Raw genomic sequence first — 57,393 nt, 5'->3', positions numbered from 1 at the left:
GACACACGGAGCCATATCAAAATGTTCACAATACAGTGACTAACACAAAGATGAAAATATGTAAATGTTCAACATTACATAGAAACAACAACATTAGAAAAATCTCCAATGAGGATACCTGGGAAAAAAAAGAAATACACATATATGTACGCTTATACAAATACGTATACATATAGGTTCATTTATAAAGCTCTTTTGTCACAATGCAGTGAACAAGATGCCATTTAATGAATGCTGTCTTTGTTTACGAAGTGCTATGAAAAATCATAACAAAACGCTTTAAGGCAGAGATTCCCCCACCTGGTTCGTTCTGGTACTGATCTCAGCTGTAGCAGCAGCAGCAGCAGCTGCTGTATGCGTGTCACACCATGTACACAGCCAGCAACAAAAGTGAATAAATTCTCCTGCTTGGTGTACCTGGGAAAGAAGCCAATTCTAATTGCCTGGAGAGGGAAGGGGTGAGCTGTGCCACTAATGATGCCCCTGGAACGGTACGATGTGTGGCAAGAGAAAAAGTCAGGGAAAATATAAAATGAAAAGCAGGAGCTTTCATCAGTTTCTAATTCAACATGTAGCGGCTGTAAAGGGCTCATCCATTCCCATGAGATGAGACAATCAAAAGTAGTCCTAGGAACATGTATGTACTTCATTTAAATTAAGAGAAAGGGAAAAATGAAGATGGAAAACACTAAGAAGTTAAAATATTTGTGGCTAATATTAACACGACTTTTGTGGAAAACACAAGTCAAAAGAGAACCTGAAACAGGGAAAAGGAACAAAATAAATTTTAGAGTATCAACAACTTTTGGTGTTTGTTAGAAACAAAAGTGGACATAGTCTGCGAGGTAATATAAATGCATTCAGATGGAGAGAGGAAACACGAGGCAGAGAAGGAAAATTTTTAAAGTCTGAATAAATCTTGAAAAAAACAACCTACTTGTAGAATCATAGAATGGTTTGGGTTGGAAGGGACCTTAAAGATCATCTAGTTCCAACCCCCCTGCCATGGACAAGGAAACCCTCCACTACACCAGGTTGCCCAAAGCCTCATCCAACCTGGCCTTGAACACTTCCAGGGATGGGGCACCTACAACTTCTCTGGGCAACTTGTGCCAGCGCCTCGCCAGCCTCAGAGTGAAAAATTTCTTCCTTACATCTAATCTAAATCTACCCTCTTTCAGTTTAAAGCCATTGCCTCTTGTCCTATCACTACATGACTTTGCAAAAAGTCCCTCTCCAGCTTTCCTGTAGGCCCCCTTTAGGTACTAGAAGGATGCTAGAAGGTCTCCCCCGAGCCTTTTCTTCTCCAGGCTGAACAACCCCAACTCTCTCAGCCTGTCTTCATAGGAGAGGTGTTCCATCCCTCAGATCATCTTCATGACCCTTCTCTGGACTTGCTCCAACAGCTCCATGTCCTTCTTGTGCTGGGGACTCCGGAGCTGAATGCAGTATTCCAGGTGAGGTCTCACGAGAGCAGAGTAGAGGGGCAAGATCACCTCCCCTGACCTTCTGGCCACACTTCTTTTGATGCAGCCCAGGACACAACTGAGTCAAAGACAGACATTTCAGGAGAGATCATTGCTGTTTCCTCAGAGGTGACTTGTTCCTAGGAGTAGCTTTTGTACAGCACTGAGAGGCATTTCTCCACTCAGTGTGCAATGAACTCCTGCACTCTGCTCCCACAGGTGCTGTGATGGTAGACAGTGTCAGCAGGATGAGAATAGGACTAGGCAAATGTGTGGAAAACAGGTACATGAAAAACTACTAAAAAGAGATGAGTGTACCCTCTAACATTCCTAATTCAGCAACTGTAGATGCTGAGGCAGTACTTGGAGAATGAGTTGCAGGAGATGGTCAGAGTCATGAATGAGTGGCACCTCCTATGGCCACTGCTACAGACAGAACAGCAGACGGACTGCTGGACTGACACCATAGAGTACTTCTTAAATTTATATACAATTAATTGGTCCACAGAAAACAGCAAAACAAAAACGCTGCAACATAAGGACACCCAAGGTGACCAGAAAGGAACAAAAACCCGTCCATAAGTAAAAGTCTTTTGAGTCACGACTTGTCAAAGAATGCGTATTTCCATTTATGTCAGCATAGATGAGTAGAAGGACAGAACATGTCTTCTCAGACATATGCAGACATGACTATGTGTTTCTAATCCTGTGCTACAAAGAGCTTTATGCCAGCATATGGTGCTGAAATTTAGTCTATGAGGTGCAAAACAAAATTCACTGCCTGACAAATTTTTTTTTAAAAAGGTTCTTTGGTCCTTTTGTCTCTGGAGAAATGTGCACTAGCCAAATATACTTATAGACAGTCCAGTTAATCTAATGGGATATAAATTATCTCAGTAATCTAAATAATCTAAATAATAACCATAAAGAAAAAAGAGTAATTGTTGCTTTACAAACTGCACTCTCAAAAAATATTTTTTTTTTTTTAGTAGGAAAGTATTCTTAGCATTTAAAAACAGTACTACACTGATATTTTACTCATTTTTCTGGTATTCATTTATCCCCTTGCTTTCATTGCTGGGCTTCAACTACAGCCAATGCCTGTCGGTTGCTACCCAGTAGTGTCTGGTTTACAATCTTGGTTGCTGGAGTAAGAGAAAGAGGAGATAATGGCGCACTGCCAGCCCACACAGCACTGCAGCTGCAGAGATTGTAAGGGCTTGTGTAAAACCCACCTGGTGAATCTGGGAAGTAGACAGTCAGGGCAAGAAAACAAAAGTAACGAAATCAATCTTCACGAAACTTAGAGCAGTTACTTTGAGTGTGGGGAAAATGAACAGCTTATTTTTAAAAATTAAGGAGACCTGAGAGTTTTCTGAAGTGTAAATCTGTCCACTGTCCATATGTCTGAATAAAGACATTTAGAAAAGTTTGTGAGGCCGATTACTCTATCTTCCTAAATATAAAAGTTAATGTACGTTAATGTTAAATAATGTTTTTTGCAATTTTCCTTGAAAAAATAGAAAAATTATCAAAAACACAATTTAAAGTGGTCTTGAAAAATATATTGGGCCTAATTTAGAGGGTAATTTCATTCATTAAGCAATTAAATCTTTTACTCGTGGCTCTAACACAGTCTTAGCTAAGGGGAATCCCTAGGACTGTTTGTCTGATTAAAACTACCTAAAAGTTATGCTTCATGTAATGCTGTCGATTCATATTTTTCAAAGCCCCCATATTTGACAGTAGACAATATTGAAACTGATAAAGGAATAATAAAATAAACTACATATGTCAAATACATTTTAAAGGTCTGGTTCGCTGAAAAGTCAAAACAGCAGTACCATTTACTTTTTTTTCAAAACTTACCTTCTTGTAAATGCACGTTAAATCCTGGATACTTATGCATCATTTAGGCTGAGAAGCAGGAGAAGTCAGCACAGGAGAATGTCTTGACGTAAGTCTACAATGAGAAAATTATTCAGGAGACTTCCCTTTTTGTAAGACATCCCCCTCAGAAAAGCCCATTTCTATTGTCACTTCCTGCTGTGGGACCGAAGCACACCTCTGAACACGCAAACGCTAACTGGATCCTTAGCCAAGTTCTTCAAAATATCTTGAAAGAGGCACACCTCTGGATGACTAACTCAGTGCTCAGAGCTGTTAGTATTTTTTTCTCTCTTTTCATACAGAAGAGAAAGATTTCAAAACATTTTACGTATTGTAATGAGCTCTTATCTTTTTTAAGAAAAGACAGTTGATAGGAGAAGTTAAACCATGAGGTCCAAGTGGTGGCTATGAAATTAAAATCTTAGAAAGACCATACCCTACCTGCCATTATTCTCCTGTTTTTTTGGTGGCTAATAAAAATCTTTCACTGCACACCAAGTTGGAAAAACAAAAACAAAAACAAAAACCACCACCACCACCACCACCAAACAAAACAAAGAACCCACACAAACTCGACAGATAATTAAAAGTCCTGGAACTAATGGTGGAAAGAGAACAAATAAATGTAAAAAATTACATTTTTTACAAGTATCACTGTCTGTTTTACTCTTCACATCTGAAGCTTTGCCCAGCTTGGCCTCTGAAATTGTCCTACTTTTACCTTGTTTACTTTGTAAATGAGGTTAGTTTGCAGTTATCACACACGCAATAGAAAGCCATACTGGCACGTTATGAGTGGCCTTCTGGGGGATTTGATTGCCTTGATAACAAGTGAGTTTGAAATCAACATACCACTTTATTCATACAAGCTGATATTTTGCATTCCAGCTTTCCACTTTAAGCTGAAAATGGAGGGAGAATAATGGATAAAATTGTTTGATTTTTTTCTGGAAACGTGGTTTGGAACAGATATGTCTCTTCATTGTGCTAACAAGTATATTCACTGAGAATACGACTTCAGGTTTTGGAGCAAAAATGAGCCTAAGGTGTCAAGAATGCAATATTTACTGCTATTTAAAAAATTCTCAAGTTTGGACTAGCTATTATTCTCTTAAAAGTCTCATTTCACAAGCACTACTACAAAGGGCTGAAGAGATGAAAGTATATATTTTCTTTTATTTACTAACTGGTGCATTCCCCTCCAGAGCACAGAGACTGGCTCTTCTACTTTGCTTTTCTCCATTTTTAGCTACTGAGCATGCAGTAGAGAAATGCTGACAAGGGATAGATCTCACCTTCCCCCTCACTTTGGTGGCTTGTTAGGTGAAATGGGAAAGACTTAAAGATCTTCACCCTCATTCCAGGCAGAGGTTGTTACAGTTAAGTACAGAAACATTTTTATTCTTTCAGTAGTGTGTTAAAAATGTGTTAAAAAACCCCAACCAACCAAACCAAAAAAAAAATCCCAAAACCCCAATCAAAGAGATGTCATGCTAAAGCCCAATGGAATATTTCAACTTCTTCCAATTAAAGGCTTAAAATCTGTGTGATAGTTTGATGTGTGGGGGGGTGTTCTGGTGGCAGGGGAGGGGATTTGCTCCCTGTGCCACCAGATCTGAGTCCCATCCCCCCCGGGGGAGGTTGAGCCAAGGCGGCGCCTCTGCGAATTGCCCTATTTAAGTTGAGACAAAGGGGCGGGAAAAGGGCTTTTTGCTCAGGAGCGAGGAGAGAGCAGGAGGGCGCTGCCCTCGCTCCCGGCTCCCGGCCGAGCGGCCGCTCGGGCCCGGGCCGGCGCCATGTGCTCAAGATGGCGCCGGGGAGCCACATGGGGGGACTCGGTAAGCGCCCCACTGCCGGGGTGCCCGCCGGGCCGAGCTTCCCCTAGAGAGGATTAATATCTAAGAGAAGACAACCACAACGACCGGGTCAGCAAAGATGGAGCAGGAGGAGGTGTACTGGAGCTGAGGCTTCCCTTGCAAATCGGTGTGAGATTGCAGGCGGCCCCCCTGCAGCCAGGGTGTACTCGGCGGAGCAGCGACCCACTCGTGGCCTGTGGAGAAACCCACGTCGGGAAGGAGATGCCTGAGCCCAGGAGAGGTCGTGGAGCAGGGGATGCGCGACCAGGTACTGTTGATAATGGGGCATGGAATGCACGACGAGGTCGTGGAGGCATCTGGAGACCGTGGGACGACCCACGCCGACGCGAGTGGCAGCAGCTCCCTAAGAGGCCGAGACTGGTAAAGCCCGAACTGGTGCGATCCATGGGGAGGATTGCAATCCTGCGGGCAGGACTTACTTTGGAAAAGTTTGGGGACTTTTTCTTTGTGAGTAGGGGATCCACCGAAGCAAGGGAAAAATGGTGTAAAGACTCCTCCTCCTTTAAGAAAGGAGCGGCAGTGAACAACATGGATGAACTGACCTGTACTCCCCCATTCCCTGTCTCCCTGCGCCGCTGGGGGGAAGGCAGAGCCAGGAACGAAAGGAAAATAGGGGGTGGGGAGGTGTTGTTTTAAGATCGGGCCTTGTTTTCTCTTTTCTCCTCTCAAGTAACCGGTTTTCTTGTTCCCTTGTGTCTCTTGTAACTGTTAATAAATTATTTCGTTTTAAGAAGTAAGCCTGAGTCATGTTTTGCCCGAGACCATGTTTGGTGGGTGCTCCCTTTTCGGTTCTTGTCTCGACCCTCAGTCCAAAAAAAAAAAAAAACCACGACAATCTGCTACTTTGTGTCTTGGGATATACACCATGTGTCTCTTCCTTTTAATAATATATTCTTTGTTGTGATTACTGTGACTGCTTTATATTCAGATTTCCCTTATGTGTAGATTCAATAAATTAATCTTGGGTTTAGATTACAAAATCATTAGGTACATGTGTTATTTTATTGTTAGCACTAGATAATTCAGCTGTACAATGTAAGGCCAAATCAACAGCCTTTACCTCTGTTTTGAAGTTTATCAGACATGAGCTTAAGGTGGATGTGTACAAAAAACACATGGTAATTGTGGCAAACCTGATTACAGGCCCAGTATCTCATTTTTAAGATGTAGAAAACTTATTTTCCCATTGTGTCTTCTACTTATTAGCAAAACATGTAAATTTTATCTGGTTTAAGCATGGTTTGTACATTGAATAGATGGTAGCACATTAGCAATTGCAGCATGTTTCTCTTGGTTTTCTTACATCAATAAAATGCTGCCACTGCTGACTTCAGAGAAAAGCCAATCATTACCTGCTGGTATGTTTTCTGGAGTTTTCTTATAATTTAAAATAATTAAAGATGAAAAGAAAGCAAGCTACACCACAGGGATTTATTTTTTTTAATTAATTTTCACACATGGTTAATTTATTCAGAAAAGCAAGAGTGGTAGGAATTCAACACTTTTTTCCATCCTTAGTAGACTCTCACACTGGACTGGATTATAATTCCAGTTCATTGAAGTGCTGCATTGGAACAACATACAGATTTGTGCTGATCAAAGTGAGGTGTCATATAATTAAAAATATCTATAAAGCCAATGCACTGTGCTGTACTTAACCCACAGTTTAGTTGCCTGTAAAAAGAAATGACTGCTGACAATCCATTCAGCCAGTGCTCTAAGCAAAGCTCAGTACTTAGCAGCCATTTCTTTCATAGTCATCTGAACCCTGCAGTGACCTGGTTCCAGTGAAGTCCCACGCGTGTGACTAAAGGACATGGGTTTTCCCTTCTCACATTCCCTCGAAGTTTAGTTTTTGTGTTTTCACGACTAGCATCTGTAATCATGTGCTGGGGGCATTTGAGATGCACTTTAATTCCACTTTTGTTTACATCAAGAGAGGAAGAGGGGGAAATCTCATCTTTTGCTCTGCACTGATGTGAAAATGAAGTTTCAGAGATTTGGTCTGTTGAAAATTAAAGGTTTCACTGTAAAGGGGTAGTGAGGCAGGCTTGAAGGATGTTAGTAAGGTAAAAGGAGTGTCCTGAAAGTGGACAGATCTTCAAAAATTCATTCTGTATTAGAGAATGACTCAGCACTCTTAAATACTGGTCAGCATTGATAATTGTGCTTGTTCAGACTTTTAGCTCTTTATCACTAATTTGGAGCTCATCATTCTTCTGTTGCATTCTTGTGGTCTCAGTATCCTGTTAGTGAGAATACATTGAGCAAGAAATCACACTGAAAGACAGCGAGCTGTGTCCATTCATCACAACACTTTTGAAGCATTGTTGTAGCTCAACTTGGAGCAACTATGCCATGCTCTCTTAGAAGCAATTCTCTTCTTACCCAAAAGACCACCCTATCTACAAGCACTGTTCTTCATCATCAATATAAAAAAAAAAATCAGGAAATATTTTGATGAAATCTTAACATTTCAGACATTTAACAAATCTGATTTATTCTATATTTCAGAAAATTTTGTAAGAAGAGCCTTCTGAAATCTACAACTTTGTCTGAATATAATTTGAGAGTTCAGGGATTTTTTAATTTCAGTTTCCCAGTGGAAGGTACTTGATTTTTCTGACTAAACTATAAGTCTTTCACTTGGGTATTACTGGATAGAAAACAAAGGATGTGGAGGAGAAGTTGGGTTAAAATCTCTGACACTGTGTTAGTCAGCACACTCCTGACTTCCTCAGCAGAGGAGGAGGTGAGAGTTTCTGCCTCTGGGAATGAGAGAAGGGAAGGAACCTTGCCTGAAGTTTAAAAAAGGAATGATGTTAGGACCTACCTTTGACAGAGCAGAGGTTCACAGCTGTTGCAGTTCATTCATGATTCACTCCTCCAGTCCCACAAGAAGGACACACACTTTTCTGGTGGAGAAGATGAGAGGATAGAGCCCTCTACAGTGCTATTTCCAACTGCGAAGATTAAGTAATTCGCCATTTAGCATGCTGGAGAGTCTCAGTGAGGCATGCTTCTCATTGCGAAGTGATTTCTCAAAGCTATAGCTTCCACTACGGGTGAAGCTTGCCTAGCATTTCCAAATCCAATCCTGCATTCGGTTCAATGTTACTTGTACTTTTCCCACAGACTGGCTCACTCACCTCCCTGTGTGCAACCAGAGCAGCTAACTAGTAAATCAGTCAGATTCCTTTTCAGACCCAGGCGCTACTTCTTTTTCCAGCCCTTACTAGTGCGCTTGATCATGCAAGAAGTACCAGCTCTCTTGACACAAAAGGACTCAAAGCTTGCCCAGCAGAGTCGAGGTTGTCATCATTCTGTTAAACTGCTCCATGTGTAAGGCTGAGTCACATTAATTTAGCCACTTCCATTTCGTTTTATCTGACAAGTGCATGTGGCTAAATGTTCTTCTTCCTTTTAAGTAGTTGTTCCTTAATTTAACAAAGGTTTATTTCTGAAGTATCACCGTAAGCATTCCTGTAGCTGGAAAAACCTAAGAGGAAGGTAGAGTGCAAACGTGACAGAGCTACCTAATTTGCAGTAGGTAACCTCACCACTGAAACTACCAGTGCCAATATCAGCAGAGGAGCCATTTGTGGTACTGTGCAAAGATCTGTCTTTACACCAGGAGGATAACATTCATCTGCCATTTCTTAGGTATCTGTCTAAGATCCTCGAGTTTGGCGTCATAACCTTGGGTTCCCCTCACAGAGAATAAGGATTAACGAACTTGTCATGACTTAGGTGCCTCTTACAGGTTTAATCCCACAAGGCAGAGCAAATGAATTATCCCCTGTATAAATTCAGTCTCACCCTCTTGGGTGAAACTCTGGATGAGATCTAAACCAAAGCCTCTTTGGGTGCATCACATGAAGACTATTCAACACTTTGTCTTCTCCTGAAATTGCTAGTAATCTGTCTTGACTGAATCATTATTTCTGATAAGCATAGTACTTAAGTTAAACAGTAAGAAATGTCCCTGCATACTCTGATCTGTAACTATTTTGCTGGAGAGAATGACTGTACACAGGTGACATCCCAGAGAAAGTGCTGTTGAGCTCTAGCTTAATTTTAATTCACTCTTCTGTTTATTTTTGGAAGAAAAAGCAAAGCACTAGAAACTTATTTTAACATGCATTGGATATAGGTGGCCAGATGTGGTGATAGGTGTGGCCAGGACTGCAGGGTGGCGCCTGTGAGAAGTCACTAGGGGCTGTCCTGTGTGCTATTCCAGCCAGCTCTAGCAGACCCATAGCAGGACACAGCTGAGCCCAGCAGCCAAGCTGGTGATACCTCTAGGAAAACATATTTAAGAAAGGGGGAAAAATGCTGAATGGAGAGAGGAGGAGTGAGAAAAAAAGTGAGAAAAAGCAGAGGGAACACCAAGGTAGGAGACGAAAGAGGAGCTGAAGATGCTTCATCATGGAGCACAGATTCACTGCAGCCAATGGAGGACCTGTGCTTGAGCAGAGAACAAGCATGAGGAGGAAGGAGCAGTGGTGATGAACAGTTCACGTATTGATCATAACCCCCCTGTCCCCATCACCCCTGCACCACTCGAGGAGGTAGAGGAGTGTAAAATGAGGGAGTGAAGTGGAGCCTGGGCAGGGACAGAGGGAGGTAGATGTTGTTTCAGTGTTTGTATTTTTGTTTCTTACTACCCGTATCTATTTTAATTGGCAATATACGAAAGTTAATTTTCCCCGAGTCAAGTCTGTTTTGCCTGCAGTGGTAACTGGTAAGCAATCTCCCCGTCTTTATGTCAACGCGTGAGCTCTGATTCCTGTTTTTTTTCCTATTTTTTTGCTCCTGCCCCACTTGATTTGACTTTCAACAGATTAGACCATACAATGCTACAGAAGCAGATGACATTTGCAGTTGGCATACACACTTTTACCTTATCTCACCTAGAGTTATCAATACCTGCAGGAGAAATGGCTGAAGAGGTGCTTTTTTTCTAAACTCAGCCCTTTTGCTGGGTGGAAGACTAACATCGGTCATCTCCTGTTAGATCAGACCTATGACCACATGTCTGGGTTTTTGACATGTCTTGTTTGAACAGAAAGAAGATTAGCCAAATCAAGAAAAATTTGTGATCAGCAGATCAGTAGAGAAGGCCATGAAATCTGAGAAAGATGTGTCAGTATGATGAAGATGGACTGCAGCCAGGCCTGGGATCTTTTCTATTCAAAAATAGTCTGGGAATGTTTAACACTGTAGATATTATGGGAGGTTTTATGGATTTAGTAATGATAACGCAGAACACATTACTGTTGTAAGGTTGCAACCTAAACTTCGGAGGAGATTTGTTGTCTTCATTTGTCATGTGACTTAGGTCATTGCTAACCCTTTCAACTTTGGTATTGTATTCAGACACATCTCTTGTAGAGACTACTGCCAGAAGTGCTCAGGGTGTCTGAGTTTGACAAAGTCTATCAAGGCCTTTTCAGTTCATCTTTGCATGTGATTTGGACTAAATAAATATCATCACTAAAACAAAGCCTGTGTGGCAAGAAGGAATTGTCAGAGTTTGAAGCATGGGAGAGTCACTGAGCAATTATGTCTTGAAGAGCACTACGGGTATCCTGCCACTGCTGAGCATAGCACCCTCACCAGGTGTCGTATTAGAGATGCTCACACACTAGGCTACCAGAAGAGGTCCCAACAGCTCCCCGAATTGAAGTGCCATAGAAACGAACAAGGTCTCCTTTGAGAGCTTACTACCTGCGCTGTGCCTATTTATGTCTTGTTGAGATAGTATCCCATTCCTGATACAGCAAGGCGCACATTAGAGAGGCTGAGGCAGGGTCACAGGGTCAACAGCTCAGTGTCTGCTGCTTTACAGATAAAAAACAGAGTTGCTGTAACAGAGGGACCACTCCATATGGGTGGAAAGAGTACTAACAACTGTTCAAAATTTAGGGCTTTAGAAGTATTGCATCTTTTTCTGAATAGCTCATGGGAAAAACTACACCAACTTGAAAAACAGAGAGTAAAGAGTTGTTAAAAAGACTCGAAAGAAAAAAAGAAAAGCACAACTAGCTTGGATAGTATATCTCACAAACTGGAGATAAACTCAAGTGAGTATATATGTATACACACAGTGAATGAGGTACTTCTAAGAAGAAAACTGCTTTAATGCAAAACCTCACTAAAAAGTAATGATTAGAACATAACAAGCCCAAGTTTACTAAGAAATACAGAAAGGCAAAGAAAGAACACCATTAGTGTACTTCCTTAATATTTTTTTCACACAATACTCAGCATAGCCTGGACTGGAAATGACTGAAGAACCTGAGCACAATCCTCTGTGGATCAGAGTACAATAGTGAGTGTATAGGAAATGAAAGTACGCACATTAGTGCTCTAGAACCATAATTTCAGACTGATTCATATCACCTTTCTGGGAATAATCAGATTATCATCATTCCAACTTCAAATACAAAGGAATTCTGAAATGAGGAAATGTCTTTTCAATGGAGATATTTATATCTGCACAAATCAAGTTCAGCTGTCATTATTGTCAATTAAAAGAATACACTCTGACAAAACAACATTCCCCTCTGTTCATTTTCACTCACAAAGTATCCATTTCTCTTAACAGAGTCTAAAGTAAACAGTCATGTAACTGAACTATGGATGACTACAATATGCAGTTTTAATCCACACTTCAGAAATGAATTTCATCCTTGAAGTCCTGTTTAACAATCACTGTATGGAGCTATAATGTATAAAACGGCTGTAAAAAAACACCTAGTCTGGTCAGTCAGCCTGCCTGCAAATTCAGCATTGATCTGCTCCTTGTCAGTATATAAACTCTGTTAACAGAATGTGCTGGTTTTGTCTGGGATGCAGTTTATTTTCTTCACAGTAGCTGCTACAGGGCTGTGCTTTGGATTTGTGCTGAAAACAGCACTGATAACAAAGGGTATGTTTTAGTTACTGCTGAACAGTGCTTGCACAGAGGGGAGGTTTTCTGCTTCTCACACCAGCCCACCAGTGAGCAGGCTGAGGGTCCACAAGGAGCTGGGAGGGGATACAGCTGGGACAGCTGACCCCAACTGACCAAAGGGATATTCCATACCACATGATGTCATGCTCAGGGTATAAAGCTGGAGGAAGAAAAAGGAAGGTGGGGTCATTCAGAGCGATGGTGTTTGTCTTCCCAAGTCACTGTTACACATGACAGAGGTCTGTTTTCCTGGAGAAGGCTGAACATCTGCCTGCCAATAGGAAGTATGAATTCCTTTGCTTCGCGCATGGCTCTGCTTTACCTGTTAAACTGGTTTTACCTCAACCCATGAGTTTTCTCACTCTTACTCTTCTGGTTCTTTCCCTCATCCCACTGGGAGGGAGTGAGCAAGTTTAATGCATGGAGTGGCCCAATGCTGCTACTTACATAAAATTTTGCACCTTTTCCTTCTGAAATTAGAGCATGGTTTATCCATATTTGAGAGGGGAAGACTTAGAGCAGAATAAAACAGACACAAACCAAAGGGCAGATTGTCTAAGTAAGGGACGACTGGTTGCCATTAAGAAAGAAAATTAAGCCCTCTGAAAGCTACTTCATGGCCTTTATCTTGTATGCAGGCAGTACCTTGCTGCTTTCCGGGCAGAGTAATCAGTCTTTATTTGTTACTTGGGAAGATTCTTAAAGTGGCCACATGATGGTAGCCTAGGATCAGAGTCAAGAACGATAAATCACAAAAGTAAAGAAAATAGGGTGAAAAAATACTTCTTGTAAACTGAAATGAAAACAAACATCGGGACCAGTCACTGCCACACAGTGAAGAGCTTCCAAGTAGCATAATGACCACGATACACTGAGATGTGCTGTGTCCAGAGCCCTGCACTGTTAAGGACAAATTTATATGCAGCAAACTTATACTTACACTTCCCTTACCATGTGAGGTCAGGACATGATCAGCTGCAGTTGCCTGCAAGTTCCCCTTTTCTTCTAAAGTGTAAAACAGAAGGAGTAAGTGTTTAAACAAATCTCCTTGCTACAGTTTCAGAGTGTCTTATTCAATAGAAAAACAAAGAGCTTTGACTGTATGCCACAAATAAAGGAAGAGGCGGGTTTTGGACAAAATCAGCCCATTCTGTAGTTTGAGGATACCTGGTGGTATTTGCAGATTTGAACCAAATTCAGTCAATAGATTCTTAGCCCTGTTTCTTGGAAGGATATAAACTCTGCTTGTAATATTTTAAGCACAGCTTATCCATGTGCAAAGGTGAAGGGAGTGTTTCTGTTCTGCAGAAAACATCAGTAGCCCTGAAACCAGCTTGGGGCTCAGGTAATTCTACTACACACGTGCGTATATTTGTTGGTGGAGTAAAAAAAAAAAAAAACAAAAAAAAAACCCAACAACTAACAAACAAACAAACAAAAATACAAACAAAAATAACCCACAAAACACCAAAACCCAGTTTTAAGCCATATCCAAGTTGCTAATATCACTTGTTTTCTTCTTCTACCTCACAGAAAAGATGAAAAATTTAAAATAAATTAAGTCAGAGAAACAAACAAACAAAAAGATTCTCTTTTGATTACCAACTTCTTGACTATAACAACAATATTTTGTCTTAGCTTTAGCTATGAAGACTAACTGCAAATTTTTGAATTCTTATGTTTTAAATTAAAAGTTACAAAGCTAGTCATATAAAGCTTGTACAATTAGTCTTGTTTTAAGAAGAATACAGACTGACCCAAAAAGTCTGTCATAAAACATGCTGGTCTAGTAAAGGATGCTTTTAGACTACTCTGGCATGCAACTCTCCTCACTTTCATTAAGCAAATCAAATCATCCTTCAGACTGCACAGTAGCTCAGCGGAACTTCATCTTCAAGTTGACTGGTTTGGTGAAAACATCCATGTCTACGTCAAAAGCTGATTATGGGATGCTAAATGACAAGGCTGCAATGCATATGTGGTACCCAAAATCTTCTGCAGATATGATCTTGGGCATTTTGTGAATTTGCATGAAGTCATACATTCCATATAGTTAAATTGCCTATACTGACATTGATAGCATATAATATACTGTACATAAACATTGAAGGTTTTAACTTTTCCCATCTATATGAAATAAATTAAGGTTTTTATACCAGCCTAGTTTCCTGTATCCTGATTCATTGTAACAGTTACGTTACCAACCAGCTTCTCCAGTGCTAGGACTCAGGGTTCCAAAAATAATTCTGTTCTGAGAATTTGCAGGATCCAGTTTCAATAAATACAGAAGCTAAATAGAGAAAGTCTCAGTACTGTATTTCTGCTCTAGCAGGACTATTTCAATTCCTCTACAGAGCAGCAATCAGAACAACTAAGGTTTTCTTCTTTCCCATTTTCTGTTTTACGAAGACAATAATTGTACCGAATAACTGCTTTGCCCATAATTCACAAGGTGTCTCAACCTCCCAGACACCTCTGTAATGCAATTAGTCAAAATTAACTTTTGGCATAATTGAGGACTTCTATTTATCTGCTGTTTATGGTCATGCTTGATACAAATAAAATACTCTTTTGAGAACTATAAACAGCCGCATAACATAGTTCTTCTCAGATCAGTGCCACTATCGTTCCACATACTCTAGCATGTGTGTGCTTCAGCCTCTCACTTGCTTCAGGAGGATGTTTCTCCTTCTGAAGGGACTTTGGCAAGAAGCAGCATCAGCTTTGTAAGACTAAGAAAATTCTGTCTTCTTACTGACACTCCTTGGCTTTCTCAGCAGCTTACTCAGGCTATCAGGCTCAAAGAGGAGCTCTTAATTTCTATCTGAAATCACAGTGTTACCCTTTCGTGGTCTGTTTATCCTATTAAATGTTTTATGCAATCCCCTTTGGTTCTAACATGAAGCTATCACTGAAGGAGAAACAAAACCTAAACCATAAAAGCTTTGTGATACCGACCTCATCACTGGCTATATAGTGTTTGTGTTTCAGGGGAAGCCTTTACTGGAAGACGAACACACATTTCAAACGCTGGTTTTCTTTGGAGAGGTTCACATTAAGTCTCACAGAAATCAATTTGCTGAATTGCCGCGTCCGGGGCCGCCGCCGCCGCCGTCGGGGGGGGGGGCTGCCGTCGGGGGGGCTGCCGTCGGGGGGCTGCCGGCGCCGCGCTCGGCGCCTGTCGCACCGCCTCCGTCAGCACCACTAGTTGCTGTAATATTTCCCGCAAAAGCGCCGTACGCTGGTGTGCCGAGAAATCCGCCACCGGCATCTGCGCCGTTTGCGCCGGGAAATGCGCGGATGCTGGCGCGGGACACAAAGGCGCCGGAGCCGACGCCGCCGTGATACCTCCTGCCCCTCCCGGCTGCGGTAGAACCCCGGCTGCCGTGCCTGGCTGCGGCAATGGCAGAGCCGTAGGAAGGACAGATCCCGCTGCGGTAACTGAAGCAGCCGGCTGTACGGGCGGCCGTAGCGCGGAGGAGGAGGGGGGGGCCGCTGGGGCGGAGGGTGGGGGACGCTCCCACGCTTTGGTTTGACCGGTTAGTTTTGCTAACTGTTCCACTGGTGAGGGGTACTCAGGCGGAACATAATCCCGCGGGGAGGGGTAGGACCTCCGCGCAGTCCCCGCGAGTCTCTCAGTGCCCGAGGGCAGCGGAGACGCGGCAGGTACACTGCCTGTGCTGTCCGGGGTCAGTGATCCCTCAAATAACTCATCGTCCCCTTCAGAGCCTTCACCCGCAGATTCGTCAGAGCCCGGTAATTCTTTTCCTTCTCTTCCTGCTGTCCACTTCCGCATTATACCGTATAGGGACCACCACGTAGGTAGCAGGTCGAGTACGCTCTTATCTCCAAACACGGTCTCATGAAATAACTTATCCCCTAACAGTTCCCAAGCTTCTGGGTTAAGGGCAGTGTTTGGATCAGCTACAAACTCATGTTCTGCTGCCCAATTTAGCAATTCACAGAGAGCTTCCGCCATCATTATCACATTTTTGAAGGCAGAAAATATCGTGCTTTCTTTCACGGAGCTTTGCCCCATCTTCTCAGTCTAGAGTTTTGTCCCCGGAGCCTCGGGGGAAGCACGTACCTTCTAAATTCAGTTGCGGTTGTATCACGTCGGAGTCACCAAATGTCGCTGCCGTCGGGGGACGGAGAGAAGAACGACACAGAATTCAGGTGCAGGAGAAAATGCCAACGCCAACAGCAGGAGCAGCAGCAGCAGCATCAGCAGTGGCAGCAGCAGCAGCAGCCTTTTATTAATTACAAATCCGTATATATATATAATATGGTTCACAAGGATGGCCAAGGCAATTGGTCGCTTGACCATCCACCTCCCAGAGTGATTGGCTAAATGCTACAACATCCATTTCAAAACAACTTTCCCAGTGTGCCGTAAACAAGACTGCATAACAAGCTACAGGTGCAAGATAAAGTCTTAGTTTACAAAAACCTCAAACTGTTTCTCAGCTAGCCTGCATGGGAAAAAGAACTTTCACAGGACGCTGCAGTAGCTGGAAAATTTCTGCTTCTAGCCTTTTTGTACCCACACAAACTGTTACTTTTTATAAGGAAAGAAGGGAATAAACAAGGTGCAACACTTTCTCTTACCTGAGAAGAAACTGATGACTGCCTTCACTCATATTGCATTATTTCATCTGCCGTTAACCACAATACCTGCATGAACATCATCCATTAATCTGCATTTTCTGTTTGTTGTACAGGAAAGTAATCAGAAAAAAAAAAAGGAAAATAACTGCAATTTAAGTGAAGTCTCATTCCTCTGTGACTGCATTAGAGTATTTACTGATTATACAATTTTCTCTGTTTCTTTTATTTCTGTTTCTATTCTAAACATTTTGATCTGTTTTGCTAACCAAGGTGCCCCTGTAAAGTGCAGTTTTACAGTGAACTTCCACCTTTTTGCCATTCATTATTGCAGGGAAATTATCACAGACAGGGGAACTTTACAATCAATGGGTAGTGGAAGAGCACATTTTAAAACTTCTGTTCTTGAGAGCTGCCCAGAAGAGATTTCCACCATTTCATTCAAATGAATTGCAAGCCCAAACAGAGCTTGAAAACTAGTTTCTCCCTGGAGTAAGCAGATAGCTCAGCATTCACAGAAGTTCTCTGAAAGACAGACAGACACAACTAATTCTGTATGCTGGGCTCAAGGTAAAAATCTCAAGTGAGTGTATGCTAAGCCTTTCCTCAGCTTGTGGGAGAAATACTAGTACCACGAAACATACCTGTAGTAGCTCCATTCATTGAGAAGGAGTGTTGTTCTGTGGACCTTTGCAGAGGTTTTGAGGGAAGCCATTTCACATACTTGCCAAAGCACACTTTTCCCACACACATGCTTAGGATGCAGAAACGCTGATGGAAAAGAGAAAAGCAGTAAAATTGATGCTTTGCCTTGCAGCAGTAGACTACCACTTGATGTTTGGGTCTTTTTTCTTTATCTCATCAATAAACAGAGCATGAGTAACTTCCATGCTGGACTGTCATGAGATCATTTGCCTTGCAAAGTGATACAGCTGATCTGGCGCCCACCTGGTTTCTTGCCACCCGTGCTACGGAGGCAGAGTTGATTTGACTGAATTGTTTTCTAGTCATTGCAAGATGCCACAAGTAGTGAGATTTCTTTGGTGGCCAAATGGAGAATGCACACTAGTCCCAAAACAACCAATTAGCTTTTGTTCTACCTGAACATAATAATACAAAAGCATACTTCACAACTTGATGTTTACCTTTCTGTACACTGTAGAACAGTGAAAGAGAACAGTGCTGAAAATCTTGTTTTCCATAAGACCTGCCAGTTGGTCTGAAAGATGTAAGAGTTTGTACCTCACCTAGAACTCTCATGAAAGTAATTTTGTTTATATTTTGGCAGTTTCACTTATTTCCTCAGGTTAGGTCATGATTTCTGGGTTTCAGTTGCAAATAGTTAATTCATATATTGTTTCAGGGAAGATGTAGTGAATGCAACTTATGTGCAAGTTCACCAGGTACCACGTCTAGAGCTAAACTAAATATTAAGATCTAAACCAAATGCAAGGACAAGTTCTTCCTCTGTCACTGCTGACTAAACATCCCTGGTTTTATTCTGCATGATTGCACTTTGCTGTTTTCATGCATGGCTTCACCTGAAGGCTCATGTATTCCACAATAGATTACCTAGTGATGCCTATGGTTCTGGATCAGGTCCATATTTTTCCTCCTACTTTGCATGTAGAAAGTACATATGAAGTGTCTGATTGTCTAGGAGTTTGTATGTACCACTGATGGGATTTGGACTCTTTTCTGCTCTGACCTTTCTAAATCCTTCCATTTCTTTAACTTCCTTATTTTTTCTAGGCAATCTACCCATAACAGGTTCAAGAAGATGGTGGCAATGTGCTTTATCAATAGTTTATTAAAAGTGAAAGCAGAATTAACTGACATTTTGGAAACCAGAAATATAATGAACTAAAGAACATAACCAAAAAATCCAAGAAATCACTGGACTATTACAGTTGTTTTCCTGGATAAGTCATCCCTCTAATAATGTCAAACGTTCTGAGAAATCCTCATTTGTTAAACTAGAAAATAATAGTAACAGAGTTGCAGATAGTGTCCACTACATAATAACTAGTATTTCCCGTCATACTGAAAAGCTTTGACGTCAGTGTGATTACACACTTATATCCTTTCCACAGAAGATCTGTTTCATTCTGTGCAACTTATGGATGCATATGAGAATCAGTTGTTTAAGTTCCAACCTACACAGCATTTATTGCCATCCAGCTGGGCAGGTTTTAAATACCTTACAGAAAATGAGGTTTCAGGTTCACTGATAAAAATCTATCCCAAACCCGTAATTCACTCCAATTTTATGGAAGTACAAACAACAGAAAGTGAGAAAGAGAACAAAAGGCCTTACTTCTGCAGGTCCTGAAACGAAGCGTCTTAACAGGGAATGTACTAATGTCATGTTGTCTACTCTGTGAATAAAATTGAGGAATTGAGATCTGAAGAAGAGGAAATATCTCAAGAAACCCCCCGATTTCTCCTCTGCCTAGAAGAGCAACAAGAACAAAGACTGATGGGAATGAAGCTGTGCAAGGTACAGACAGACAGAAGCAGGGCAGATTTGATCTGATTTATCACTCCTCTAGTGAGATACAACAAATACACATGGTAAGATTAGTACACTCAGTGAACATCATAAGTAATCAGATTTAAATGCCGTTGTCTACTTTAATAATTGCATTTTCCTGTTCAAATTATATAAAGATGAGAAAGGCAGAGGGCTCTGTTGTCAGACTGTACTGTGGGGTACATGAAAATGCAGGTTTGTCAGTTCACAGAAAGTTGCGTTGCTGGATAAACATCTTTCAGGACCCAGGCAGACTCTTCAATGTCCAAAGCAGTAAAGATGGAAAAAAAGTCTTGGTCTTAATCGTTTCAGAGCCTACTAACAAGTGTAGTTGTGAATGTCCGTGCCGGGGCAGTGCACAACCAACTGTGTTAGCACCACACTGTGTGTATGCTCATACGGTTGAACGCAGTTGGAAAGAGGACGTTTGGACTCTGCAGCCACAGAGCAACGGGAACTGCACACCTTCCTGGGACAAGGGCAGGAGCACAGGCAAGTCACATAGTGTCAATTTGCTACACTTGGGCACTTGCACATGTGAAAAAACTTTTTCTGGTCTGTGCGTTGAACTGACCCAGCCCAGAAAAATGTAGACACATGTCACAGTAGAAAAGTTGTGGAGGCTGGTGACATTGGATCGTTATCCATCTGCAGGAAATGAGGTTGGCTAGTGCAAATCTGGGAATGGCTGTTACGAAGTCCAGAGCACCAGGCTCATTCTCCTGTGCAGGGTGGTGACCCTAAGCAATAAGCAGCAAACAGTGGCGTGGCTTGAAAGACTGGTACCTGACCTATACCTGAGCCAGAAGGTAGACTCATACATTCACCTACCTTTGAGGCTGTGCCCTGTGCAGAAGCCTATAGGAAAAATGTATGACAGAAATGAGCGAAAATTGTGTGAATGAAGTGATAAAGAGAGTGTCCTTCTCTTCTGACCTATTTGCCTCCCTGTAAAAAAACCATGGCTGTTAACAGTGCCTTTCGCCGTTACATTACAGAGGCGCAGGGCAAGGGAAGTGAGAAGTAGGCGGGATTCTTACACCCTGTTACATGCGCTCTTCGGAAGAACTTAATAATGAAATCACATTGTCAAAGCGCACAACAATATGACACCAGGGCAAAGTCACAGCTTCCGTCCTTTTTGTGTCTCATTACTGTAACTGCCACGGGGAAACGGATTTTCAAGGAGGAGGTAGGTTTACTTGTGGTTTTGTCTGGATTTCTTTTCTATTTTCTTTTCTGTTTTCTCTTCTTTTACTCCAAAGAAGTTAGGCATAGAAACATTGCATTTTGTCGTTTGTGCTAGTTATAATGTTGTTAAAATAACTGTGAGGGGTGAATGGACACTACCTGCAAATGCATTCTTTTGTCTGATGAATATCTTAGCCAAAATTTTGATGGCGCATTTTTTCTACAGTCTGAAAATAATTATTTTAAAAGTTAACAGAGTTGCCACTACTACTGGTCTCATCCACACAGCAGTGTTTTGCTTGTTAAGTTAAAACCTGCATTACAGCATTGAAAAGTGCCTATGTCACTTTCTCTTGAAAACCGTCAAACTGGAAATGTTCAGATTTTAGCTCTTTACATCCATACAAAATCACTATGCAACTTGAATCCCTTTTAGGAGTACTGCATTTAGGCACCGGTAGAATGGAAGCGTGTCAGTGTCTTTTATGGTATTGCGTTTTTAATACTGAAGTAGAAGATTTCACATATACATAGTTCTCTGAAAACGTCTGTCGTGGGTTAGGCCGATCCGGCAACTAAACCCAGGCAGCTCTCCCAGTCCAGTAAAATGGAGAGGAGAGAAAAATGTAATAAAAGAGCTGAGGATCGAGATAGGAACAGAGGAGCACCCACCAACCACGGTCCCGGGCAAAAGAGGCTTTTTCTTAATGCAAAACTATTTATTAACAGCTACCTAGAAAGAGAAAAGCAAACAAAAACGGTTACTTAGGAGGATAACAAGAAAACAAGGCCAGGTCTTAAAAACAACACCACTCCCCCCTTTTTTCCTCTTCTTCCCAGCTCTACCTCCTCCCCCCAGCGGCGCAGGGGGGCAGGAAATGGGGGGGTGCAGGTCAGTTCATTCCATGTTGTTACTGCCGCTTCTCTTAAAGGAAAAGGAGTCCTTACACCACTGTCCCTTGATCCCCTACTCACGGTGAAAGCGTGAATCCTGCCCACTGGGAGGCAAATCCTTACCCTATCGGATTTGCCCAAGTGCGGGCTTTACCAGTCCTGGGCTTTTAAGCAGCTGTAGCCACTCGCTCTGGTGTGGGTCATCAACAAACTTTATATGCGCCCCGGCGTGGGTCGTCATATCGACCTGAAATGCGCCTCCGTACAGACTTAGATGCGTAAATGCAAAATGCGTAAATGCGCCTCGACCTGTGCCCATGATTCACAACAGTCTCAGGCTCAGGCATCTCTTTTAACAAAGCACCTCCCCATCGGCAGGGGTCATCCCACGGACTCTAGATGCGTACCGTACTCAGGCTCTGGCATCTCTTCTCGACGTGGGTCCTCCACGGGCTGCGAGTGGGTCTCTGCTTGCTCCACCGAGGACTGGTTACAAGGGGCCGCTTGCAAGGGGGACTCAGCCGCGGCACACGTTGTTCCGTTCCATCTTCACTGACCTCTTATCTGTGTGGCCGTTTCTCTCAGATTTCAGTCCTTTCTGGGTGAACTCGGCCCGGTGGGCGCCCCGGCAGCGGGGCTCTCCCCGAGCTCCCCAAGCGCCTCCGCCACCGCCATCCTCGACGGGGCGGGCACCGGCACGGAGCGGGCACCGGCACGGCCCGGCCCGGCCCAGGCCGCCAGCCCGGCCGGGAGCCGGGAGCGGGGGCCGTGCCCCCCTCCCGTCTCCTTGCTCCTGGGCAAAGGCACACCTTTCCGGTTCCTTTGTCCGACGTAAATAGGGCAATTCGCAGAGGCGCCGATTGGCTCAAGCCCCGAGGGGGATGGGAGTCCGGTGTGATGGGCAGCTTCTGCCAGCCGGACCTCCCCCCCCACTTCAAACCATAACAACGTCACAGGAATGCAGGCATAATTTTATCATCATAGCACATCCAACATGTAAGCAGTAATTCCGTTTCATATATTCCCCCTGACAAAAATATCTTTCCAAGTGTTTCGGAGGCAAAGCTGGGAAATCAGTCTCAGAGGTTTAGTCTTAAGTACTATACGCAGCACAGATATTTCCTTTAACAAAAAATAGTGATATAAAAACAAAGTTTAAGGTTTTGGGCTTTTTTCAATTACAAATCTTCCTTTTCATCGGTTATAAAAATCATAGCAGTATCGAGACATGGTAAGCTACATGGTTATATGTTACTTATGATCAACAAGTTATTGTACAGTTTTTATTCTCATCTAATCAAATCTTAAATCGACCTGGATGAGAATAGCCACTGCATCAGGATTTCAACCTTACTGATATTTCCAAATTCCTAACATGATCATCCCCAGTGGACATGTGTCAGGATTCAGCATTCTCCAAGAGATAATCAAGAGCAGTTTGTGCTCTAGCACAGAGTCTAGCAGGAGCAAATTTTCATAGAAAGTTTATACAGTACAGAAAGAAAATAACTTCACACATAAATACTTTCAGTTTCCTTACGATTTTGATCAATGATCTGCACAGGAATTATCTGAGATGTGAAAACAAGCCTGGACCACCTCTGGGGAAAATAGTGCTGTTCTATTGCAACTGTTTTTCTAAAGAGAAGCAGCACATGATACTGGCACAGGTATAAGAAAGAGGAGGAAAAGTCATTTTCAAAAACAAATTTGCAGTTTTCAGTGAGAAAAGAACAGTGGCCACAATTCTGTTTAGTATTTACATGTGGATTCCAGATGATGTAAGAGGGGAAAGGAATGAATACTCCTGGATTCACCTGACCAAGGTGGATAGCTTAGTCTTATAGGGATACCTCTGGGCTGGTCACCCTGGGCTATCTTTTCAGTGACTGTCAGGAAATAAACATAGTCAAGGCTTTGTTAATCTTGTCATACACTAGTTTGAATAAACCATGTCTTAAGTAGCTGCTTCTTTCCAGCCACTATTAAGACGGTGTAGAATTACTGGTTCCCCTGTGGGCATATCTATACAGCACTTGGGTAGGTTTAGGTAAGACGAAGTCCACTCCACAATTGACAGCATTTTCAGAGTTAGATTAAAAGGTTAAAACAATTCCATTTCCTTTTATTCATTTCCAATAGCAAGTATGCTATTTACAGACCTTTACAAATTATCTGATCTATTGTGTCTAAGAGTCAAGAGCAGTTTATGCATTTTCTTTTCAAGAACTATTGAATAAAAGTAAAAATTCTCCTGGGCTCAAGGCCCAGAGGTGAGATCCTGTCATTCCTTGTTAATAATCCTGATTACCATCAAGGATTGCAGAGCCAAATTTTCCTTTTCCTAATATTTTTTCTGAAGCTACTACTCCTACATAGATTCTTACATCTGCCCAAGAGATGGAGGTAATCTAAGTTGACTCAAGAAAAGTAAATAAATGAATAAAAGAAACCATTGCGTGTGCTTAACACAGTGGGTTGTTACGCAGTTGGGTGCAACCACAATCATCACATCTGTCTCAGTTAAGTACTTACCTTTTTCATGAAAAGATATAAAGAATGTCAAGAAAGATTTCAAATATAGCTAAAGATAATAAAATATGGGAAAACAGGTTCTTCATGTATGAAGCAAAGGATGCTTGTGAGGATATTAGTATAGTTGCATATGTATTTTGTTATAATTATCAAAGAATACAGGAGGCAGTTCTGAATGAAGAGTGCACTACAGAGAAACTAAACTGTTCTTTGCTTCACAGCTCACAGAAAAGGATCATGAGAGTATGGTCCTACCTCTTTTTTGAGGAAATTATGATAAAGAAGTGACAAATATGGGATTATTGAAAGAGGAATTCTTACATAAGAAGCCACTAGAACAGTTTAGCTAGTCCTCAAGTATAAACTGTAAAGAGAAAAATTTCAATGTCTCATTGAAATAATGGGAGATAATGGGAGAAATGTCTCACGAAGACTTAGCTCTGTTCTGGTTGTCGCTAAAAATAAAACTAAAGCTGTCACACTTACATTGCGAGTGAATACAGCAGGCTCAAAAGTAGACCTTAGCTCTTAGTAGACAAAGCTCTCCATTACCTCAGTAAAGCACCATAATCACTGGGCTCTCAGGAGTGGTTTGTTATACGTATATATAAACTTACACATAAGTTGGATATAGGCAGCTCTATGCTGAGCACTTAGATGCCTCTAGTGACTAGATAGGGGTCAATATTTCTTGCAGCAGCAGAAATAGCTTAGACAGCTCTCCTCTGTTGCTTTGTCTTTGTTGCTAACCCACACTGTCATCTCAGATGAACTTGATCCACTGTTTGTGGTAAAAGATGCTAAGCCAGACAAAAAAAACAAGAAGAAACAAAAACTACTGGAGTGGGAGAAGCATTATTAGTTTTAGCAACGATCACTTCTTCAGAACTACTCACTAGGAGGCCAACAAGGAATAGCACCAGCACAGATGGGGAGGCAGGATGGAACCAGGAAGGAGCCATGGAGCATGGAGAATGACAGGGGATGCTTAGGCCAACGCTGTTGTCAGAAGAAATGCTGCTAAACCAAGCTCTTGGAATGATTTCAGCTTTTCTTTTGAAGAGAAGAAGTTTTCTAGAAATCCAGGAGTACTCTGACAACTTTATTTTCTCTTGAACAATTTCTCTTTATTTCCAAAGGTGTAAGAATCAGATGGTTGCTACTCTTGGGACTCCTTTGCAAGGTCGTGTCCCTGACAACATTTCTCCTAGCACATGCTGACTCCCACTGTGATGAGTGTGAAGTGAATGCTTTCACCAAGGTGTTCTGAGGGACATGATATAATTAATCCACCTCTATTTGTAGTCAAGCTACACAACATCATATTAGATCAAGTCTCCTAGACAACAGTACGGAAACTATGATCCTAGCCACCCTTATTATGTGCCTACACTTGTAGTACACCCAAATGAAAGAAACTACGTTCTGTAGAGTAGTCCCAAAAGACTTCATACAGCACAATAGCTGCATGGAGCAAGCCATGAAAAAATATTAGGTACAAGAATGTGTCCGAGCTCCTTTTCTGGAGAAGAATTGCCTTTTCTGATATTACAGCTGAAGAGAGGAAAGGAGCCAGAAGGAAAATTTTGAATTCTTCCATTGCTCATCCTATTGACAAGGGAGGTGGTAGAGGCCAGAAAAATAAATTAATTCAAAAGGGATGACGTAAATTAATGGGAGATCAGGCTTTCTTGGACTTCTAAGCACAGTGATCCATGAGATAGCCTTTAACTTTGCAAGTCCATAGGGCACTGCCTGCTGGTAGATGAGAGAACACATATGCAAAGGCCTGCTTGATGCTTTCTCTTTATGCTTTTGTCCCTAAACATCTATTGATGTCAGAAGTTTTGGTCTGCTCAGTAACAGTATTTCTTTTGAAGTGCTGTCAGCTACATGATCAGATGCTTGGCAGAACAAAAGGACAAAGAGGCTTCCAGCTTAGGCTCTAGTGAAGCTTGGACAGGATACAGTCACTTTGTCTCATAATATGGTGGTTTCTGAGCCTTGTTTATGCACCTGTGTTAGACATATAGGGAGCTTTAAGGCTAACCAGGGAGGTACATGTAAAGGTGGCACATGTGGTGCTTAAGCTCAATGAATGACTGTCTTGGAAAGCTGTGACTCAGTCCTTCAATTCATGATGAGAGTAGTTAAGAAGAGGTAGTGTATTACTATTATTTCCTATTGGAGATCTCACCTTTTGATAGGGGAGAAACACAAGAGGAATTCATTCCTCATGTGAATACACAACCTGAACAGTCCTTTAACTTTAGCAAGCTATCAACTTCTGCTTCAATTTTGTCTTGGATTTACACTTAATGACATGGATATTCAGTCCTGCTTCTGTCAAGTTCAGCGCAAACAAAATTCCCTCTGTCCTTGAACCCAATGTGCCAGAACGGATTAGCAATCGTTTTCAATTCAAGATTGAAAAACATGCTATTCTCTTTTCAAAATCATGACATTCTGCAGGGACTAGCTCCAGGAAGCAGTCTCAGGGTTAAGTTGTAATCACACAGCTGTTACACAGAAGAAAGTGATGGACAGATTATTTTAAATCCTTAGTCCTTTATAAGTCAATCAAGGGTCAGAGAATTTAAGACAAACACTGGAGAGAGAACTTGGCTTGCTCAAGGCTTTAGAGTTTATGTTCCACTGTAGACTGGACCTTAGATAAACAGGGGATCTAAACAAAAGACACAAAAGTGACTGTCTTTGTTACTAGCTTCCACTAGAACACTGTGCTTGAGTTGAGTGAAGAGTCGATTTAATCCTAGTCACAACTTGAGCATCTGTTACAATGGTAGATAATCCTCATGGCTCAAGACAAATAAAATCACTGCTATCTTAAAGTAAGCATGTAACTGCTTACTTTAAACAATCTTTTACAAGATCCAAACAATATGCGGATGGATTTACTAATCAGGTGGCTAAAACTTACCAAACGAGCTTGCAGAGATGTGCACGATTTGAGCAGTTATACAGTCTTTCTGCAGAGTGGACATGTGATATTTTTTCTGTGTTTGCAGGCATGAACGGGACAGCCATTGAAAACTTTGTCTGTGTGATTTTTAATGTTTCCTTCATGAACTGCACTTGGCATGCGGGCAGGACTGCTTCAGGAGATACCCAGTATTTCCTGTACTGGAGGACCTCACAGTAAGTAGGTCTGCTTGAATCTTGGGAATTTTGATTTCTGGTCTGACGCGTGACATTGTCAATATTTAACTGATGCAATATGTTATGTAAAGGAAAGAAGACTTCACAGGATGCCAGAATTACATCAAAGACAATTGTGGAAGGCACACAGGATGCAGATTCCAAAATGTGACAATAGAAAATAAGAGAGCTTATTTCCTGGTAAATGGGTCTAGAAGTGGACAAAACATTCAGCCGTATAAGAAGACGATTATGCTATACAGAATTGGTAAGGATTTTTTTTTCCCAATTTTATTTCAGGTTTTATGCTAAGGGAATGAAGAATTCATCCCTGGAAAAAAGCATACATTTTTAAAATACTGCTCCTCAGAACAGGTTTTTTCTTTTCCTTTTCCCCAGCTTTCATGGCCGAAAAGTCAGAGTACAAGAATGAAAAAAACCAAATGAGTTCAGAAGCAATCTGAAATCATAGGTCAGAGAATTGTGAACATTTCAGTCAAATATTTATTATCTGAAATAAAGTTGTCAGCTTTTGGGATTAACTAGCTAAGGGTGCCTAAGCAGGACTATCTAGAAGTTGGTCTTGTATCATTATCTCATCGTTCTGTTCATCCGCATAATACAAAACTACCAATTACTTTAAAACTGTGAGCAAAAACTTCCTTTTTTTTTAAATAGAAGAATGTTGCCGATAAAGAAATTTTTTTTAAAAATTACTTCTGTTTAATATGAATGCAGTATAAAAAACAAAACAACACAAAACAACAACAACCCTGCACAGATTATATGAGGAATTCAGTAAATCTAACAAATAGTTTATGCTTTTTAATTTTGCCCACTGTTGCTGATGATGCTCCAGGCCCTCAACTAGAGTGTTAAATCAGGAAGTCCTGCTTCAGAATATGGGGTGAATATAATAATTCTGGTAAAGCTGCATTGCATCTTTTTAGGCCAGTTGCTTGAACATCTATCTATATTTTTTAAAAGGCAGAGTGAAGATAACTGGTTATTAATCAATTGTATTTCCAATTATATTATTGTAGAAAAACTCACTCCTCCATTAAACGTCACTGTGAACTGTACAGAAACTTCTCACCGTTGTGAAATTCAGTGGCAACCACCTCGCACAAGTCATGTGAAAAGACGTGCTTGTTTCAAATATGAAGTTGTCATAGAAAACAAGGTAAGACTAATTATGGCTCTTAATAGAATGTTGTACGCTCCTATTTCCACACACACTACCATATAATCAATATCCTGTTCTCTTTCCCTACTTAACTAATCTCTTCTTTTTGCTAAGCAGCACCCCGCTTGCACGTGAGCTGAGTACTGCTACCACTGACAGATGGGCAGCAAATTAAGGGAATGCATTCAGTCCACGGTACAGCTGGTGCTTAAAGAAATGGGGCAAGGGATTCCCCATACTGAGGGTGAATAGCTATTCTGGCACATACAGGGGGATGGACCCTATTACCTGACGACTTTATTATGAACAGTTACAGGATACACCAAATGAACTCTAAATATACTACAAAAAGCAGAGCTACTGTTAAATTGAATACAACCAATTTCATGTGTCCCTGTAAGACTGTTTGGGTCCTAGTGTAGTCTTTCAGTCCTACTGCTGGTTTTTGATGAAGTTAGGTCAGGAACTTCTGTTCTGCCGTTTTTCTCTCTTCAGTCTTCTATCCCATCAGTCACTTTTTAATATGTCTTTCGTAGACTCACTTTTCATTTGTTCCTACTTCTTGTAGTCATCACTTCTGCTCCGCCACATTTAGGTATTACTAAATTAGGTCCGAAGAAGTGACACATGCTTTATTACAAAGGGGCACCTGTAAGTTAGGATGTGCTGCAAGAGCTTTTAGGCATCTCCACCTGGACTCCTGTACTTTGCATCCTGCCTTTTGTGTATCCAGCCTTGCCACTTTCTATTGCCTCAATTTATTGACACTAGTGTGGTGTTGCTGAAGCAGTTCAGGAGTTTAGATTTAACTGAAATATACACAATAAAACATACACAATTGCGATGGTTGCACCACAGCTGTCACAATCAGCTGCAAGGGATGGTAGTATAACATCTGTTCATTGTGTTTCTTTTTTTTTTTTTAATTTAGTGTCCTTTCTTGACTTAAAGTGGAAGAGTCATCCTCATCTTTGAATAAAAAGAAATATTCTGTCAGGTTATTGGAATGCAATATCCAGGTTTCCCGAGTCTTAACCGTATATGGTATTTATTATGTATTTCAGTAATTTCAAGTATTTTGAAGACTTGGATGAATATGGAAAGTGGTATTATATTCTTCAAAACCAAAGTTTAAATATTTGTGGAAATATTAGTTGAGTTCATTGTTCCAACAGTAAAAAATAATAAATAAATAAAAAAGAGACATAATGTAGCTAAATTAAATGTTTGAGAATGTAAAAGCTACACAGACAGAAGTATTAATGGCAAAAACATTGTCCCAGTTTACTAATATTTTCATAGATTTTTTTTTTTGTACAGGTAAAGTGTACAGTTTTAATTGGTGGGCAACTTGAGCCTTTTTTGTTTAGTTCTTTGATACTCAGTTCTGCAATCAAATTTAAAGGGTACAGTATTTCAAATCACCAGTGCTGAGGAAAAACCTTTCAGTGGAATCACAGAATCACAGAATGTTAGGGATTTGAAGGGACCTTAAATGTTCATCTAGTCCAATCCCCCTGCCGGAGCAGGACCACCTAGATCAGATCACACAAGAACGCATCCAGGCGGGTTTCGAACATCTCCAGAGAAGGAGACTCCACAACCTCTCTGGGCAGCCTGTAAGAAGAACAGCTTAATTTCATAGTCTTTAAAAGAAGGCGTTTAAAATATTAGATGTATTTTTTTTTTCTGAAAATGAAGCATTTGTAAGACAGGACCCTTTATTATATAGTAATAAAACCAACAATCATCAAAATTAAAATTTTCTTTTGTTACTAGGCTGATCCTGTGGAGAACATCAAAACCACATTTAAAAGAGTAAGTCTTTTTTATGACATTAATCTAACGTCTATGCTGGGTTGAAATTTTATCTATATTGGAGCATCCTCCAACCAAATTGGTTTGGTTTCACACAACCAGTTTCAGTATACTATGTATGCTCTTTATTGAAAGTTTCCTGAACTCAAAGTTTTAAACTGTTATTTATAAAACATGATACAAAGACACCTGCACATGTGGAACTTTATATTATGTCTATGCAAGTCACAAAATTTTCCATTTTACAGTCTTTTGTACTCCCTATCAAATTCATATATATCATAATATATATTGTGGATCATAATTTCACATTACACTTAAGACACACAAAAATATTTTTTTCTTTATTAATGGTCTCTGGGAGGGGTTTAGATGGAGGGGGCAAGAAAAAATCACCTGAAAGATGAAGCCAGTACAAAAAAAAGAGGAAAAAAACCCCACCATGTTTTCAGGAAGACTCAATATTCTTCTAATAAGGGTTTCAATATGTGTCAATTTTTTCCCTTCTGTACAATTTGGCTGTTAAATTCTGCTGCAAATTTGAAAATATCCGTATGGGAATACCAGATCTTTAAAGAAATACCTTCTAGTAAAATAAAATATTTACAGCTTGCAAATATAGTATTGATTTTTTTTTTCCCCCAAAGTCCCATTGTTTAGCAGAGGCTAAGGAGCCAGGGAAGCATATTGCAAGTTTCATCTTCACATCACCAATAACAGAAATATTCAAACAAAAGGAATTAGGATGGAACAAGCTAATTTGTAAAGCTATTTGTTATTTTACTGTAGTCTGTTCACAGAAATATGTGTAAAATTATGTTTTTTAATTGTTTACATCATTAAATGCACCTGAAAAAAAAGGTCTCAGTCTAGTTGTTTTGTATTTAGGAAAGAAGCATCACAAAACACTTCTACATATTTGAGAGCTTCAGTGCAGAAAAAAGGTATAGCGTCAAAATCAGAGCAACAGACAATGGTTGTTTAGTGAGCACAAGCTGGGGAGAGTGGAGTACACCTGTAGAGTTTGGTAAGAATGAAAATCACTTCCTTGTCTTAGTTCTCCCTCAGTTATTACTTGGCTGCCTCATTTATTACTTCATACTTACGGACGGAAGCACATTGATACTTGCATATTAATTTGCTAGGATGAAAAGGAGCAAAGAATTGGCATGTCTTTTAAATGAGGGATGTCTTCAAGCATTCTGGTGTGACAGTGGGAGCTTCTTGCAAGGAGACAGTGAATAAAGCAGACTTTTCTGAGGACTGTTGCCAGCTCTTTTCCTTCTTCCATTTCTACTTCTGGATTTACAAACTTCTCTTTTCCCCTGTTACTCTCTGCCACCTTGGATTTTGAAGTACCCTGTAGGCCTCCATTCCTCACAAAATGCTTTGTAAGATCTCAAGCTACGGTAGACAGTCCACATACTGTCATCCATTCCGTTCCATCACGTGTTACAGGGCAATGAGGTGCAAAGCTAAAGAAGAAGCCACTTCATAGCTGTGCTTGGTACTATCACGCAGAGCAGACTGCACATAGCTGTGCAACCATTCCTGTTCTGTGATACTAATCAACACTCTGATGATCACTTGCTTGTCTTTCAGGAAAAGAACAACTTACGTCTACTTCATCGTATGTGTTATTTCTGATACCAGTGCTGGCAGCAAGTCTCATTCTTTTCCTCTGCAGAGTGTAAGCCTTATTTCTTGTGCAAAATTTTTATTCTGTAGTTGAAATAACACCTCTTTCCCCAGTAGAAAATTTTTGGCCTGGTTTTAAAGGAGGGGAGGGAGAGAGGGGGAAAATCGACACTGAACTATAGCAGGAATCATGACCTGCTGGATGTCCCTCAAGTGGGCTCTTCATTTCTGCTTCCAGCCTTCTTTCCACTAGATCAATATAACACAACACTTTCCAATACTGACACAAGGCCTTATATCTGTGCCGCTTTCCTGCAATCAGACCCTGCAATGTAGATGTGTAGTACATTAAATTGTGTCCTTGTTTTGAGGATATTTCCCTTTCAGATACTTTAAAAAAACAGCTTCCTATGATTCTTTAATAAGTCATAAAATAAATTATTACCATTCAAATTCTAAACAATGAAATGATATCATTGTATTCAGCCTGTGTAACTTTTAGTTACTCTTTCACTTTATTTTGTCTTAGAGGAATAAAATAATACCTTGGGAGCATTATTATACAGTGCATGTTTCTATGTTTGCATGCTAAGTCTTTTCTTCCTCAATGCTTTTTGTAACTGTAGAAGCATTTATTTGAAAAAAACATCTGCTGCAGTACCACAACCAAAAGACCTATTCCATGAGCTCTCTCCAACAGATTTCCAGGTAAGTTTTCTTTCCATTTGCCTGAAATTTGTTTAAAGAAGAATCCATTGCAGTCTTAGAGCTATGACCTAGCTGTCAATAAGATACACAGAAGCAACAATAAATTTTCTTTCTTTTTCTTGTTCTTGGGGTATTGAAAGAGAAGGTCCATATGCAAATATTTTTTCTTTTTTTCATTTTCCATTCTGAAACAATTGTCATCCGTCTACTTGGAGCATTGGAAAAAATACACAATTTCACTCTGCTCTCCCTAGAAGCCATATGCTATCACTAGAATAGTGCTGAGCCTAAGCTTCTCAGCACAATAATGGTGCAGAATCAAACTGTTGATCAGCTATGGGGAGAGAAGGGACAAGGAGATCTACCGCTGGCCAAAAATAGTTGTACCATAAGAGATGCTGAGATCCATGTTAGTATGTGGCAATGATGCTGACGGAGGATAAGTTTCTAGGGTATGGTAAGCAAGAAAGTATACCAGACAGCTGAGACGTTCTAGTTTATGCAGAGAGCTGGGGAGACTCATAAGAAGAAGGAACAGACAGACAGACATCACAAGTAACCTACCCATCTAGAGAGCATGTTGCAGAGTTTGCTGCAATTTGCAATTTACAAAGTCTTTAAGTTGGCTACAGCCAGGTCTGGAAGCAAGAACGTGTCTGCAAGGACGCACTGGATCACTGGTGAGCCTTTATAAATCCTTCATCACGTAAACTTTTCCTCATTTAAAAAGACAAATTTTCTGGCTTTTGAGTTGAAAAGTCTTTCATTCCTCTTTGGGGAGCTCATCATGGAGGGAAGACCTAGACATGTCTACTTCAGACATTGTGACAGAGTCCCACCACAGCTTCCATATAATAAATAGCAACCCTCTGAACAGCAGAAGATTTATAAATTGTAAACTCCTGGCTAATCTCATGCACAAAACACTAATGAAATGTTTTCTTCTTTCTTTAATAGACAGAATATAAGAATCAATTAATCAAGCATGAAACTGAAGAAATAGTAACAATTGTTGAAGAAGTGCCATAATGGAATGCAAGTGTGTCCTGGGTTTGGCTGGGATAGAGTTAACTTTTCACAGGAAAACTGGAAGGGGACAAATTGTGAGCTGCTGACCCAAATCGGTCAGGGGGTAATTTGATACCACATGACGTCATGCCCTGAGTGCATATATTAGGGGAGCCAGCCGGGGAGGGTCTTCGCATTTTCACGGATCAGGACGGGGCTTCCAGGTTCCACTTGGTGAGCAATTGTGTCACTCGTTTTGTATTGTTCTTTTATTAGTATTATTGTTGTTATTACTCCTCTCTAGGTTTTTTTTTGTACTGTCCTATTAAACGGTCCTTATCCCAACCCACAGGTTTTACTCTTTTCTTTTGATTTTCTCCTCCCAACCCACCGAGAGCGAGGAGTGAGCGAGCAGAGGTGTGGTTGCTTATCTACCGACTGGGCTAAACCAGGACAAAGTGAAATGAGCAACTTGAATTTTTTCACACATATATATCTTGTTGGTGGTAATTTACAGATTTTTCATATTCTCTCCCTCTTGCAAGCAGAGAAAATAGCACTGCCTGTAGTGACAATTCCTCAAGAGTCTATCTTTAAAAGCTTCTTTTTATTTCGTTGTATTTTCCATAAATAATTTGAGTTATTTGGACTATTTTTGGTTTTTCTTATGATGAGTATTCTTGCAGCGTTTCAGCAAAAATATATCAGTAGTGCTTTGGAAGTTATTATACTGCTTTTCAACACCATGCAAAAGAATAAAATAAGAACAACCAAATTTAAGGAGTTTATTCAGGATCTCCAGTGGCCCAGTGTCTTGGAAAAGGTCCAGCCATATTGAGATTGTGATCAGGAATAAAAATTTGTCATTGGTATGAAAACCCACTGAAAACCGGCCAAGGTTAAAACTTTTAAAAATAATAATTTACTCATGCAAAATTAGTGTTGTTAAAGAGTTTGGGATGTTATTTTCTCGTAAGTCTGTTTCTTGCCTTCAAACTATGTTGCTACATCCTTCAGCACAGCACACCCTAGATGTTGCTCACAGACAAAACCAAAAATTTCCTCCCGCTCTTCATCATTTCTTCGGTAGATGAAAAAACAGCAAAAAATATGATTGCTAACAGGTAGATGATATCTATGTGTATTTACGGAGGGTGGTAAATGTTGGAAATTGAACTTTTAAACAGAGCTTAAACAGAAGCCTGCCACTTGCTAGCTACAAATGATACAGGCTGGTTGTGTGGTTTTTTAACACCTGCACAAAAAAGAAGTGGCACATTCTGAATCCTCAAATTAGTAAGTAGAAATGAGACAAAACCATCAATTCAGGTCTGACCAAAAGTTAAAGCATGTTATTGTCCAAATGCCTCTTAAACACTGACAGGCTTGGGGCATCGACCACTTCTCTAGGAAGCTTGTTCCAATTTTTGACCATCCTCTTGGTAAAGAAATGCTTCCTGTTGTCCAGTTTAAACCTTCTGTGGTGCAGCTTTGAACCATTCCCACACATCTTATCACTGGATACCAGGGAGAAGAGATCATCACCTCCTTCTCCACTTCCCCTCCTCAGGAAGCTGTAGAGAGCAATGAGGTCACCTCTCAGCCTCCTTTTCTCCAAACCACACAAGCCCAAAGTCCTTCAACCACTCCTCGCAGGACATGCCTCCCAGCCCTTTCACCAGCTTTGTTGCCCTCCTCTGGATGCATTCAAGGACCTTCAGGTCCTCCTTAAATTGCGAGACCCAGAACTGGACACAGTATTCAAGGTGAGACCACACCAACGCTGAATACAGCAGGATAATCACCTCTTTTGACCGGCTGCTTATGCTGTATTTGATGCACCCCACGATGTGGTTTGCCCTCTTGGCTGCCAGGGCACACTACCGGCTCACATTCAGCCTGCTGGTGACCAGTGCCCCCAGATATCTTTCTGCAGGGCTGCTCTCCGGACACTTCTCTCCCACTCTATACTTGTGTCTGGCATTACTCTGTCCTAGGTGCAGAATTCAGCATTTTGACTTGTTAAATTTCATCCCATTAATCAAAGCCCAATGCTCCAATCTAACTATATCTCTCTGCAAGGCCTCTTGTCCTCCTAAAGAGTCAACAGCATCTTCCAGTTTGGTATCATCAGGAAACTTGCTAATGGTGCATTCAACTCCTGCATTCACATATGATAAATACATTGAACAGAACTGGCCCTAGAACTGAACTCTGAGGAGCACTGATGGTGGCCAGTTGCCAGCCATTTGTAGTCCCATTCGTTAGAGTCCTTTGAGCTCTGCACTTCAGCCAGATCCACAAGGTCAGGAGGATGCAAGCGGTGGCAGAAGGCACGGAGACCTGGGTCTGTGAGATATGCAAGGACGTCTCCGGCAATAGTAGATGATGTACCAGGGTAAAGGTGGAAGATGTCATGAGCTGTTTAGAGACATTTCTTGGGACTGCAAGGGATGAGCTGTGGTACACGTCATGGTATCTAAGACACAGGAAAGAATAGGAAGGATGTGCTGGAGGCTAAACCCAAACTGCTGGTAAGAGTCCAGCATATCCATAGTGGATGTCTCTGAATTACTGCCAGTCTCTCAGTTAAGAGCTGAGAGCTGAGCAGAGCACTAGATCTCAGATCCTATTTTGCCCTGAGCAAGCTGAAATATACTCTCATGACAGCCAAAGTCTGCTCTCATGACAGACAATGTGTATAGCATGTTATTTGCCCTTCTTCTTTCTCTCAGGATCTTCAAGTCCACTGCATCATGATCCTTGCAGTCAAGACTGTCAATGACTGTCACATCCATGATCAGTTCTTTTTTAATGAGTTGCGTATCTGGCTGAGTACCTCCTGCAGTCATCTTGTGCAGCATTTGTATCAAAAGATTGTTGCTGGTGATCTCTGTAATTCTCCTGGCTTGCCATTTTGTCCTTCCAGCAGGTATCAGAATGGTTAAAGTCATCTCAGGTGGTTGAAATCCTCTCATGGTAGATAAAGTTCTCTCACGGTGATAAAATTCCACTAGACCAGATTACTTCCAAGAGGTCACCTTTGAAATAAAATTCTTCTATGTTTCTGTGTTTCTAAATAAACTTTGATTAACAATTTCTTTTGAATAAATTTTTAAACAGCACTGCTACAGAAGCCTTCTGTTTAAGTTATACTGCCTAAAGATAAGAGCACTTGCATCACAAGAGGCCAACTAAAGCCAAATCTTACTTGAATCTAAGGGGAATTAAACGGATAAAGTCTATGGGATCCTCTCTATCTTGCTTCACTCACAGTTGATGATGGTTATTGGGGTGCTCTTTAATTCCGCACTGCTTTTACTACAAAAGCTGCTGAGATTGCAAAGTCATTCGGAAAACTTGTTCACTACCAGCACCCTGATGAGAACACCAGAAATCCCATCCATGAAACAGTGGAGGTGGGAGTAGGAGTGGGATTAAGGTATCCCTTTCCCATCCCAGGTCAAAGACACAATATATCTGTCACTGGGAAAGGATGGACAGGCTACATAACCTTCTAATCAAGTGGCCAGGATGTTCATACAGGTAGAAGTCTTTCATTTTGGTCTCCCATGGCTGTTCTTCTGTTCTGTGGAGAAAGACATTTGATAAAATCTAGAAGTTCTTGCTGCAAGGACCAAAGAGAGGGTGTTTTTTCTCATTCATATTTTTGCAATCTAAGCAAAAGCTGTAAAACACCAGCATACCAAAATGCCCAGGCAGTTCTTGTGAGCACTCCTTTTGTTGTTGGAGCAATAAATTATTCTTCAAGCTTTTGGGACTTTAAGAAAGATTGGTTTTAATCCTGTTCCTGCAGTGACTCTACTCCTTGTAGAGCCAGAAGTTGGTATACAATCCTAGTGTCTCTGCCCAGCTTTCTCTTCTCTTTTGCTTCTTCTTTCTCTTTCTCTTTCTCTTTCTCTTCTCTTTCTCTTATTCTTTCTCTTTGTCTTCTTCTTCTCATTTCCCTTCCAGCTCCTGGATCATAGCGAGGCTTGACACTAGTTTTCTGGCCTCTAAAAGATAACAACATCGCCTTTGCTCGGGGATTTTTTTTTTTTTTTTCAATTTGTTTGCATTTTTGAAAGCCTCAGGCGAGGACTTGCCCTAAATATAGGCAAGCAAAGAAATCCCCTGGTCAGGACAGTTCCTTTGTCTGTGGTAACACCACTGTCCTTGTGGGCGGTTTGTTCTGCTGCAGTATATTCCAATTTAAAAACAAAAAGTTCCCAAACCCCAAAACCTCAAACCCCAGACTTCCTCATTATGTTACAGAGGTGCATAACCCGAGAAATCACCAGAGAGCATACTGCTTCCCTGCTGCCTGCTGCACAGGCTCGAGAGATCTTCAGAATGGGAGCATGGGGCTTTGCCTGGGGTGCACAAGCAGCCACACAGTTGAGAGTTCAACTGGAGAAAGAGAACCAGCACTGGACAGATGTGTTTGTCCTTGTCCACCCATTGCAAGATGTGTAATTGGGATGACTGAAAGAAAGTTGACAGCACTTCCCAGGACCACATTTAGGCACAGAAAAAACACACAGCTGGCCAGGGCAGTCAATGTTCCACGGCATCAGTGCTAAAAAGTGTGATGAAAGGGTGTCTCAGATACAGACATTGCCCAGCAATCCAGACAGTCATGAGCGAGCACATCCTTGTGGTCCAACCACTTCTGGCAAGATATCTCCATAGAAGTGTGGAGCTACAGCCCCCTGATAGCAACAGCTGCCCTTAAACACTATGCCTAAAGTGGTGCAGGATCAGTAAATGCAACTTTGGTGCAGTTAATCCTAGCCTTCCTCCTCCCCAGCCAAATCTCTGGGCTGCATGGCTCACCTCAACTCTCTTCTTCAGCTTCTTCATTCCTGCAGTGTGAGGGGCCAGAGGGTGAGCAGAGCTCCTGGTTTGGATGTGTCTGCTGCAGGAGTGGGTGGGATACTGCCTAACTCTGGCAACTGATCTGCTGGAGAAAGGAGATCAAGGGAGGTAAAAGACTTGGGGAAAGGGGAAAGACAGACAGATGCACAGAAACTCTGTCTTCCTTTATTTTCCTGAACTCCATTTGATTCTCTGTGACATTTCCTATGGCCCTGATTTTATTACCCTGGCCACTTCCCCCCTCTCCCTTCTCCATGAAATGCAGGCCGTTGCTACCACAAAATCGAGTGCTTTTCTTCTAAAGATGAGGACAAATTAAAGTGGTTTTTTTTCATTCTTTGTGATGAGAAGTCCTTTCTTCCACCTTTACGGCACACTAAGTGTTATAAAAACACCTACGTGGATAAGTATGAAGCTTTTTTTAATCTGGAAGTGGAGTGAAACTTCTGACAATGGACTACTTCTTCCTCTGAATGACTATCATGGGCCCAGACCTGAAGTCTAAACTTACAGTTGTTTTGTCTGTTGACACCTTTAATGTGATAGGGATAGTGGTAGTGAGTCTTACCAAAAAGAGTTTCTTCTGTGACTAAATATATTTTTTGGTAAAATACCCACCTATTCTTATTTGCTTATTTCCACTGTTCACTTCATAACTATGCTTCAGAAAAACTTTATCACATTTTTATCCTCTCCTCCCATGAAAGTGAGCTCCCGTGATTTGGTCCTTACAAAATCCACCATTGCCTTAGACCTTTGCCTCTGAAACCACGAAAGACCAGGCCAGGGTCTGTTGATTCTCTCATGATTACTGTTTCTAGAGATGACTGGAGCTTTTTTAAGTTTTGGATCCTCAAGTTGAGTTGTTCATTTCTTCGATCAATACCAAGTTACTGACAGACGTGATCAAATGCATGAACACAACCATAGTGTGTCCCTTAATACATTGCTTTTCAGTTCAGGCCTTGTTCTATGCTTCTAGAACTGCATGAGAGCAGAAGTGGAGCTGGTTCAATTTTTATTTTTGTAGAAAACAATTCTACAGTCCAAAAAGTTGTTAATACGATGAGTAGACTTTCTGTGCTACACCTGTTCCCTTTACCATATGAGCTGCAGAGGAGAAAGCAGGTCAGATAACCACTTTAGGGTGTTGACTGGTCTCAGTTACAACTCACTATCATTCATGTTTACAAGCAACATAAGCAAATGAACCTGGAAAATGACAGCACACTTAAAGATCATGAGTCTTCAATCTCACACTCTGGCAGGAATCTAGGAAACAGAAATAATCATGAACCTCGGCATTTCTGGGTGTCTAGAAAGTCAGTCCTCTTTGTCCCCAAAGGTAGTCAGCATGGCACTACCTTTGACTTTCTCTTTTGGAAATAACTATACCTTAGTTATGTCTGAATAGTTGATATATTAGCTACTGCTGATACAGTTATATCACTGCATATGTCAACAAAGAAGCGGTAGGAGAGGAATGACCTTGGGATAAAGGCGAATCCTGGAGCATCCTGGAAGGATGCTGGGCAGCACATGACTTTTTCCAAATATAGTAGGCAAGAAATGGAAGTGGTGGAGAAACACATGGACAATTCTCTCTCTTACAAGATTTTAAGTCCAGCAGAAAAGATCTGCCTGTTTTTAAGAGGAAAACACTGACGTGTCTTGCTGTTTGAAAAATGCCATATTTTCTAGTACTGTTTCAATTTCAATATGTGAAGAAATGAAATAACTTTACATGAATTATAAAACATCATATTACGTAAATTACAGTGTCTTCTATGAAGCAAAACCTTTCAAGGTATGAGGGAGCTTTTAATGTTTTATACTGTTTATCATAAACCTCTCCTTTAGAAAATGAAGAGCGGTGACCTGAGAAGGGAACAAATGTTCAGCTGCAAGTCTTGGAGTGGCTTTTTGTAGTCAGATGCTTACTACTTGAAATGTTGTGCCTTTTTTTTTTTTTTGATACTGGGAGAAATGAACTGAGAACAAACCCAGATCACAACTTTTGATAGTGATATAGCTTATTTGAAGACTTCATATCCAAGATTTGAAATCCTCTTTTTCCACAGGCTTAAGGAATTTTTACAACTTGCATTGTCATCTCCTTGAATGCCCCCAGAGACCATCCCTGCCCAGCCCCTTGGTGCTTCCCCTCCCTGCTCATTGCCCACTGCTTGTGTTTCCTTTTTGTTAGCTGGTGGAGACACCACCGTTCTTTTATTAATTACATCCATTAGGATCTGACAACATCTGTCTTGCCATTCTGTTCCTAAAAACTGAATCTCCCATGCAGGTCCCTTGACCTTACTTTCAGAAGGAAGTAACTGGCTTTCAGAAGGATTTGGTTTATTTTCTCCTTTCTCAAAAACTTCTCCTGCTGTTTTGCCCCATATGATGATATCATCAATGTATTGCGGGTGTTCCACAGCTTTACCCTGTTCCAGTGTAGTCTGGATGGCAAATGATAGAGCTGTGTTTCCACCTCACAGCAGTCAATTCCAGGTGTACTGGACACTTCTCGAAGTGAAAGCAAACTGTGGCCTGCACTCTGCTGCCAAAGGAGTTGAGAAAAACACATTGCCATATCAGTTGTGGAGTACAATTTGGCTCAAATGTTCAAATCATAAGTGCAGTTGTGGGTCTTTTGTCCTGGTCATGTTCCCCGCCAGCCTGTTGTGCTCCTGCACACTGACAAAAACATGGGAAGCTGAAAGCTCCTTGATGTCTCGGTACCAACTATAAACATCAGTGTACTGTCAATATTTTTCTCATAATAAATCCCTTACTAACTCCAAACCACAGAGCTCTTCTAGCTGCTAAAAAGAAAAACTAAATCTGTCCCAGTCAAAACCAGGACAGCAAGGCCCAGGACCCATGTCAGCCCCCTAGGGCCATCAGCCCGTGTCCCAGCAAGGACACAGAAGGGCCAGCTTCCAGCTCGTCCCAGCCCTGCTCTGCCTGACCATGGGCCCCACCTAACTGGCCCACCCATGGACCCATGTCCTGGCCTTGGCCCATCCCCATCCCCAAGGGAGGTGCCCCATGCCAGGGGCTGGAGCTGCCCTGGTGCCCGTCAATGACCTGGCTGGGGCTGGGATGGGCTCTGGTTGCCAGACCCTGCCCTGAGCCCTGTGGGGAGTCCCCACTGCTCCCAGCCCCAGAAATCGTTTGTATTGAGAGGTGCTTTGTACTAATTAGCATTATTTAGAGCTAGAGAGAAACATCTGTAAAAGAACATGGTTATGCACTCATTAGATTCCCAAGCATCAGTGATCCCTGTACAACAGCAAGGAATATTTAACCAGCTAAGTGCCTGTACATTTATGTGAAATCATGAATTGTGCAATTGCATGGATTTGGTAAGAATCAGGAGGGAAGCGACAAACTTCTTGCAACACTTCCTATGATACAACAGTTCCCCAAAATGCAGCAGCAAGGGAGACAGTCCTATTTATAGCTATACAACCATTTAAAGTACGAGTCTTTCCATCTTCTCTGAGCCTGAAGACTATGATACAAAGATAAACAAGCTAAAGACATTTTGAAACAAAAGGTAGGTCCATCTTTGTCTTTCTGACTATTTGATTTGCTGAGCTATTGAGTGAGACCCTAGGAATCCCAAGGCTGGAGAGGTGATGCTCCAGGCGAAATCTAAAAGGCTGTTAGAGGAATACATGGTGCTAAAGTTGAATGAAGTTTTTCACAATCAAAGTACCTACTGCTTGCTAAGAAATGTCCTAGCCACAATTTTGATTTTCTTACTGGGCTTGGTACTGAATTTGTAGAAACTAGACACTGCTCCTAGATCAACTTTTAAGCATGTACTCAAAAACAACCTTGAAATTACACGAACTACAACGATCTAACACCCTCACCAAACTTACCGTACTCATCATTGGGTAACTTGAGCCAATGATTCAAAATGATTCATTTTGGTATTTTCTGTTTGCAGCTGTTTACCCACCTGTTTAACATCTCTCATCCTAACTTTTGTATATAGCAGATAGGTAAATAATCTTTAGACGTTAAGATAGCAGTCATCAAATGCATGTATGTAACATTTATACAGGGCTTCCAAGATCACCAGCTTTATGAATCATCACATAAATTGTTTCGTTACAGAAAAGGACAACGTCTTTAACTTCATTACTCTTTATTTGAACATTTCTCTGACTGCATGAGAAGTCTATCTAATCTTTGTGAGATGGTCAGATGGTGTAGAAGCAGGCATATGAGCAGATCAGACTAGACAAATTCAGAGGAGAGTGATTCATGCTGGCACCTTTCACCTTGAGCAATTTTCACTGTTCTCTGTCTCCAAGGAGGAAGAGATGGTTGCTTCACTTGCACTCATCTTCACGACCCAGTGGATGCTGCTGATCACCCAGTTGTGTGCTGGCTGGCACTGCACAGACTGTGAGTAGAATGCTTCCACAGGGAGATACTCTGAGATAGAGTGCAATGTGCTTTTCATTATGGGTAGTTCTGCTTAAGTTGCCTTCTGTCTTAGATGTGCCAGGTAGTAATCTCTGCACCCAAAAATCTGGGAATCAATCCTGCACCTTACTGATCCTATTATGTGACACTAGCAACAGAGATGCCAGACTCACCTATTGGAAATTTGATGCTTAATCAGTGGAATATGGAACTGAGTTGGATGAGCAGCATGAATTTCACTGAGGACTGGTGCTCAGTAACTGCAGGAGATTTTACCGAGACTAACGGTAAATTTGCTATGTAAAGTTTTAATGGAGATAAATCACTACACTTTCTTCTTTGTCTTTCATATCCTTGAGTAATTGAAAAAAGTATCCTTGGTAGGAACCAGATAGTCTGTTTTAGCAGTTCTTTCTAGTTTGTGTTGAGACCTCTCTTGGTACTGAGATGTATCTGCCCTCTCTGGCCATTCTTGTGAAATACTTGCCTTCAGAGGACTCTTGTGGAATCAGGCCCTTGATGCGACTGAAATGTGAGATTGGCTCTTGTCCTGGTTTCAGAGGAATTTTGGTGAGGTAGGCATGAATTTTTAAGTATGAAGGACAGACTGCATTAGATACATAGGTCCTCACTGACTTACCTACAAAAAAGACATAAGCATTCAGGGACATTGGAGATACAGAGATGTGCTTGCTCAGGGCTGACTGGTGAGACAGAAGCCTGTGAAGATGTTTCTGGAGTACTTCTGGAGTGGCTCCTGAGGGCCAAGCAGGTTCATACAATCATAGAATCGATGGTGTTGGAAGGGAACTTTTAAAGATCATTTAGTTCAACCTGCTTGCCATGAACAGGGATATCTTTCACTAGATCATGTTACTCAAAGCCCCATCCAGCCTGACCTTGAGTACTTCTAATGACAGGGTACCCACAATTTCTCTGCATAACATTTTCCAGTGTCCCACCACCCTCATCATAAAAAAAAAATATTGCTTAATTCCAATATAAATCTGCCCTTTCTCAGTTTAAAACCTTTGCTCTTGTCTTGTCACTACAGGCCTTCGTAAAAAGTCTATGTCTTTTTTTGTAAGCCCCCTTTGTATACTGAAAGGCTGCAATAAGGTGTCCTCAGAGCCTGCTCCTCTCCAGGCTGAATAATCCTGATTGTCTCAGCTTTTCTTCATAGGAGAGGGGTTCCAGTCCTCTGATCATTCTTGTGGCCCTCCTCTGGACCTGCTCCTACAGATCCGTGTCTTTCCTGCCCTGAGGACTCTCAGGTTGGATGCAGTACTCCAGGTGGGATCTCACAAGAGCAGAGTAGAGAGGCAGAATCACCTCCCTCAATCTGCTGGCCACACTTCTTATGTAGCCCAGGACATGATTGGCTTTCTGGGCTGTAAGCACACATTGCCATCTCATGTTCAATTTTTTGTCCACCAGTATCCTTAAATACTTCTCTGCAGGGCTGCTCTCAATCCATTCATTCCTCAGTCCGTATTGATACTGGGAGTTGTTTGAACCTGAGTACAGCACCTTGCGCTTGGCCTGATTGAATGTCATGAGGTTTGCACAGGCCTGTTCCTCAAGCCTGTTGAGGTCCCTCTGGATGGCATTCCTTCCCTCTAGTGCATCAGTTGCCCCACTCAGCTTGTCATCCACAAACTGGTTGAGTGTGCACTCAATCCCACTATCTATGTCATTAATGAAGATATTAAATGGTATTTGTCCCAGTATGGACCCTTGAGAGACACCGCTCATTACTGTTTTCACTTGGACATTGAGCCATTGACTATTGTAAGTCTTTGGGTGCATCCATTCAACCAATTCCTTATCCATCTAATGGTCCATCTGTCAAAATCATATCTTTTCAATATAGATGCAAGAATGTTGTGGATGACCATGTCAAAGGTCTTACCGAAATCCAGGTAGATGACATCTACTGCTCTTCCCTTATTGACTCATGCAGTCACTCTGTTGTAGAGGAGTACTAGATTACTCAGGCACGATTTGCCCTTGATGACGCCATGTTGACTGTCTCTAATCACTTTCTTGTCTTCTGTATGCTCCAACATAACTTCCTGGAGGATCTGTTGCATGACTTTACCAGGCACGGAGGTGAGGCTAGCTGGTCGGTAGTTCGTGGGATCTTCCTTATTACCTTTTTAAAAAATGGGTTTGATATTCACTTTGTGACACTAATGTTTCTAGAGGCAGTTCCTAAGAAATTCTGACATCTGGGGACTCCTGTGATATTCCATGGAGTTGTATCACCTGTATGGGTAATCACAGATTTGGGTAGATTCATGTCACCTTCATTTCAGCTATCTAAGCGTGGAAAATACAGTCCTCTAAGCTCTGACAGGAGCTACTAGAGAGGTACAGCCTCTGCCTGAAGGCAGTGTAACCCATGCATCTTATATGTCAATGTTTGCATCTTCCTTCACTAATGTATAGACAAGGCACCTATATGACTTGCTCAAATTAGGTGCTGGTTTTTAGAAAGCTCATGTTAGTGGAGATGAATCTCAAGCCAGCTCCTTGTCCAGGCGGTCATTTGTGGGGTATCTCCCTTTGTCTTTCAAAGGAGTGTAAAGCATATTATAGACATCCGTTGATTCTTGTGAAAGCACATATGCTCTATTTTGAGGTGGATTTGGTGGACTATGGTGGACTATGGGTAGAAGGAGGGGAGAAACTGCTATTCCTAACAACACTGCCATGAGCTTTTCTGGAGAGAAATATTGAACTCTTCACCTTGCGCTGCTAAAATTTCATTGCCCAGAACTTCTGGGAAGAGAGTTGTCAAGCCTGGGAAGACATCAGTACCTGCTTCACTGTTGTAGTAGTTCCACTGTTACAAATCAAGCACAAGCTTAAGCCCTTTCTACAGGGAGTAGCACTGTATAAACCAATAGATGAAAAACTCAAGGTGTAAATCTTCCGAATGATCTTTTTCAGGCAGAGAATATGAAGTGCACATTTGGAAATATAGCACAATGGGGCAAGCTTTTCTGTTACAGCAGTGGACACGAATAGCACATACTCAAGCATATGCAGATATATTCCTCAAGGTAATACACTAGATTTTAGGAAAGGATTTGCCTACTTCCAATGACCTGGGAGTAAAATAAAAACTGAAATCCTTTATTCCTTAATTAATTTGTTTCCTGTAGGATGAACAGGTTCTTCTTCACAGCCTTATGACAGTGTTTCTATGAAAAGAAAAGGAGTTTCCAAGCATTTGGATGTCTTTAAAATGGTATTAAAAATCCAAGTGAAACAGGTTTGTGGCTGTAGTTTTGAAATTCTTCCTTGAGAAATCTGTGACACCTTGAGTTTTGTCATGGCATAACTCATGGTGTAATGCCCAACACTTTGCAGTGTCCCATCCACAATTATGAAAGATCTGACAGAATTTACTCCTCTTTGTATGAAAGGGGTAATATATATGAGACTGTTCTGAGAATGAGGTACAAGATCTGCTCATTTAAGCAACACGGATTTGGCATGTACAAAATGGCACTACCTGCCTCATCAAGCTCGAACTGTTTGCTGATTCCTTGTAAAAGGATGGATAAGTCATGTTTAACCTCCTTACCGGGTTTTGCTGGGGGTGGGGATTAAGGTGTAAATTGATACGGTTGTGATTAGGAGAAGATTCCTCATGTTAATCCCAGGTGGAAGAAGGTATCACTGCAGAGCATGAACACCTCCCAAGTTTGCATCTACACCTCCCCGAAGCCTAGAAAAACTTCATAGCTCTGCACTCTGGAGTCCACAGGAAAGCTCCACATGTTCTCCATTCATTTTACAGGGTGATGAAGAACACCTTTCAAATAGAAGTGCTTTGTCAGGGTACTGAAGGATGACAGGCAAATGTTTCAGTTTGTGGCACTGTGACACCAGTGTCTCCTTTTGAACGGGAACAATTCAAAGCACAGGGATACCCACTTTAGGTGTCAGACTGTACTAGAGCAGTGTCAGCTCCATTGAGACTTACTATATCAAATACAGATACAATCATATCTTTGGATGATTTATCCATGACAAATTCTTCATTCAATCTGTCATTAAATATCTTCCAGTGTTACTACCTAAAATGAAGCAAATCATTCCTAACTCAAGCAAAAGTCAGCTGGAGTTGCAGGTGTCTCACGTATCTAAGCATGTGTCAAGATCCTCCAGCTTGGAGTAGTCACACCATTTTTCCTCATCACAGATATTCCTGTGTTTGCAGGCATGAATGGATCAGCCATTGAAAACTTCTCCTGTGTGATTTATAATGTTTCCCTCATGAACTGCACATGGCAGGCAGGCAGGGATGCTCCAGGAGATACCCAATATTTTCTCTACTGGCAGAAATCAAGGTAAATTGGTCTGCTGGAGTCTAAGGAAGTCTGAATTCTCATTTGACACATCACACTGCCCATGTTTAACTAAAATACCTTGCTATATACAGATATGACAATGAGATGGAATGTGAGCTTTACATTAAAGATGGAAATGGCAGAAACACGGGATGTAGATTCCAAAATGTGTCGATAAAGACTGAAAAAGCTTACTTCCTGGTGAACGGGTCTAGCAAAGACTCCCTGATCCAGTTCTATGAAGAGTACATTAACCTATATAAAATTGGTAAGTAAATAATTTCTTTCTGCTTTATTTTTGTTATTGCATGAGGTTAGTAGAGCATTCATCCCTAAGAAGGAGCCAAGTTCCCTGTCTTACCTAGAGTCAAAAGTAAGAGATCACGTCCTTTTCAATAAAACCTATTCCCCAAACAAAAGAGCAATGAGGAGATCTAAGGAAGAGAGCTCCAGAGCTGCATCCTATCTCAGGTTGTTTAGCAATCTACCTTTATTGTTTTTAGATCTTTCTCCAGCAAGGTCCACGGGACTTCAGAGATCATGTTTCCCCCTGCTGTCCTTTCAATGATGGCCAAAGACTTTTCAACACAGAAGACCTTTCAGGAGAAGTTTATCTGAACACTAATTTCTCCTTCTCATTGCCAGTGGGAATGGCATACACTGACACTATACCCTTGACTCAAGAAATTAATACTTGTATAAAATACTCCAGGTTTTCACATGTTCTTTCACATGTGGTGCTCTACTTGGAAGCATCCTGTGTAATTATTTTTTACTGTGGCAAAGCCTTTTTGGCAAAGTTTCACTGTTTTTTGGTATTACCTCCATAAAAAGGATAAATAAGCCTTCATTCTGTAAAGAAAAGGAATTCAGTTGTAATACCATTCATGGCAGATAAAACAAGACTTTTCTTTGAACAGCTAGACAACCACAAATAGGTCAGGCCTCTCTCTAAATATTAGTGTAAATAATAGTCTATCCGAAACTAAGGTTTCCTTTATCAGCCTTTTATCATGCTGTCTGTCATAAGTGACTGTCTCTTGCTGTTAAAATAATCAAGTCCTTGGGGATAATCAAAATGTAATAATGATCCTCATATGTTTATTCACATTTGTGAAATCAAGGGAGATAAGTGAAGAAGTTGGCTGGATTGCTAAAACTGAAGTGTCGTTCTTAAATTTGTATACCTAAATTTTTGGAAGAGGGAGTTAATTGCATAGTTCACAACACTGAGTAAGCAATACCTTCATGTCACAGAAGCGTCATGAGGAGGCTGGAAGAAAGAAATGACCTTTGAATTTCTTGCATTAGAGTTAGCATCAGCTTATTGCTCTGCAGTAAAAAACATTCTTATAAAACAAAGGCAGGACTTCATCGTATTCATCTAGAAAACTAAATGGAGGGGGGATTGCATCTTTGTAATCTTGTTAAGTCATGTTCCCTGGTTTAGTCCCTGTTTTTTGTGATCCTGGGGACAGGATTTAAAGAACTTTGGTCTTTCAATTATTTCTGACAGAGTTCCTAAAAAAAGTAGATGCAAATGAGTATCTTTCTTCATAGAGGTGTTATATTCAATTGCACTGTCTTTTATCAAAGCAAAAAGAGATCAAGTTATTTCAATTATTTGAATTCTTGGTTATATCATTTCAGAAAAGCTCATGCCTCCATCAGATATCACTGTCAACTGTGATGAAATTAAAAATTCTTGCATATTTCAATGGCAACGACCCCAAATAAGTCATTCTAACAAAGACATGTGTTTTAAATATGAAATCAACTTAAAGTATAAGGTAAGAGGAATTTCTTCACCCTCATTTAACATTAATACATATGTTTGCATTTACCAATACTCATGGATAAAAAGAAAAACAATGTCTCTTATATGGTGCAGCCTTCCTCATATGCAGCACCATATTCTATTGTGGTTGTGCCTTTCAGGCACCCTGTTACGCCATGTTGCCCCATTTTTTTTATCCCTGATCCTCTGTGTGAAATATAGTGGGAGATACACTGAATGACTGTGACTGTGTGGAACAAAGAGGAGAAGCATGGTTAATCAAGACTTGAACATATCGCAGCTTTGGCTGTGACAAAACTCAGAAAAGGCACTTCTTTCACTAAGACCTGTTAGAGATGTCCTGGATTGGAGTCCTTCCAGTGTTGACTGCATCTCTGTGAAAGGGTAGAGCTGGGCTGTAAATACTGGGCTGAGAAATGTGTACTCACTTAAGAAGTATGAGTTGATGGAGGTGAATTAAATTTCTCTATATATGAAATATGAATAGCTTATCCAGATATCATATACAAGCAACACATCTATTGGTCCAAGAGTTGAAGCTGTACAATGTTAAATAAAAGGAAAACAAATGTGAGAGAAAGCAGAAGGGCAGTGTGAATAAGCACAGGTTACTGAGAGAATCATTTAGGTTACTGAAAGCCAAATTCAGACCTTGGCTTTCCAAGTCTTTTCGCAGCAATAGGGGAGGAGCGAGATTGCTGCGTTCCGCTGCAAGAGTAGACAGGACACCTACGCTGTTCTAGCTGTGGCAGAATTGCGTCAAATGACCACAGGGTGGCACATAGTGACTGCAAAGGAAAAATCTGCCCGTCGTACAACCGGATTTGGCCACTTAGTGGCTGATGGAAGGCATTCCCTAGGTTCCTGCTATTTGGATCTTGGTCCGGAACGGGCTTGCTATTTCATAGATGAGTTTTCTTACAAGCACAACTAACTGCTGCAAAACTGCATTACTTCTCCGAATCTCGTTGGTGTTGCAGCAAAGAGAGCTTATAGAAAACTCTGTGTGACATTGGAATAAAAGTGTGTTACAGTAAAGATACGTCATAAAGTCCTTTAATACACAGTTTATAATGAATATTCAGTTCACACATAGTCTGAATTGCCTAGTATTTTTTTAATAATCATTAGCAATCTTCGTGTTGCTGATTATGTCAAGGTCTAGCAATTACTGTATTACAAAATTTATTGTTTTACCACTGTCAGCTATAAACTTGTATTGTTTTACTAATACACTATGGCAAACATATATTGTATTACAGGTCAGCCTTTACACTTTGTTTTCACAATCGAAAATTACTGGCATTGGGAGCAAACAAAAAAAAAAGGATAACACTAAGAGTAACATAATTTCAACAACATTTTTTCATGTCTGACACTGATAAACTGAATTTGCTGAGACTCTTGGTTTCTTCTTCTGTGGTATTTTAAGTTAAAGCTTTATAGCTCAGGATACCCGGGAAACCCAAAGACTAACTATATCAGTGAAAACTGAGCTAAAAGAGCGCCAGGTACCTCAGCCTTTCCCATGTCCCTTCTCAATAAGTTCCCCCAACTCAGTATGCAAAAGGCCTGCATTCTCCTTAAATTCCCTTTCGCTGCCAGTGCAGTCATAAAACTCTTTACTGTTTTCACCTCCCTCACTAGGGTCAACTCCAGCTGAGTTTTGGTTTTCCTGACTCCATCCCTGCATGTGTGGATGATGTCTTTGTATTCCTCCCAAATCACTTCTACCTTCTGCATACTTCCTTTTTGTCTGCGAGCTCAGACTGTAGCTTCTTATCCTGCCATGCTCACCTGGCACATTTGCTTGATTTTCTGCACATTGAACCATTCTTGTGCTCTGAGGAGTCTGTCCTTTTAGATCAAACAGCAGCTTTGCCCTCCAGGGCAGTTTCTCTTGAGTGCCAAGGCCTGTGGCTGAGAGACTTTCTCTAGCTACTTGAAGAAGGTCTCATCTAACTCCTTTTTTTGATTGGGAGATCTGGAAAAAACATCTACTACATTGACACCTGTGTTGGTGTGTTCTCTGATGCCCACTCACAAGCTTTCTTACTTGTTCGTCATTTGTCCTCAGACAGAGCCCTATGTGTCCAAGGCACTCCTTTACATAGAGCACAAGGACCAAGTTAGCACACCTGTTTGCAAAGACACTCTCACCGCACTTGGCGAGATGCATCCCATGACTGCTCAGTAGCCCTCATTTCTCAGAAAGGGTCCCAAGATCTTAGAAGCCAAAGTGCTGCCTGTGACACCAACCGTGCAGACAGGTGTTGACCTGCTGGATGAGTTCAATTCTGCTCAAGCCTTTCCCTCTCACTGGAAGGACTGAGGAGACACCACCTGGGTTTCCTGCCCTTCACCATGCCCCCAGAGCTCTGCAATTGCCCTTGAAACTTTCCAGGTGACCCCTGGCCATATCACTGGTACCCACATAGAAGAGCAGGAAGGGGTAATAGGTCAACAGTCAGACAAGGCTGGCAGTCCTTCCACAGTGTCCTGGATTCTGGCCGCTGGCAAGCAACAGACCTCTGTCAGGTCAGGTCAGTAGACTGGTGCCACCATTCCCTGCAGAAAGAAGTCTCTTTTAACTGTCATGCACATTCCTTCATTTTAAAAAAATTCAGTGCCTTCTAATACATCTCTTCTTCCAAAATTTCAAAAAGATCAGCTATCTGGAACTTCACTTTCTGAAGTCTTCCATGGCCTCATTGTTTTAATTTCTTATACATTGTTTTAGTATAAACACACACAAAAAAAGGGATACTGTTTTGTTGCTCCTTCTCCTAGGTTGATCCCTGTGCTTAAGATAGCTTGTTTACAGATTCTGGAAGCTGTCGTGTACTGCAGCATGCTTTGCAAACATGTTTAGGTGCCACATGAGCAGGCACGCAGTTATTTGATAAAACAAGTTTGGATTAAGTTCATTGTGTTTTAAAGTGGAGTAACACGGAGTGCAAAGTAATTAAAATAATACAGAACTCTGGCAGGCTAATGGAGAGGATATACTCTGCAGTCCTTGGTTCTTTGAGGTCACTGTATTGCATGGTAGTCATTATGGCTATTCAGAAGAGATGAGGGAGTTTCGTTCTATCTATCAAAAACGTAGTTGGAGGGCAGCTTAAAATATCTGTGAATCCATGTCAGTCCTGAATATTTTCATCTGAGGGAAAAGGAATCAACATTTACATAGTATTTGCTATTATATATAGAGACATTTATTGCAAAATATAAACACTAGATGTGAATTAAAATGTTGATTTTCCAGATTTTTATCTTTTTTTTTCTTTCTAGTGTGTATAAGAATAAAGTTATAGTTTTCATTCAGGACTTGTTTGCTTGTGTTTCAGTTTAATCCCCAATCTGAAATAAAATTTATTTTGCAAATCTGATGGTAGGGAAAAAAATAGTTTTCTATAGAAGAATTAGTTACTATATAAACTTGGCATTGCAGATGAATTATATATTAGATACTAAATGTTAGATAAAGTGTTAGTTCTTCTGAAAAAACTGTCAAGTAGATAAGAAAGAGTAATGGAGAGAAAGGGGACAGTAGATAAAAATTACTTATTATCTAAACATAAAATAAGCAGTCATAAAAATAAAGTTCTTTTTCTCAATTTATAGGATAATCCCGAGGGAAAAACCATATATACTTCTATACAAGTAAGTGTGCTTGCTCTGCTAATCAGCAATACATATTAATTTCATAGTCATTTGTGAAAAGTAAATAGTATGTAAACTCCTTTAAATCAGCATGTATTCAATGTCCTGTGCTTTATGAGATCGTTATTTATAGATTTCATGAATGTGTCAAACTGCTAAATCATCATGACATTTATGTGTCATTTATCATACATTTAAAGGCAGAACTTTATTACTCTTCTGTAAGTATTTTGAAAAACCTTCCATTTTACATTATATTGTCCACTCTCCTTCTCAAATGTTTGAAACAGAATTTGAAGTTACACACCAGCGACAGCAGAGGAAAGAGATGCAGGTAAAACAGACACAGAGAAAATATCTTGTAGGAATTTAATTTTGTTTATAAAAAGTGAAGACCACAAAAGCCCTTTGAGATGGATGCTGCTTTCCGGATATGCTGAACCTCCTTCTAATCAGTACAGCTTATACATCCCACCTCTATCCTGAAAGTCTCCAAAAGCAAGCATGCTTCAGTTGCTTCTAGTGACACTAAGCATTGCAGTCTTCTACTTATTCACAAGTTTGGCTGGAAAGTTATGCTCTTCCCGAAAAGTCATAATGCAAAGACTGAGGAAGGTGAGGTGCATGTTTATTCCTTAAATCACCCAATTCTAGCAGTATTGAAATGAGACAATTCAAGATATTTTTCAGCCTCTGTCAATGTGCCAAGGGAAATTATCAATAGATCAGACTATATGGTAAGAAATTACAGGATATAGTTTAAAAGACAAAAAGCTTCTAAATATAAAATGTTTACTGAGTGACATGTTATTTTTTAAATGAGATACACGGACACATACGTATTATATACATAGTAAACATGCATACATTTATTTTTTGCTTTCTAACAGCAATCTACTTCAACAAGTGATACTCTCCTAGCCTTGTAAAAGTTTCACTAGTAAATGGAACTTGCATAGTGTCAATACCTAGACATGCAACAAAGAAAAACAACTCAGTTTTGATTTGTTTTTAGGAAGGAGGGAATAGTCACACATTTCAAAGATCCAATACGAGAAAGAAGTACCTCTTGAAAATGAGAGCAGCTGGTGGTCCCTGCTTCGTGAACCCAGCCTGGGGGGATTGGAGCTCACCTGTTGAGTTTGGTAAGAATGAAAATCCACACCTTGGGCTACTCTTCCCCCAGCAATGTCCTGTCTACCTCACACATTGCCGTGCACCTACAGACACACAGATACATGAAGGCTTGGCAAACATTTTATTTCCCCCCACATTACTGAGAAGAGAAAGAAGAGAAATAATACGTCTTAACACTCTGACATTAGAAATAAATATAGAAAGATACACATTTGAAGCTGAAATGTGTACCTGCTTACCACAGGGATGGACAAACAGGCTCAATGTTAATCCCTCCCAGCAGATGTTAATGCTAAGATGCTAAATTAAAGAGTTGATTTTTATTTCAAGAGAAACCTTTCAGACTGACTTCACCAGTTGGTCACCAGAGTAAACATTGGACCCAGCTGTGCATCTATTCTTTTTTGTTAAAAATGATACTTTATGACTGTTTCTCTTTCAGGAAATGAAGAAATTATTTCTTCTTCAGTATGGATTTTACTTGTGGTAGCAGTTGCAACACTCTTAGTGGCAATTGTTGCAATCTTGTTCTGCAAAAGGTGATCTTAATTTATGTGTTTATTCTATTTTGGGTGCGTGTGAAACATCTGCAGTTCTTAAACAAATAAGGTAGAAGTTTCTCTGTAGTATCCATAAAACTTTTTCACTCACACTGTAGTAGAAATTAATTCAAATGAATGATCCTGAGGCAGGTACTATAATGGTGATGCCCCAAGTGCCTCCCCAGCTGATCTACACAACTTTTTCCAAGGCCTTTTCTGTCAACATGGCAAGGAGAGCAATCATATGCAATTACTCATATTAACAGTACTGTTTCCCTGAGTACTTGCAAAGTAATGTAGGCCGTTTATGCAATAGGTTTTCTGATTTCTTGAATCGCTGAATTTATTGCAAACACAGAGGTTGATTGTACTTACCAGTAAAGATTTTGCAATGTTCACTAGAATTATCCTAGCTGAGTGTATCTGAATGCACATAAACTAAGGAACTTGCTCCTTGAAATAAACTATAGAAGTGAAATAGGAAGAAAAAGGATATTCTGTCGTATTATACACTTTGTATAGAAATATACAGTAATTCAGAGAAGATGCTGTTCTTCCAACTTTGTGAAATTTTTACATCTGTTTTTCACTGGTAGTGACTTAAAGAGTAGGAAAATTGGGAGTTGCTTTTAATTTTACAGAAGAAAATAACTACTAGAGAATCTTTAAACAAAAAATGAAACTATTACCATCCAAATTCTTAGTGTTTTCCTGGTATGTGTTCATTCTGTGCTGAGATGATGTGTATTTTTCATTTCTCTTCTATCCTGGAAAGGGAAGATAAGAGCTGGTTCGAGGGTGCAATGGTTTTCACACAGATGGTTATTTGATTTTTCCTTTCTATTCCATCCCTTTTGATCTCCAGGACTGACTGTTGGAAACTAGCGTTTCCACAAATCCCAGAGCCAAAAAATGCATTTCATGGACTGCATGATACAAATCCAGAGGTATGTTTTCTTTCTGTTTTATATTAAATGTGTGAAATGCATACAAGACTCTACTGAAGGTATATTTTTAAATTATAAGGAACTTAACACAGAATAACTCTTCTCTTTGCCATATTTTGAGGAATTACAAGAGAAAAATCAACAGGCAAGTTTGTTAAGAGAAATCAAATTCAGCGCTGTTCCAGAACCAGGGGGTTTCTCCTGTTCCAGTCTCACAGGTGCAGGTATTGGCAGGTCCAGACAGCAGCAAGGGCCGTGTGTTTTCGCAACACAAGGCACACACATGTACAAAGAGACACACAGAGGACATTAATGCAGCCAGTCACAAAGACCAGCACAGGCGCCTTTGCTGGCACCACGTCAACACCAACAGCAGTTACCTAAATAGGCTTGCAGACATCCCAGCCCTCTGGCTCCTCTCCAGCCGAGCAGGCCTGAAGTTTCCCGGTGAGATGAGCATACCCCCTCACTCTCTTCATTCACAACAACCATAAATTCACAAGTTCCTCACATCTGGTCTCTGTGTCTAGACCCATCAGCTCTCAGTCTGCGTGTCTCCAGGTACAGTCTCTCCTACTCACTCACTAGTCCGGTTTCAGTGAAGTTCACAAGTTAGACACACAGGATAGAAAGCAAGGTAACACAAAAAACAGTTCAAAATAGGATTTTGTAGGGCAACAGGACAGACTGCGGTGGTAACACACAGCATTTGACCAGACCAACACACGGGCCAGCAGCTCACTTACACCCTCTTCTTGTCCAGCAATTTATCATGTTACATCCAGTAATTTCTCACGGTCTGTTCAATAACTAAACTTCAGGCCAATGTGTACTCATCTACTTTCACACCTTAGCAAAGTTAATCCTTTTGTATTAATTTGTTTGAGATTATTTGCGGTAATTTGCGTGGTGCATTGGAGAAAATCACACGCTCTCCCTGTCCACTTACAGGCCAGTCAAAAATCACACGTCAGCATCACAAAGTTGCTGAAATTTCAGTTATGTCCAGCTAAGGAAAGGTTATCAGCTCAGAAATACAGCAGCGAAATATTTTCATAAAACATGTACCAAAAGCTGAAATTGTGCGTAAGTAAGAAGAGGCTAACCTAATCTTATGTATAAAAGTAATGGAAGTTTTTATTTTCCTTTCAGCTGATGGAGAGCAAAATTCAGTCAATAACATCTGAAAACGAAGAGATAATATTAGTTGCTGATGCACTGAAATAACCAAGAAAAACTGAGGAATTTGAAAGTGTATTTCTTACCTCAGGCAACTGTATATTCATGTGGAAAGTCTGGAATAATATATAGGTTTTCTTCACTTTTTTCCTTTTCTTGGCAAAAGCAGTAGTGTAGCCAAGAGAGAATGATATCCCATATGTAATTTTTTTAAATGCCATTATATTTGATTTAATTTTGGCTAACTTTAACTGTTTGGGAAACTTGTCTTTGTTAGGTATCTTCCATTTTGTGCATATGATTGAAATATTTCAGTCAAGAAATTTTACTTCCATTTTAATTTGTTCAAGGAAAAATAATGGGTTTGTTTCATATTAAAAAGAATAAGAATTAATTTATTGGGATGAATAAAAATTAAAAAAAAAATTATGCTGCCTGAATGACATTGTTCTACTATCAAGAATGAGCCTATTTATACTTGAAGTTTCCTCAGGAATCTTGAAGTACACATGAGCAACTAGAAAATTGAGAATGAGATTGAAAACAGGCTGACACATTGAGGGGTGGCTTGTAATCAACAGGTATCTCAAAGGACAGGAGTATATCTAATCCTAGAGCTTAAGTGTGCTACTTATAAATTACGAGATCAGCCACCATTAACTTGGTATCAGCCCAGAATTTACTTCTATGGGTATCAAGCTCTTTATGTTCTTAATGCTCACTTGCCTTTTTACTACTTTCATTCTTCTTCAACAGCTTGGTATTTTAAAACATTGAGTGCTTGACTCAGTTAATATCTGTGTCCTTTTGTTCAAATGGACACAGCTGCTACTACTTACTACTCAGCTGGACAATAATTTTTCAGAGCCATACAGTTAGGACAAGATATTGGGAAAACAGCCCAGGACAAGATATTGGGAAAACAGCCCAGGCTGTTTTTGAATGCAGTAACTGGTTACAAGCGATG

The 57,393-nt window shown here is 40.8% G+C and overlaps 2 protein-coding genes across 2 annotated transcripts; both read left to right on the top strand.

The window, feature by feature from the left end:
- Nucleotides 1-20,505: 20,505 nt before the first annotated feature.
- On the top strand, nucleotides 20,506-33,487 carry LOC147529408 (granulocyte-macrophage colony-stimulating factor receptor subunit alpha-like). Its single transcript, XM_086615716.1, has 9 exons — nucleotides 20,506-20,521; nucleotides 26,979-27,108; nucleotides 27,201-27,376; nucleotides 28,152-28,291; nucleotides 30,074-30,112; nucleotides 31,001-31,139; nucleotides 31,715-31,802; nucleotides 32,377-32,458; nucleotides 33,416-33,487. Exons 2-9 carry the CDS (start codon nucleotides 26,981-26,983, stop codon nucleotides 33,485-33,487), a joined length of 864 nt encoding a protein of 287 aa, XP_086471842.1. The 5' UTR covers nucleotides 20,506-20,521; nucleotides 26,979-26,980.
- A 9,200-nt stretch (nucleotides 33,488-42,687) lies between these two features.
- Nucleotides 42,688-56,483, top strand: LOC104372568 (granulocyte-macrophage colony-stimulating factor receptor subunit alpha). Its single transcript, XM_086609658.1, has 9 exons — nucleotides 42,688-42,772; nucleotides 47,028-47,157; nucleotides 47,250-47,425; nucleotides 48,808-48,947; nucleotides 52,583-52,621; nucleotides 53,637-53,766; nucleotides 54,201-54,297; nucleotides 55,166-55,247; nucleotides 56,400-56,483. The coding sequence occupies exons 1-9, from the start codon at nucleotides 42,688-42,690 to the stop codon at nucleotides 56,472-56,474; spliced, it is 954 nt and encodes a 317-aa protein (XP_086465784.1). The 3' UTR covers nucleotides 56,475-56,483.
- Nucleotides 56,484-57,393: the final 910 nt, after the last annotated feature.

This window comes from Tauraco erythrolophus, chromosome 1, assembly GCF_009769465.1.
Source record: "Tauraco erythrolophus isolate bTauEry1 chromosome 1, bTauEry1.pri, whole genome shotgun sequence".
Classification (NCBI taxonomy): Eukaryota; Metazoa; Chordata; class Aves; order Musophagiformes; family Musophagidae; genus Tauraco; species Tauraco erythrolophus.
This window is presented reverse-complemented; position numbering and strand designations above follow the sequence as displayed.

What these genes read in the sequence shown, in the direction of transcription:
- LOC147529408 (XM_086615716.1), top strand. Translation starts at nt 26,981, where the DNA reads ATGAACGGGACAGCCATTGAAAACTTTGTCTGTGTGATTTTTAATGTT. An exon ending in CTGTACTGGAGGACCTCACA is followed by an intron (nt 27,109 to 27,200) that starts GTAAGTAGGTCT and finishes TGTTATGTAAAG; the next exon opens with GAAAGAAGACTTCACAGGAT. An exon ending in GATTATGCTATACAGAATTG is followed by an intron (nt 27,377 to 28,151) that starts GTAAGGATTTTT and finishes ATATTATTGTAG; the next exon opens with AAAAACTCACTCCTCCATTA.
- LOC104372568 (XM_086609658.1), top strand. Translation starts at nt 42,688, where the DNA reads ATGGTTGCTTCACTTGCACTCATCTTCACGACCCAGTGGATGCTGCTG. An exon ending in TGGCTGGCACTGCACAGACT is followed by an intron (nt 42,773 to 47,027) that starts GTGAGTAGAATG and finishes CTGTGTTTGCAG; the next exon opens with GCATGAATGGATCAGCCATT. An exon ending in AAATCAACTTAAAGTATAAG is followed by an intron (nt 48,948 to 52,582) that starts GTAAGAGGAATT and finishes CTCAATTTATAG; the next exon opens with GATAATCCCGAGGGAAAAAC.